The sequence below is a fragment of the Physcomitrium patens genome, chromosome 8, assembly GCF_059467195.1.
Source record: "Physcomitrium patens ecotype Gransden chromosome 8, ASM5946719v1, whole genome shotgun sequence".
Classification (NCBI taxonomy): domain Eukaryota; kingdom Viridiplantae; phylum Streptophyta; class Bryopsida; order Funariales; family Funariaceae; genus Physcomitrium; species Physcomitrium patens.
This window is the reverse complement of record NC_143417.1, coordinates 13531593-13603294: the sequence shown is the minus strand read 5'-3', so window position 1 is coordinate 13603294 and position 71702 is coordinate 13531593. Positions and strand designations below refer to the sequence as shown.

General features: G+C 35.4%; 4 protein-coding genes across 32 annotated transcripts; 3 read left to right on the top strand and 1 right to left on the bottom strand.

The window, feature by feature from the left end:
• The first annotated feature begins 19863 nt into the window (after positions 1 to 19863).
• On the top strand, positions 19864 to 25035 carry LOC112285893 (anamorsin homolog 2). Of its 3 annotated transcripts, none has more exons than XM_024527236.3 (9): positions 19864 to 20073; positions 21674 to 21890; positions 22177 to 22337; positions 22683 to 22823; positions 23065 to 23134; positions 23551 to 23742; positions 23940 to 24073; positions 24295 to 24369; positions 24575 to 25035. In XM_024527236.3, exons 2-9 carry the CDS (start codon positions 21749 to 21751, stop codon positions 24611 to 24613), a joined length of 954 nt encoding a protein of 317 aa, XP_024383004.1. In that variant the 5' UTR covers positions 19864 to 20073; positions 21674 to 21748; the 3' UTR covers positions 24614 to 25035. The 3 variants fall into 3 exon arrangements, with proteins under 3 accessions (XP_024383004.1, XP_024383003.1, XP_024383005.1); XM_024527235.3 differs by lacking the exon at positions 19864 to 20073 and adding an exon at positions 20298 to 20401; XM_024527237.3 differs by lacking the exon at positions 19864 to 20073 and adding an exon at positions 20412 to 20562.
• A 16842-nt stretch (positions 25036 to 41877) lies between these two features.
• Positions 41878 to 45373, top strand: LOC112285537 (F-box/WD-40 repeat-containing protein At3g52030). 5 transcript variants are annotated; one of them, XM_024526442.3, is made up of 9 exons: positions 41878 to 42119; positions 42347 to 42550; positions 42828 to 42882; positions 43168 to 43269; positions 43623 to 43726; positions 43848 to 43937; positions 44224 to 44369; positions 44526 to 44610; positions 44859 to 45373. In XM_024526442.3, exons 1-9 carry the CDS (start codon positions 41956 to 41958, stop codon positions 45220 to 45222), a joined length of 1314 nt encoding a protein of 437 aa, XP_024382210.2. In that variant the 5' UTR covers positions 41878 to 41955; the 3' UTR covers positions 45223 to 45373. The 5 variants fall into 5 exon arrangements, with proteins under 5 accessions (XP_024382210.2, XP_090108779.1, XP_090108781.1 ...); XM_090252653.1 differs by having other exon boundaries at positions 43611 to 43726; XM_090252655.1 differs by lacking the exon at positions 43168 to 43269.
• A 1884-nt stretch (positions 45374 to 47257) lies between these two features.
• LOC112285769 (uncharacterized) lies at positions 47258 to 49202 on the bottom strand. Of its 4 annotated transcripts, none has more exons than XM_024526875.3 (6): positions 49069 to 49202; positions 48756 to 48877; positions 48481 to 48597; positions 48091 to 48370; positions 47790 to 47965; positions 47258 to 47657 (listed from the first exon to the last, which is right to left on the bottom strand). In XM_024526875.3, exons 2-6 carry the CDS (start codon positions 48855 to 48857, stop codon positions 47526 to 47528), a joined length of 807 nt encoding a protein of 268 aa, XP_024382643.1. In that variant the 5' UTR covers positions 48858 to 48877; positions 49069 to 49202; the 3' UTR covers positions 47258 to 47525. The 4 variants fall into 4 exon arrangements, with proteins under 4 accessions (XP_024382643.1, XP_024382641.1, XP_024382644.1 ...); XM_024526873.3 differs by having other exon boundaries at positions 47790 to 47957; XM_024526876.3 differs by having other exon boundaries at positions 48100 to 48370.
• Positions 49203 to 49575: 373 nt separating this feature from the next.
• On the top strand, positions 49576 to 62222 carry LOC112285767 (brefeldin A-inhibited guanine nucleotide-exchange protein 5). Of its 20 annotated transcripts, XM_024526868.3 has the most exons (34): positions 49576 to 49713; positions 50512 to 50651; positions 50783 to 50852; positions 51060 to 51306; positions 51455 to 51585; positions 51829 to 51887; positions 51995 to 52052; positions 52166 to 52253; positions 52426 to 52548; positions 52849 to 52907; positions 53056 to 53128; positions 53338 to 53406; positions 53509 to 53631; positions 53806 to 53859; positions 53968 to 54056; positions 54292 to 54388; positions 54523 to 54627; positions 54905 to 55147; positions 55301 to 55411; positions 55618 to 55802; positions 55995 to 56169; positions 56379 to 56815; positions 56990 to 57401; positions 57540 to 57779; positions 57940 to 58060; positions 58229 to 58383; positions 58718 to 59077; positions 59197 to 59363; positions 59522 to 59816; positions 60026 to 60142; positions 60312 to 60448; positions 60615 to 60921; positions 61106 to 61201; positions 61325 to 62222. In XM_024526868.3, the coding sequence occupies exons 2-34, from the start codon at positions 50543 to 50545 to the stop codon at positions 61391 to 61393; spliced, it is 5181 nt and encodes a 1726-aa protein (XP_024382636.1). In that variant the 5' UTR covers positions 49576 to 49713; positions 50512 to 50542; the 3' UTR covers positions 61394 to 62222. The 20 variants fall into 20 exon arrangements, 16 of the variants coding, with proteins under 16 accessions (XP_024382636.1, XP_090108770.1, XP_090108769.1 ...); XR_016504565.1 differs by having other exon boundaries at positions 56379 to 57401; positions 59522 to 59845; positions 60382 to 60448; XM_090252644.1 differs by having other exon boundaries at positions 51060 to 51231; positions 56379 to 57401.
• The last annotated feature ends 9480 nt before the right edge of the window (positions 62223 to 71702 follow it).

The window sequence follows — 71702 nt, the reverse complement described above, 5'->3', positions numbered from 1 at the left end:
TAATGATGGAGTATCTAGGATAGCACAATATAAACTACACCAGCCTCAAATTTCGGGACTTGGAGAAACAACTTTACCTCAGGTTTGACAAGAACCACTAGTTCTACAACATAAGGAGCCTCGAGTTAGCCTTCCAGATAAATTTGATGGAACACGTTCCAAGTTTCGAGGATTTATCAATCAAATCAGGTTGATAACAATTTTACAGCCCGAACGATATCCAACGGAGGAGTCACGTGTTGGGCTTGTTGGAACCTTACTTTCGGGACAAGCCCTATCATGGTTTGCTCCTTTGTTTGAGAAACGATCATCCATATTAAACAACTTCGAAACCTTTTTGGAAGCATTTGCGGAAGCATTTGGTGAACACGATAAGGTTCGATGGGCTACAACAAAGATCCGGTCGCTACGATAGGGGATGCATTCTACATCAGTCTATGCTTCGGATTTCAGGCAATTAGTATGCGACATCAATTGGGATGAAGAAGCGTTGATGAGTCAATTCTATTGGGGTTTAAGAGATGATGTGAAGGATTTGCTGTTAACTCTTCCTGATCCATGAACGCTCAATGAAGCCATTAGCCAAGTTATGAAGTGCGATAATCGCCTATTCCAACGTCGCCAAGACCAACGCTCAAGACAACATACAATTCGCCATGTTCCAACTATGTCGGCAAGCAGTGTGAATTCACATTCAGAAGTGGAAGACATACAAATTGATGCGGTACGTGTCAAATCTCTTACTATAGAAGAAAAAAAGTGACATATGGATGAAAATTTATGCTTCTATTGCGGTGGAGAAGGCGACAAAGTTGAAAACTGCCCCAAAAAGTAAAATCGAGGCATAGTCAAGACTAAGGGAGTATTCGTTCAAGAAAACGAGGATGCCCAGCCACAGTAGGAACCGTGCAGCTGGACAATGAAATATCCCAACAACAATCAGGTTCCTTTCTTTCTGCCCAACTTGCACTTTGTTTTACAATCCCTCTGTTTATCGGCCCTCAAAAACTGAGAACCTTAGCACTACTAGACTCAGGAGCATCTGCTTGTTTTTTAGACGAAGAATTTGTAAAACGTCATAAGATCCCTTTAGTACAAAAATCAAAACCTGTTCATGTTGAGGTCATAGATGGGCGACCTTTATTGTCTGGTAGCATCACCCATGAATCAAAACCTATAGAAGTAACGTTTAAAGACCATAGTAGTCATATTATTTTTAATATTATAAGAACCCCATCAAATCCTATTATTCTTGGTCTTTCTTGGTTGGAAAAACATAATCCATTGATAGATTGGAGGTTGCGGAAGATGACTTTTTCCACAAAATCATCCAAGAAAAAACCTAGTAAAAAACCTCGAAAAAAGAAATCCTTATTCATTGGAGCAAGAGCGTTTATAAGATCATCTAAGGAAGGCACTCTATTTGTCATTTATGCGGCTCCAACTACTGAGGAGAAGATCTCAACAGCAAGTATACCGGAGCAATATAAGGATTTTGAAGACGTGTTTTAAAAGAAGAACGCCGACATACTACCGGAACACCAACCATATGATTGTGCCATAGACTTGCAAGAAGGAGTACAACCACCTTTTGGCCCAATCTACAATCTATCGCAAACGGAGTTCGCAGAGTTGCGAAAGTACATCGACGAGAATGTAGCCAAGAACTTCATTCGTCATTCAAAATCATCAGCTGGAGCACCCATTTTATTTGTGAAGAAGAAAGATGGATCATTACGGATGTGTGTGGACTATCGAGGCCTCAACAAGGTAACAAAGAAAAATCGTTACCCATTACCCTTGATTTCTAGTCTCTTAAAACAACTTGGACGTGCGAAGATCTTTACAAAAATTGATCTAAGGGGAGCTTATAATCTCGTACGAATCAAGGAAGGAGATGAGTAGAAGACAGCATTCCGTACAAGGTATGGTCATTTCGAGTATAATGTCATGCCTTTTGGTCTTATCAATGCTCTAGCAATTTTCCAACATATGATGAATGACATTTTTCGAGAACACCTCGACGATTTTGTTGTCATCTACTAGGACGATATTCTAATATTCTCTAAAAATGAAGAAGAGCATGAGAAGCATGTTCATTTGGTCTTGGAGAAACTACGCAAGCGAGGACTATATGCCAAATTAGAAAAGTGTTTATTTCACCAGACGGAGATGGAGTTTTTGGGATTCATTGCGACTACATAAGGTTTGAAGATGGACCCCAAGAAAGTAGAAGCAATCATGTCTTGGGAGGTTCCAAAGACGGTTAGAGACGTACAATGCTTTCTTGGTTTTGCTAACTTCTATCGGATCTTCATCAAGAATTATTCTCAAGTTGCTGCTCTTCTCACTCGATTAACATGCAAGGATAAGTTGGAATGGAGACCTTTGGCAAAGAAGGCATTTCAAGACTTGAAGACAGCATTTACTACAGCTCCAATTTTAGTACATCCAGACTTTACAAAGGCCTTCTATTTAGAGACTAATGCTTCAGATTTTGCTTTGGGAGCTGTGCTTTCACAAATGAGTGAAGACAAGAAGCTCCATCCAGTTGCATTCTATTCTCGGAAGTTCTCTGCTGCTGAAATCAATTATGAGATCCACGATAAGGAACTTCTTGCTATAGTGGATTCTTTCGAAGAATGGCATCACTTTCTTGAAGGAGCTGCACATCCAGTGACCATATATACAGATCACAAGAATTTGGAGTATTTCATGTCGGCTCGAGTTTTAAATCGGCGTCAAGCTCGGTGGAATATGTCGCTATCTAGATTCAATTTTATTATCACTTATCAACCTAGAAAGTAGCAAGGACTATCCGATGTTTTATCAAGGAGATCGTATCTTGCACCAAAGGCTGGAGAAGCAGCGTTTGATCAACAATGTACAACGTTATTGAAGCCAGAGAGATTTCAACTTTGTGCTACTATTGTATCATTTGATGCTGACTTCCTAAACCAGGTACGTGCTATGACCATTAAAGATTCAGTAGCCATTGATATCAAGTAACGTACCAATGACGACAAGTTCAAGGTAGAGGGAGATCTTTTATACTTTGAAGAGCGATTGCACATTCCAAAAGGACCAGCACGACTCCGAGTTCTTCAATCTCGCCATGATTTTCCAACTACGGGACATTTTGGATTCAACAAGACCTTGGAGCTTATTTCCGGAGATTTTTGGTGGCCCCAAATGTAGAAGAATGTGAAAGATTTTGTCCTCTCCTGTGATATCTGTTCAAGATCCAAGAATCCTCGGCATCGCCCTTATGGACTTCTACAGCCATTGCCAATTCCACGTCGACCATGGTCTTCAATTTCTATGGACTTCATCACGGACTTGCCATCATCAAAGTCATTTGACGGCATCTTTGTCGTGGTAGATCGGCTTACGAAGATGGCACACTTTGTTCATTGTAAGATGACATCGTCCAATGAAGTCACAGCAAGACTCTTTCTCAATAATGTGTATCGATATCATGGACTACCAGATGATATCATATCAGATCAAGGTACCCAGTTTGTGTCAAAGTTTTGGAGATCTCTCTTTGGAATATTGAAGGTGGATATCAAGCTTTCTTCAGCTTTTCATCCTCAAACTGATGGCCAAACGGAACGGGTGAACTAAGTCTTGGAGTAGTACTTACGATGCAGCATCAACTATCAGCAAGACGATTGGACTGCATATCTACAGCTAGTCGAGTTTGCATATAACAACACCCTCCATGCGTCGACTCAACAAATACCATTCTTTTCCAACTATGGGTATCATCCGAAGCTTGATTTATTGAGTCCATCAACAAATAACAATCCAGCAACTGAAGGATTTGCGAAGCAACTATCAGAGCTTCAAACTATGTTGAAGCTTCAATTACAATCCGCTCAAGAATCCTATAAGACGTCTGTAGATAGATTTCGGAATCAAGCACCTACTTTCAAAGTTGGAGACAAAGCCTGGCTTCTTCGACGAAATAATAAGACCAAGCGACCATGTGATAAGTTGGACTATCGAAGATTGGGACCATTTATCATCCAAAAGCAAATTAATCCAGTGGCATACCGGTTGGAGTTACCGGCTTCTATGAAGGTACATCCAGTCTTTCATGTTTCTCTGTTGGAACCTTATCGAGAGTCATCTTTTCTTGGAAGAGTGCAATGTCCGCCACCTAGTATTGAAATCGAGAACCATGAAGAATACGAAGTTGAAAAGGTATTGGATTCACGGCAAAGGTGGGGAAAGCTAGAATATCTTGTTCATTGGTGCGGCTATGACATTAATGAGCGAACGTGGGAGCCAGCTGAAAATCTTGCGAATGCGCCATAAAAGGTACAGGAGTTTCATCAACGACATCCTAATAAACCTAAATCAATTCGACGATAGCTTCTTTCTGAAGCTTGTTCTTCCAACAATATAAGAAAAGGGGAGAGCACCAATAAAATTCGTAGTTGATGTAGTTATTTTCTCCAAGATAGATCGTAGTTTGGTCTTTTGATATGGATAGCCAAGAGATAGATACTATGCCAGTCAGAGTATCGCAACCGAGTAGCTCACGAAGGCGACCTCGAGATGAAGAACTACATGTACCACGACGACGACGGAGGATACCGAGTAACCGATCACTGGTGATCGTATTTGAGATCGAGCCTGCTTACGATAGTCAGCCAGAAGACGTGTTTGCAGGAAAATTTCACAATGAGGACACGGAAGTTCATGCTTGGTCAGAAGTCGAAGGCATGGGCCACTACCGTTGGCTTCAAGGATCGATGAATCACTTGCCTCGTGAACAACAGTTGGAGTTCATAGCAGAAGTTATGCGACAGATCTTCATTTTCTTGCGTTGGTACTGATCAACAACATTGCTTCTTAGAGACCTCGAAGCTAAAGGAGGGGGTGATGTTAGGGACATATTCCTTAGAACTTTCTAGAAGAGAAGCCTCTGGAACCTTTTAGAGAGAAGTTTCTAGAAGCTTCTAGAAAGGAAGTCTTTGGAACCTTATAGAAGAGAAGTTTCTAGAAGCTTCTAGAAAGGAAGCCTCTGGAACTTTCTAGAAGCTTCCTAGTTAATAGAAGTAGCTCAAGAAGTTTCTAGAACCTTCTAGAAAAGAAGCCTCTGGAACCTTCTAGAAGCTTCCTAGTTAATAGAAGTAGCTCGAGAAGCTTCCTAAGTAGGAGTATATATAGGGATCGAGGCTGAAGAGTTCTTCAGTCTCGACAACACATCTCTTGGAGTTCTAGCTCACCTTTTTGGTGTTGTTCTTGTACTCATCTGTTTAATCTAGTTCTGCCACTTCTTCTTGAACTTCTTGTTAGATTTCAAGTCTGTATTTTGTGTCCATGACACAAATCCGCTTACTTACTACTTTTGATTTGGAAGCGTCGCCTTCAATTCCTTACAACTCCTTCATATGAACTCCAAAAGCAATAATTCTTTCATGAAAGATGTAGGCCTTAAAATCGCCGTTTCAGTCGCATCTTCTGATCTTCAAAAGCTGCTGTAAAACTCCTCGTACTCTCAAAAGAGTAACAATATGTCTTAAATAAATACCTTAACTTCAAACGGTTATAACTTTTTCACCCTAACTCCAAATCCTCTAATTTTTGTACACAAACTGTTCTCTAAATCCTAAAATTTACAACCTTAGCTTCTAATTTTCGAATGCTCCCTTTGAAGTCGTCGAAACCTTTCTTAAGATTGCGGGCAGCCTCCTCAAAGCCCATTGGACATGGTATTTGACCAATAGGGATGAAGTTTCCCATTCCTTGCCTTCATCCGACCATGCCTTGCTTTCATCCCTCCCAATTAGCTTCCTACTAGTTTAGATTTTCATCCTTAGGTTTCCACCTTTTCTCAAGGTTTCATACTAAACATTTAGGTCCTATATATATATATATATATATATATATATATATATATATATATATTAATGTCAAAATCAAAAGAAATAAAGAAACAAAGTAAAGTTTCTTATTCCAATTCCTTTTAATTTAATCTACTAACCACTCTAATATATATCTAGATTTATCAACATATAATATGTTTTAATTAATTTTTACATACTGTAAGTATTTACAGTACGACATCCACCTCCTCCAAATCTGCACATCCTCCGGTATAAGCCAATCTGACCATCTTTGTTTGCTTCATTATTCCCATTTCTTTTCCATCTTCTACTTGATCTAAACCTAATCTTTTAAAATTTGAAAGATCACTTGAAATAAATCTGCCATGTCTTCTCTTAAATGCCTTGATCCACTTTTCAATTATAAGTATCTTCAATATTGTACCATCTAACTCTCAAAATATATGTGTTTCATTGTGTTGCATTGTTGCAACTATATTTAATTCAAACTGTCTTTAAGAAAATTTCTTCTATATATTATATTGGTATTCTAAAGTACCATTAAAAACCTCTAGTTATATATCTTCCATATTATTTGAAACTCTCAATATCTATTTTTGGTTGATATTAATGGATCATTTTTTCCTATCAAAAAGTCTCCTAGACATGATTTTTTTCTCAGAGTCATGAATAATCAAAGCTAAAACCATATCTTTAAGCTCTTCAAGCTTTACTTTTGTCCAAAATAAATGAGAATAATCTACCTTTCCTTCTTTACTACACTCAAAGTTGTAGTTAAGAGTATAAATAAGTACCTTTGTATCCTTGTGAACCATCTTTTCATTTGATATTTCTTCAACTATGCATTCTTGAATTTGGATGGTCTGGGTTCCATTTGTTAAGACTTGCACTCTTCCATGTTTAAATTCACCTTGATTTTGGATACATATTATATCCATAATAATCCTTATATTACTCATATTTGTTCTAGCAAATATTTGTAAAACCTCATTTTCTATTTTTTCATTGAAAAATTCTTCTATTTCTTCAACTTTCTCTTCTTGAGCTTCACTAGAGTCAATTTCTTGCTCTGTTTTGTAGCCATCATGAATCACAAGATCATACATGAAAGTAAATACTTGGCCAATTTCTTCTTCTTATTTTTCTTCTTCTTTTTTTCTTCTTCCATTGTATGAATATCCAATGCCTCTACTATAATAGTTTCAACTTTGGATTTCGATGTGTCATCTTTCTCCTTCTCTTTGTCTTTCTTCCACCATTCTTTTGGTAATGATGCACTACCAGGATGAATAGAAGAAGTCTTTTTTTCCGATTTTTGCTCCTTAAAAGCTTCTTTGTTTCTTGGAGATCTCCACTTATTTTCATGCTCAATAACATCTTCTTCATGAATAGCTCTACTTCTTTTTTCTTCAACCATGGCATCGTATAAATCATCATCATATTTATCTCTGCATAAATATGCTTTAACACTAATAGCATCAACTGGATCATTCCACTTAGTCATTTTTCTGATAGCTTCAGCTCCCCTGATCATGACTTCTATAGTTGGTAGGAAAATAGCCTTAAGTGCTTTTTATTCAATTGTAATAGAGTAAGACTCAACTCCTTCTCCTTGTATGGCATTATTTCTTGATATTTACTCTTTTACCAATTTTTACATGCCACCTTTCCCAAAATTAGTCTTTAAAGGCTCATCTGACCCTGTGACTCTTATCCTGCCTTCTTTGAAGTATACAATACCATCCTTGATTGTACCTTTGTAGCTATCACATTCACCACTCTTGTGGTTTGGATTGTCACACCACATACATCTCTCTACAAATCCCTTTGAGCCTTCAATTGTCTTTGATGAATTTTCTATTTGGGATTTTTTCAACTTAGTCATTTCTACCTTCAAATCTTGTATACCCTTGATCAATTCTTCAAGAGTACCATCATTAATAGTCTTGATCATCCTTTGAGGTGGTCCTTGATTTTGAGATGTAGGCACTGGTTCCAATCTCAATATTAAACCACGAGTCTTAATCTTTTGTTGTTTAACCAAAAGTCCCACAATCTCTTTTACTAGCTTCCAATTATTTGTAAAACCACTCTCAGATGTCTTATTTGCTAAATAAAAGAGAAGCTTGTCTTCCAAATATTCATCAACTGATTGTAAAAATAAACTAGTTTTTCTTATTTTCAAGAGCTGTCTCTCTTGCTGAGGTAATTGCCCAAACTTGGTCTCAAATTCCCTGATTAATTCATTTGGAGCCAATTGATTCCCTGGCCTTTGTTCAATCCACTCCAAAAAAGTCTATCTTGTCATTCTTTCTGAATCTTCTTCAAAAAATTCATCTTTCAAGAGTTCTTCAAATTTCTTCTGTGATATAGTCTCAGAATGTAACTCTTGCATCATTTCTGTGATTTCTGGTACCACTGCCAAATCAAAGGTGGTAATCATCTTCATCTCTGAAACTTGATGCATTAAATCTCAATCATCCCAAAAAATTTCACCTATAGATTTATTACAAAACTCTAAAAATTTTCTAAAACGTCAACTCTATTTTATTTCACAAAAATCCAAGTCATCCAAAATAAATTGACTTTATAAAGCTCTTACAAAGTTATTACAAATCCAAATCATAAAAAACTAATGCTTATAGAAATCTTATCTAATCTGCTATTAAATTCCATTCTCCAATCTACAAAAGAATCCCAAAATAGTCGTCAAGGCTTAGTTTTGTACCTCAAGGTCTGATTTCGATCCTAGTTCATAATCGGTCCTCTCTAAATATCAATATTTAGTTTTTTTAGATAACTTCTATTAGAATTTATTCTTAATTTTTTCTTAAACATACTTATATTATTTATTTTTCCAATCTATCTTATTTTACCTTATTTATGGCCATATAAAGAAAGTAGAAGTCTCTTTTCTAAAAAGGTAGCACTACTACTAAAAGTTTTACTACCTTCCTATCTTTTATCCATATTTTTTTACTTTATCTTTTAATTTGGCTCTTTTATAATAAGATCCATATTATCATCTTCTATCATATAATCATATTATAACACAATGCCATAATTGGCAAAGAAAGGTGTTTGTTGAGTAGAAAAATGTATCAAATTATTGTAAGCAAACTCTACCAATGACAAAAGAGTTGTCCAATTATCTTATTGATAGTTGATGGTACACCTCAAATATTTTTCTAAAACTTGATTTATCCATTTTGTTTGTCCATCAATTTGAAGGTAGAAAGCCAAACATAGTTATATATCCATCTTCAATATCTTGAAAAGAATTCTCTAAAATCTTCATAAAAATTGTGTTCTTCTGTTTGATATAATATCCCTTGGTAATCCATGATAGCGATAGATATTGTCAAGGAAGAGTTTAGTTGTTCCTTCACTTGTGATAGATTTTGTACATGGTACAAAATATGCCATCTTGGTGAAACGACCTATAATCACGAATATGAAATCATATGAACTTGAAATTAGAAGATCTATGATAAAATCTATAGAGACAAAAGACCATGGTTGTTTTGATATAATAATGGTTGGAAGAATCCATAAAGTCAATGACGAGGAGATTTTGGTCTTCAATAAATATCACATATCTAGACAAATTCTTTAACAACCTTCCATATTTGAGGCCATCAAAAATCTTTAGATATAAGCTCTAAAGTCTTATTATATTCAAAATGTCTTGTTGTAGAGAAATTGTGACAAGCTTCAAGAGCACGTAACCATGATTCTTCTTCTAGAATATATAAGTGTCTTTTGAATTAGAGTAGGTTCTCTTTAAACTCAAATTTGGAAGTATCTTGAGACTTAATAGAATTATTTTTAATATCATGAACAAGAAGGTTTGAGGACATACTTCTTTAGATCTGCTTGAAAAAAGTCAAATCAATAGTCAATGTTGATTTCATTGCTCGGACATGAAATTATTCTAGCTTTAGTAAAATTATCTTTTGTTAGTAAAAAATTACTTTTCTTCCTTTTGGTGTAAGATTAGCACGTCTAGAAAGGGCATCAGACAAACCTTATTGTTTTTTTGATCGATAAGTGATATTAAACTCAAATCTTGATAAAAACATGCTCCAATAAACCTGGCAACAATTCAAAATATGTGCTGACATAAAATACTTGAGGTTCTTATCATATGTATACATAGTAATTGGACTTGAAGCACCTTCTAAATAATGATGCTATTCTTGAAAAGAATCTACAATTGCAAAAAGTTCCTTGTCATGGATCTCATAATTAATCTCAATTGCTAAAACATTTCTTGAATGAAAAACTACTGGATGAAGTTTGTCATCTGCTCCTATTTGTAATAAGATTGTACCCAAGAAAAAATCAGATGCATCTATCTCCATAAAAAATGCTTTGGAAAAGTTGACACAATGTAGGATTGGTACAAAAGTAAAAGCTTTCTTCAAAGCTTTAAATGATGCTTCTACTTCTTTATTCCACTTGAGCTTGTCTTTATAAGTTAAGTGGATAAGTGGCACTACAACTTTAGAAATTTTTTTAATAAAGATCTAATAGTAATTAACAAATCTCAAAAAGTATTGTACATCTCTTATTATTTTTGAAATCTTCTAGTTCAAGATTATATGAACTTTTTTAAAATCCATCATTAGACCATTATTTGAAATGATGTATCCTAAGAAATCAACTTGAGTAGTATAAAAATGTACTTTTCTATCTTCGCATACAATCTCACATGTCTAAGTTTTTGTAACACACGACAAACATGAACTTCATGTTCATTTACATTCTTAGAATAGATTAAAATATTATCTAAGTAACAAACAACAAAATCATCTAGAAATTCATAAAAAATATCATTTATAAGATATTGAAAAGTAGCTGATACATTCGTGAGTCCAAAAGGCATGACATTATATTCAAAGTGTCCATACCTTATTCAAAATGTAATATTCCATTCATTTCTTTCTTTAATGCAGACCAGATTGTATACTCTTTGTAGATCTATTTTTATATAGATCTTAGCTTAATTTAATTGATGAAGAAGTCTAGATATCAAAGGCAGAGGATATCTATTTTTGATGGTAATCTTGTTGAGTTCTCAATAATCCACACACATTTGTAATGATCCATCATTTTTCTTCATAAATAAGATAGGAGCTCTTATAGGAGATTTTGAATGGCATATGAAATTCTTCGCTAAGTTCTCATCAATGTACTTCTTGAGTTTAGTCAACTCATTTTATAATAAATAATAGATTGGACCAAATTTCGGCTGAATTCTTCTTTAAGATCGATTGAACAATCATATGGACAATGCTCAGAGAAAATATCTACATTTTTCTTCTCAAAAAAATCTTGATAATCTTAATATTGACTTGGAATTTTACTTGAAATCTTTCGATCATTTAAAATAGGTGCGGCATAAATAATAAAAGATAATTCTTTTTTTGCACCATGCAAAAAAAGCTTTTACACCTATAAGTACATATTTGACTATACTAGACTCATGGCTTTCTATTTGATTAGAAAAACTCTTAATGATGTTTGAAAAAAAATTCAAGTTTATAAGAAATCCAATCTATCATAGGATTATACTTTTCTAGCCACAATAAATCTAAAATGATTGGATTCGAGGAAGATCTAATTATATTAAAAATTACACAACTATTATAATCATTTATTACTACATCTATAGGAAGTGTTTCATGAGTAACATCTCTAAAAGATAACAGATAATTATCTATTACTTTTATGTATACATGTTTACTTTTTTATATTAATTATATGTTATGAATTTTAACAAATTTTTCATCTAAAAAACAAGTAGAGGCTCTTGAATTTATTAAGACAGAGGCTTTTTAGTTATTAGATCTTAAATGCACATCTATTGTAAAACAAGAAGAGGGTTTTGAAGAGAGAATATGACCTTCATTAGAAATTATATAAGATACCACCCACATAATCCCTATTATAGCTAGATAAATTTATTTTTTGACATGTTTTTATCTTTAACAATAGTACTCTTTATTGTTTAGTTGCATCATTTTTTTGGACAATATTGAGTAATGTACTTAGCTTTTCTATAATATGAACATAGTCCTTCTTGAGAACAAAGAGTCTTTTCTTGGTCGATAAGAGGTTTAAAACGTACTGTATCAATTTACATGTCTTCTACTTCCAAATGCTTACATTGAAAAGTCGTTGGTAATGTCATTGAATTATAATAATATTGAGGTTTCCTTGTACAATTCTCATATCAAAATTTAAAAAAGCGATTGTCATATTTCACAACAAAGTCAATTGCTTGACTCAATCTTTGAAGATCAGATAAATTGAGCATCAATTTCTTTTCTTCATATTATAATCCATAGAAAAATTAGCTAATAAGTGGTGCATCATTGCACTTGATATCTGTCACTAATTGTTAAAATTGTGAAGCATATAATGTCACTAATCAATTACCTTGTCATAAGATACAAATCTTATTGGTTGCAATATGGATTGCATCATGTTCTCCATACATAGATCTAAACTCCGCTAAGAATGTTTTTAAATTATCCAATATTCAATCACGTTATTCAAGAAATGATAAAAATCATGATAAAGTAGAATTTGAAAGTAGTGTTTCAATAAACATGACTTGTGATCCTTCATTTGGATAATTTTGAGGTTGTAGTTCAATGATCAGTTATGCCTAATTGATAAATCCTTAAAACTTAGATCTTATGCCATCAAACTTCTCAAGCAATCCAATTTTTGGTTCCTTGAACTTGAATAATGTTTGATTGTAGGAGTAGTAGTATGGCTTGATATAGATATTGAAGCAACTCCAATCATCTCTATGTCTTTATTGCATGATAATCTTATTGCTTCTTATGGTGGTAGACTGAGTTGATGCATTGCAAGCATTAACTTTCTCATTTCTTCTTGTATTTCAGCCATTGCATTCTTCATTTCAACAAGCTCTACCATGCTAGGACAATAAAAAGAAAGCATTCTATTCTCACAAAATAAAATACCCAAGAATCAAGAAAAAAAATTCTAAAATAATATCAGTTTAGAAGATGGTAATCTGTAACTTCTAATACGCTTATGTCTTATAAAAAAAAAAAAAAAAACAATCCATTCTTAATCAAGAAAAGACAAAGCTCTGGTATTGTATATGTACTCTTATCAATTTGTCAAGGACACAAACTAGAAGAAGATGCATAAAGTCATAAAATCTATATTAAAAAAAAATGACAAAATAGAAGAAATTATGTATATTCAAAGAAGAATTGGAATGGCTATTGCCAAAGACTAGAAAACATAAGACTCTTGAAATTAGACTAAAAAACAAAAGAAGAGTTGATAAGAATGAAGAAGGCCTCACTCATACCTCTATATATACTACTTAATTAAAAAATACATAACGACATGGTATAGGACCTCTAATACGCATCCAACTTATAAGACATATGTTTAATTTGTAAGGCAATTTTCCTAGGTGTGCGCCATATGTACAACTTGTACTACAAGTGGTCAACATATTAACACGTGGCCTCCTTGTTGGCAAAGTTTTCAACCTATCAATCACATATACACATGTATATAAGCAAAGTAGCATCTATGAAGCTTTTAGGAAGCTATCCATAAGATATTATCATATTTATTTACTTTGACTTACTTCTACCTATTTTTATTATTTAGATAATTATTAGGATAAATATGTATGTTAATGATAGTACAGCACAGCTATTCTATATATAATTGAGAACAACTAGTAATTGTATATGCTACAAAAGTATGGCGACACTATTTGGTGGAAAAGCCGATGATTGTTTAGACTAAACATCAACCCCTACTATACAATTTGCATATGAAAAATATGAAATTACAACATCATTGTTAAAAAGAATAATTGTAGCTCTTTAAAATTCAACTTGAGTATAAGCAAGGACAACAACACATCGTGCTAAATACCTTATCATATAGACTCAACTTTAAATCTAAATCAGATAACAAGGCAGAAGTTGCTTCCATTAGTACTGTCATTTTAGACTTAACAAGAAGAATGGAATAAAAGAAAGCTATGTATTATAATACTTATTTCAAGATAGTTATTGATCAACTGAAGATAGACGATGTATAATATCCAAATTACTATATCAATAATGGCTTCTTCTATTTCAAGAAGCAGATTTATGCACTTAATGATGTTATACTTTGGATGCACATACTTCAAGAAGGACACAATATTTCAATATCTAGACATCTAAGGTACAAGAAGACTCTAGAATGGATCAAATTTTGGGCAAGTTTAGATTATGATGTTTGAACTTTTGTGCATTCTTGTGAATCATACCAACATAAAAAAAGTATGCAATACAACATCTCTTGGGCTATTGCAACTAATTTTATTACCTATGGCATGTTGGAAGCAAGTGACTATGGATCTCGTTTTGTATTTACAGTAGATGCTTCACAATCTTACTGCAATTGCTTTCTTTATGGATCGACTTTCAAAGCAATTTCACTTAGCTGTAGTACGCTTTGATATTGATGCTTCAACACTTCCATGAATCTTTTTTGATACTATCTTTTGTCATTATGGATTATCTTGAGTCATTATTTCAGATCAGGATCTGTATTTCATGGAGAGTTTCTAGCAAGTTTTATTCAAGCTATTAGGTATATAACTTACCATATCTATGGCCTTCTATCCTCAAACAAATAGAAAAACAGAGCATGCAAATTCGACCCTAGAAGATATGCTACAAACATTTGTAGTAGTTCACCATAATGATTGGGATGAATATTTGGCGTCCTTAGAATTTGCCTACAATGATAGTATTCAAGCAAGTATCGATCATTCACCATTCTTCTTTAATATAATTTAGCATCTGATTATGCGAACAATTCTCTATTGTCCCATTGACACTAATAATCTGATAATGAAGGAGTTTATACAATAGCTTATAACAATCTTACAAGATGTATGATAATATCTTTTTACTACATAAAATTGACAAAAGCAATATACGGATAACCACTAATAACATAAGATCTTCTAAAAGAGTGATCACATATTACTCTCCAATATCAACCTTCTATTTGCTATATTAATCCAAGTTCGTAAGATAGCACCTCAATAGCTTCAATCTTTTTGCATTTTTGTAGTGATTTTTGATATTGCATATTGCCTTGAGCTTCCGCTACATATTTGGATCCATTCAGTCTTTCATATTTTATAATTCAAGGAATTTCATATTAAACTAAGGCGCTTTTCAAATCAATATCAACCATCACCACCACCACTAACATCAGTTGTAATTGATCACCAACAAGGGTATGAAGTGGATAATATTTTGGAGCATTGCTACCTTTGTCGTGGCAATGCATGTTCATAATTTTAATACAAAGTTCTCTAGAAAAGTTATCCCATCTATGATACAATATAGAAACTTATATAAAATGTCACTCATTGCTAAGAAACTATTAAGAAATACTATCAGGAGCAAGATGAAGACGTTTTATATTAGTGAAGGAAGATTAGTTATAATTAGGCATGCATAAGATATTTATATTATTTGTACATAGAAATATGTAGTTGGAATTATTTTTGGAAAGTTTTTAGAATTGATAATAGGATGGTGGTTTATGTTAAATCGAGTATAAAACCTTCTAAAAATGCTTAGGGCAGTTATCATAGTGGATCCACCTTTAGAATCTTCTAGAAGGGCAGTTATCACAATAAGGCCCACCATTAGAGACATTCTAAAAAGTTCTACAAACAATTGAATAAAGTATAAATAGAACTGATTGAAGTCATTTGGACTTTCGATCAAGTATGGCTTTAGACTCTTTTTTCTAGTAAAGTTTGGTTGTTTTTTCTTGTTTTTTTCTGTTGGTTCTATTTGATTCTACTCTCTTTTATTCAATCCTATCTTTTATGTTTTATTTTTTATAGTTACTACCAATTTTGTTCTGATGTGCTTGATCTTATGTTGTGTCAATATCTTAATAATTTCATAATAATTATTATGAAATTTTTAAAATTTTAGACCTTAAAAAATCTATTCTTATTTTAAATAGAATTGAATATGATTTTAATAATATTCAATATTATTTTACTATTATGACCCTCAAATGATATTTCTAGCAATATAGTCACATGAATAACATTGCTTGAACATAAAGATTCACCATCTATTAATTCTACATGTATGTATTTTAACTTCTATATTAGAAGAATTTTATGAAGTTTAAAAAATTCTTCAATTAAAAAGCAAGCAAATGCTCCTAAATCTAACAAAGAATTTTTTTTGAAGTTTTTATTGACTAAAAAATAAAGATATTATAAAACAAAAAGTAGGGTGAATAGAGAGAGAAGGACCTTGATGAATTTGAAATATTAAAATATCCAACCGCAAGATTTGTATTATAGCTAGGCCTCTTCATTTTTTTAAAAGATTGTATTTCTTGTCCTAATTGTAAGTTAATTTTTTGAACAATTTCTAGATTTGTGGCCTTTTTTATCATAATATAAATATAGACCTTATTCAAATCAATACTTCTTTGCTTCTAGTATACAAGGTTTGAATTATATTACATCAATTTGTATATTTTTAAGTCTACAGTGTGAAAATAATGTATTTATTGAAGCAATAAAGTACGAATTTTTAGTGCATTGCTTTGTCAAAGTCCATGAGTGTTGATCTTGACAACATTGAAATAATTAATTATTACACTTTTTAATTTAGCTAATAGCTTTATTCACTGTTTGAAGATTAGATAATGATAATAATAGGTCTTTTACATCATTCTTTAGTCTTTAAAAGAATTGACTTATGAGAGCTTATTCATCCTAATTGATGTTACAAGCCAATTTCCTAAAATCAAATTCATAAATTGATATAGAGCATGACTCTTGACATAATGAATAAATCTTTGTTATTATCCATTGGATCTTGTCATGTTTTCCAAATGCTTCTGCAAATATTTCTAAGAAAGCTTTAAAGTTGCTCATAAGATGAGCTTGTCTTATGAGTAAGGTTTTAACTAAATCAACTCACAAATTCTCTGTTGGATAATGCTCACATTGTAAAAAAGTTATCAATCAAATTTGAATAACAAATCTTTAAAATTTAAAGCATGTGCCATCAAATTTTTCTAGAAGACTAATTTGAGGCTCCTTATGTTGTTGAATAGGTGAATTTTCATATAGAAAGTGCTACTACCTCCTTCAATATAGAAGCTTAAAAAAGTAATTGCATCCTAAGCTGAATTGTTCTAGATCTTGCATCACCATAAAATCTTGCAAAAAATCCTTTAATTTCACCAATTTTATAAAATAAAGCATTTAACATGTTCATAATAACATCTAATTTGGACTTAAGAGACTTAACCATACTAACATCTTCACCTCCAACTATCTTAAAATAAAAATAAATAAAAAAAGAGTTTCTAAACAATACTTAGAAGAAGGTAATCTGTAATTTCTAAAGCATTTAGATGCCTTCAAGAAGAGGGATAATCCACTCTCTATCAAGAAGGATTAAACTCTAGTATAGATAACATGATAGTCTTAACAAATTGTCATGGATATACTATATGAGAGATCAAAGAAGAAGTTGAATAAAAAAGTATGGAAAAGAAAATTAATAAGAAATTGATTAAACTAGATGAATAAAAAATCAATAAACAAAAGAAGTGAAGTAAAACTTTAAGAGAAATACTGTTAAGACTAAGGATTTCTTCAACCTTAACTTTAATGTATATTAGATATTAAGAAGCTTCTTAAGAAGTTCCTATATTGTTTAAAAATGAAGCAATCTTAAGAAGCTTCTCAAAAAAATTCTATATTGCTTGAAGATAAAGCAACCTTCATAAGCTTCTTAGATAACTTCTTTAATCCTCCTAAAATTTTCTAGAATCTATTAAAATATTCTAAAAATCTTATAAATCCTTAAAATATTTTTAAAATCTTTCTAGAGCCTTTTAGAATCTTATGAAATATTCTAAAAATATATTTAAAATCTTTTTGTTGGATGTCTATAAAAATCTTAATGAAAAACTAAAGGTATCATAATCAAATCCTAAAAGAAACATAATCGAATCTTATTGAAATCTTATATCAGATTTAAAACCTTAATAATTAATAATGAAATTATTGATCTTGATTCAAAAAAATTACATCTCTTAATTTTTTTGTTGAAAGAAAAAAACAAAACATATTTTATAAGAATAAAATTTACCAAATGGGAGAAAAACTTCATAATCTGCTAGGATGTCAACCAACCTCCTTCCCCTAATCTTATTGCCAATCTTTCAATACTAATATTTTTTATTTTCACCATTAAATTTCTCTCAAATTTTACTGAGTTGTTGATGTTCTATAATGTAATTTTTTTTTTCTCTCTTTCACTTTTTATTTGTATTATAATATAACATTTGTATTTGGATACATGTCTTTCATATAAGTATTCACAAAAGTTACATTACACTTATTCCAACTATTATATTTTAAAATTAAACTTTAAAACTAAAGTAATACTACTTCTCTTTTTTTTGAAGGAAATAAATAATTTTGTTTTAAAATTAACCAATTTTTTTTAAAAAAAAATAAATTATGATATATTCTAATTAATTAATTAATTTTTTTATTCTTAATTTTTCAATAAAGTTACAATTACTAACTAATAAAATAATACTTTTTTCTAATCTATTTTATAACAAATTATTTGGTGATATTATACAAATATGTATTGAAATATATAATCACAATTATTGTTAAAAACTTTAATGCAATAACATATGTTGATTTTTATTTTATGTCTATTTAGGTATTGAATAATTTACAATGATACTTGATTAAACTATAGCTAATTTATGCAGCTAGTGTATCAATGTCTAAACAAGGTTCCAAAAAGTAGACCAAGGATGAGTGACGTAGTGGAAAAGCTGAAGATTGTGCAAGAGAGAACCCTTCACTGGGAATCTACGCCCTCTCAATCTCCGTTACACAAGGGCAGGATGTCAACAGAGTCTCGGTCTTAGAGCGCTTCACAAGAACCATCCAAAGGAAGTCCCATAGGTCTACCCCTTGGCTTGTCAGGTATCCAAATCGGCAAACCAACAAAGTCTGGCCCAGAAGTATTCGGTAATGTAGATGTATCACATCGAATATCAAATCTGATTTCAGAAGGTTCGAGCCATTCTCCAAAGTCTGTTGGCACATCAGCAGCAGTAAGTTCCACGGCAGCCAATATAGAAGAGGAGAAACACACTCTTGGAAAAGCTGGGAAGGAGCCGAACTTGGTGGAGAATGTCGTTGAGGGACGAAAGCATGACTCGTCTGGAGATGAGATAAAAAGCATTATTTATTAGAAAGCTTCACAAAAACCAACCATAAAATAAACATTGTTTGTATGATAACTACTTCAAATTTAATATATATATATTATTACGTATTATATACGTGTGCTGAAAAAAGAAGATGATCTTACAATAATAATGTGTTTGAAGTGATTTGTATAGATAAATTGATTTTGTAATGTGTTCGATTGAGAATATGAAGATCCTGTTACAATTTAAGAAAGTAGCATCTTTTGGAATATTATGAATGCAAAACCCACAAATATTCTCACACCTTTGCAGTTTCAACACAAATTCAGCTACATTAGAACACACGAGAAAAGTAGATTAATTTCTGTTATCAGATACGATTTACGTCAATTAATCTTCGTAGTTGATGCTTTTTCCAACACGATAAAGCACTTCCTAAAACAGACTGAAGTTCAAGCAAGTCACACACCGCAGAATGCATTCAGCGTCATCATCCTGGTCGCGTCAGCATGGGAAAGTGCCAACTCAGCCCAATGTGGAGAACGCGGGAACTTGAGCGCATTGCCGTGGAACCCGGACGCTCCCGAGCGGCAGATTGCGGCGGTTGACGTGAGGGCAGCCGGGCAGGATTTTTTTTTATTCCATGGCGACGGCGCCCACGCGGGCTTCCTCCGAAGTGCAGCTCCCCTTCCACAACTCGTAAGCCTGCGTGCCGGCCCTGGACCCGGCGCGTCGTTTGTGCGTGTGCGCTGCTGCTGCAGTCACTTCAAACGAAATTTCGTAGCGACGCCTCCTCTTCGGAGTCTTTTCGCGGAGGACTTCAATTCGGGGCACAGAGGAGTCGTTCGTTCGGCGAACCTCGCCCTGCGGTGCTTGCTCCACTCGAGCTACTTGCCAGGTTAGGGTAAGTCATGCCATTCCATGCTGGCGCTGATCTGGAGCGGTTCTCCTTTTCGGTAACTAATCGTGATTTGATGGAATTCTCTGGCTCCCATGTGGAATGAGCAAGTGCCAAGCGTGGGAGGGAGGCCGAGGACGGGTGTGCTTCGCCTTCTGTTGGCTAGCGTGTCCTTGTAGCGTGGCCTACTTATGTTAGAGACACGGCCAGAGAGAGTAGCACACTGAAGAGAGGTGGACAGGGAGGAAGGCTATTGAGAAAAAGCAGATTGAAGCAAAGTGGGCAGTTCAACGGTGTTGAATATTTTTGAGTTGGTTTTGCTCTGTGTCTACCGGTAAGCGCCTGATTTTGTGACGGTGATACTCCTCTGGCATCGCTTCGTGTCGATTTTGAGGGTTCCAGTTTGCTTCTACAGAGGATACGTTTCTCATGATGAAACTCGGGTTTTTTTCGGTTTTTCTGCCTTGCATATTGGGTGTCAGTTTGCGAACGTAGGTGAGTAGATGTTTCGCGTGAGAGATATATATCTTCTACAAGATACAGGTTGTGGAGAGCTTCAGTATGTTGAATGATGGTTTCACCTAAAATTTGCTGATCTAGTTCGCGTAATTGGATTTCCGGTTTCTCTCTTTTCTGTTGCCTTAGTGTGGATATCGCACAAGTTGAATGGTGTTTGTGATGATTCCTCATGAAAATCACCTTGCCTGGACACTTATCTCTTGGATGTTTACTTTCTTGCTTGCATCCTTCACAGTTTAAAAAGGTCTATCCGTATCTTTCGTGCGGTGAACGATTGACTGATTGCATGGGGTTCCAATCAAATGATGGGCTGTCTCAGTGCCGAGCAGATCCGAGGACTGTCAGGATTTATTATTCCGTATGTGAATCAGATGTTTGCATCTATTGACGACCATCCTTAGATTGTGAGGTGGAGGGAGAGAGGGGATGGATCCTTAGAAGGCGTACAAGTGGCGTGATTACTAAATGATAGTTCATCTCTCTCACTGCCTGTTTGAGCTTGCTTGTATATTCTCATTGTAATATCTCAGTATTGTCGCCGTAATGGAACTCAGGATGATTGGCCTTGGCACTAATGTCGAGGAGATGATGTTAATTTGATGCCAAGTACTAATTTTAGCTCATGAGAGAGTTTTAGTTACCACTACGAGTTTCTCCTTCTCTTACCCATCTACGACTTTTTCAGTGAAGTGTTACTCAAGAAATCGAAGTTGTATTTCCCAATGAATTGGAGTTCCGTCATTGGAAGGAATACTGAAAGGAACTGATGCGTTGCCGCATTGTTGGTTCTGATTGACCCTGAGGGTAGGTATTAGGAAGTTGTAGTTGCAGCCAATGACGAGCCCTCGCTAGTTTTACGTTGCATTTCTGGTAATTAATGTAACAGTTGTTTGGCACGGGGAACGTACATTTATAACTAATTCCTTCTTTCGAATTTGTTGTCAATGTAACCAAATCGTGTTGGTGTGGAACATAGATTGCACCTGATTAGATGTTTGGGATGTGAATGAAAGCATCTTGAGTTAAATTTGCTTGTGGTTAGCGGAGTAACCGAGAGCTGTCGGTTTAACATACTTTGTTTTTTCAGGTAAATCCTTTATCAATTGACTCACGTAAGTTTCCTTTCGAAGGTAGAGGTTATCTCTCAGCTCATCTGTCAGAGATGGCCAAAAAGGTTGGAGTTTTGTTGTTCATCGATTTGCAGCCACTTCCGGACTCAGTGGAGCAATGGGTTAAGAAGACATATCACGCTGAACTGTCTGGCGGAGCCACATTGCAAATCGTATTCAATACTCAAGAGGCTTGTAAGCACTTGTCTGGTTATTATGCTGTTTGCAATGGTTAAAGTCAATCGCTGCATTTGGGAACGACGGAAGAACTATAATGCCTACGGAAACCAGACAATAGCCATGAAAATTGCGGTTGTACTTGTAGTTTTACACAATACTATGTTTGTTGTGATTAGCCAACTTTTTCTGGTAGTTTTACACAGTACTTGTCGACCAGAAATGGAACTTATTTCGTTTGGGAATGTTGTTCACATACTTGTCATTTCTGTTTATTTATTTTTGTCTTTGATTAATCATGAAGGCAAGCTTGATGTTGGGACATCAGTGGAGGCAGTGGTATCATTGATGCATACACCAGGCCGTCATTCTCCATCATTTCTGGCGGAGGTTGCTCGTGTTCTCAATCCTGGTGGCTCCTTCTTGGTTCTAGAACCGCTTCTTGTTGAAACCCAAGAACAGAAGGTATGTTATTAGTTTATTATATATTAGCCCTTAAGATGAAGGGCGAGGCGCACACTTGTCAGTAAGTGTTCTGTATTAATATTTATAAACGAATGAGACTCATATTCGTTCCAATGTTTGAAGAACTATCGTAATATTGGATTGAATGATTACCTAAATCATAGTGGAGTTGGAGTTAGAGTTTTTTTTTCTTTTTCTTTTTCTTCCAGTCGAGCTTCTTTTTACTTCGGATCCGGGTCCGTTATTAGAATTTTTCTTACGTAAATTTGGTTTTTAAAAACAAATCTTTATTCCTGATTCAAAGCAAGCTTTCATTATCGTCTAACTGAAGATGCATGCTTGCAGTATTCTAGCACTCAAACAAACGCTGGATTGGAGCGGAATTTGCTGCTTGCAGGCTTTGTGAATTCTGAAGTGGACTTTGTAACCGGAGTAGAGATTGCTAAAGCATGTACGACCAGTTCTGTTGCCTTGAATCTTGTTGCGGTAAGTCATCAGTCTTCACGGAGTTCATATTAAATCAGAATGATGTCGTGTAAGTAGTTGCAGTGCATTTGATTTGTCAAGGTTCGATATGTACTTTGTTCAGGTTTGGGTATATGTTCCCGAATATTTTAGTTGCTTCATGTTTATCCCACTCATGATGTAAGGTGCACATGTTTGAAAGTAGAAAAGCTCTTCCCTCGTATTTTGATGGTCAAAGTTTGTTAATTTCCTTGGTTTGCAGGTGAAATCTAAGAAGCCTTCTTGGGACTCGGCATCTGTATTCCAACTCAGGAAGGGCTCTAGCCAGAAAGGTAACCTACTCGTCCGTTAGTTATTTTGTATGCCTATCCAAGAATTTGTCAAGACAGTAAACCCTTTATTTACTGTTAACGATCGCTGAGTTGCGATTCATATTGCACTAAATAGTTTATAATAATGTCATGGGATTTGTCTGCGCGAGCTTTGTGTAGTTTGTGTAGTTAATTGATCAATAACTTGTAGCTCCAATACAAGGAGTCATTTTGTGTGCGCTGTATATTTCACAGTCAATTAGTGTTCAGATGCGCGTGGCAACAAACTCTGTCTTCGTGTGTGCTAACTATTTAAAAGTTGTCATGAAGGCGTTTCTTGTGGATGATGAAGCGCACAATGAGATGATGTCTGTTGTTGACTTTGTGTCATGTGATGAAACTGAGACTAATCAAGGTGAGACTTTCTGTCTGGTTAGGTCGTGCCAGGACAAATGGAAATCATCAACCCGTGAAGTTTACTGCTGGGGATGTGATGGACGATGTTCTGTCAATGAGCAAGTCAGTAGTCAAATTGGATCTTACAAGTAATTTTAAAGATGATGACGAGGAACTTATTGACGAGGATGATCTTCTTACAGAGGAAGACTTGAAGGCACCTGAGATACCTAGTGAGTATTTAATCGAGTTCTAATTTTACTTTTTTGTTTATTTATTTATTTTAGGAATAAGGTATTTCTGTTGATTTTTTGCCTTGTTTTAATGACGCTTGTATTTCGTCATAGCTCTGCTTGGTGAAAGTGGGCTAGGGGTAGAGGACAGATGGAAGATTTACTTGCCGTGGTGTGTATTGATATGGGTGTTACAGAGGCAGAGAGCTGTGCTCCTACCAAAAAGGCATGCAAAAACTGTACTTGCGGTCGTGCAGAACTTGAAGAGAAGGAAGAAGAGACTAAACTTACAGCTGCCCAAATCAACAACCCCACATCTTCTTGCGGCAGTGTAAGCGGTCAATTCTATCTGAAGAAAAGAACTGTAATTTTATGCTTCGCAAAGTTTATCATATTACTGCGATCTTGCGCAACATTCTACGATTTAGTTAGTATGGCAAGAAACAGACATGTTAACACATTGTCAGGTCTGTTCCTTATTGGAGCATCACTTAAACTAGCTTGTGCTTGGAAATGGTGAATTTAAACGTAGTGTTTTGCTAATTTTTGCAGTGTGGACTAGGAGATGCATTCCGTTGTGCCGGATGTCCATACAGGGGCATGCCTACCTTCAAACTTGGAGAGAAGGTAATTTCCTACTTTTTCTTACTTGAAAAATCTAGAAAGTGAATTATTTTTTAAGCGCAGGTTTCTCTAGAATTTATGCTGTACTAGAATGAATGTTTTGGAATTTTCCTTTGGTTTCATGGTTACATGAAAATTTGTCGAGATGTAATCTGGTAGCAGCATGCTATACAACTTCTCATACGTGTCCTCATTTTTCCATGTGCAGATTACTCTTGGAGAGTCATGGTTGGTGGCTGACGCATGATGTACGTTTGTCCCAAGTTATGACAAGTGCAGCCACGGAAGGTTAGGTTTAGATCCGAGTCAGGGAGATTGTTTGCCACCAATTTTGACCTCGATGATCATATTGAACTTGGATGGAGCGATCATCGTTATTACCCATTCGCGGTTTGTAGTCAGGCAGCGATGATTTTTTTAAGAGGATTAGCGATAAATTCTTTAGAGGACTGAAGCCAGTTGTCACCCGCTGTGGCATGAGGGATTAATGTACCATCTTATGTCGTAATCTCCTGTCATGTTTCTTGTAGACATCTGCTGCCCGACTTAATTGACCGTCGTGCCTCAAATCTCTGGCGAAGATGGTCATTTCCGCATCCAAATATCAAAGTGAATTCATAGTACGGTCCTCATCTTTAAAATGAATTTATTACATCACTCTGAGCATTACTTGCTTCGTCACAGTTCTCAATTTGCTGATTTGTTTTCTAAATTTCATCTGATTAATTAACATCAGTTTACTGAGATAGTATCTCAGCTCACTTGTTGAGATATTCAACATCCAGTTTCTGGCAGTGCCCAGAATGGGAGCACAAGGAACTCACATCTTAGAAGCAATGAGGGGCACATGAATTCTTTCCCTGTTTACCACACCTCTCTTGTATGATCGTCTCGTCTTCTGATTTTTTCAATATGTATTATCAATATAAAGTTGATATTAAATTCTGTTTGTTTGTTTTCACTTGATTACTTAAACCCTTGATTTGTAAACGTGACTTGGTTTATTTGTGATTTGTTCAAAAATACAAACTTTGTGACAAACGACCAGTTTATATATGTTTCTAAATTCAATGAAATGCCCAATGTGTGCAATGACCAAAAGCTTTATAAATTATGCCTTAGGTAGAAATAATTGAACTCATTTTACTTAGAAGGAAAAAAGAATATGAATGTATTCAAAGTGGATCTAATATACTAAATGCCATAATACATACATCATGTTTATTATTACATTCTTAAATATATTTTTTTCAATATAATCATATATATATATATATATATATATATATTTTAAAGCTACTTAGATTTTTACTAAATTGATCTACTTTTGATGAGGAATCATTGCACTCTCATTCCCATTTCTACATTCTTGCCCTCTATCCCTATTCTTAATTCCTCTCTCCTATTCCAATTGGTTTTGAAAGCATAGGATTTTTACACCTTAAGGGATGTTTTTGTATTGCAATTGCTTATTGTGGCACTTTAGGCAATAATTTGTCTTCCTCATGCTAAGTTGTCCAATTGTTCTATACATTCCTCTACAATGTCAAGATCTACAATGTTGAAAAAGCCATCATGGATTTGGGCTGTGTACTTAGAGTCAAATAGCCACTAGTAGTGAGGACAATTAAAGTACTAGGCCCACTTCTATTATTACTCAAACCCTTTGCGATGCCAAAATCGGTTATCCTTGCTTCCAAAAAGATATTGAATATGATAATACTTAGCTTCAAATCTCTATGAATAGATTGGACAATCATGATGAAGGTATTTCAATTCTTTCGCAGTGCTGATGGACACATTGATTTGATGGAGCCAATTAAATTCTTTTACCACTTTGGCATCCCTCGATGCATACATCAAGTTGTTCAGCATTTTGTTAAGCATATACTCCATTACTAGTACCTTTCTATTCAGATTGCACATCAAGGATAAAAACATGATAAAGACAAATAAACAAGTGAGACTTCTCCCAAAGAAAGATGACAAAATAAAAATAACTTGATATGTATATTAAGAAAGAAATTGGAATGGCTATTGCCAAAAGCCAAGAAAACTAGAGATCCTTGAAACTAAATTGGAAGCAAGAAAGGAGTTGATAAGAGTGAAGAAGGCTTCACTCTTGTTTCTTCATATACTATCTAACTAGGGGCTACATGGCGATGTTCTATAGGACCTCCAATATGTATTGACTTTGTAGGACACATGCCTTGACTTACAAGGCAAATTTATCTATGTAAAGGCCACATAGTTAGCTTGGTCTTCAAGCTAACAACATGTGTGGCACATGGCCAACTTGTTGACCATGTTTCTAATCCAAAAAGTCAATTAAAGACATCTATAAAATCAAAGTAGTGTCTATAAAGCTTTTAGAAAGCTTCCATAGGAAATACTATATAATTAACTTACTTTTATCTACTTTTACTTACTTCTATCTATTTATACATGTAATTACTGGCTTACATGCATATGTTCGTGACATTATCTCCCCTTCTAGGTACGAGTTTCACGAGGAGCAATCATCATATGTTGAGAAAATCTATGATGCAACGAATTGTATTTGCCACATACTCTGATCTTTATTCTCTTCGAAGGTGATTCATAGGGCCTCTCACCTATCGATAGCATCCTATACTAGGGTGGGAAGACCACCCAATTATTTGATCATTGTTGAGGCCTTCATAACTTCCTTCAAATAAAACGTTTGAAATACCATCAATAGTTGTTCTTACCTCTAGTAAAATCACCAAACCTCAGGAGTTCCTTCCATGGTCGTGATACCAAATGTGTTGTATCTCGCCATCTATTCAAAGAAGAACATGTCATAATTGAAGATCTTCATCTTGATTGCGTCGTCTTGAAGGTTGTAACAATCATAATCTCTCGTCCAGTAGTTCAACAAACGAAGGCTCTTGAGTCAAATCCACTAGTTATTGATTCTCCATCTCCTCAGTGTCACAACTACAAAGAAGCTACAAACAAGGATTGAAAGTAGAATATTATCTTGCCTAAATCTTGTTTCTTTTATAAGAAAGATTTTCATCTTAATTTTGATGGATGTCGTCAATGAAAAGCCTCCACTACCTTTGCTGGATTTACAAGATTCTTTACTAGCTCCCATGTGCATTCACTAATATCATATCTGCGCTAATGGACAAGATATTCCAATTTATTTTAGTATCGCCTTGAATCTAAGACTTCTTCCACTTCAAATTCTTCATTATTGTCTACTTCTATAGGAGGAGGTGGAGCTTGTCTTCTTTTTGGTATGTCCATTGTCTTGTATGGTTAAAGAAGAGACACGTGGAATATTGGATGGATTTTCATTGACTCCGATAGGTATAAACAATATGCAATTAGATTGATTTGTGTAAAAATAGAAAATGGTCCAAGCCTTCGATAGTCTAACTTGTTACAAGGATGAGTGGTCTTGATATTGCGACGAAGTAACCATACCTTATGACCCATGTGGAATGGTGGTTGTTCCTTTCGATAGACATCTGCATTGATCTTTTGTTGTTCTTGAGCTTCTTTTAATTGCGCCTTTATTGTTGCATGTAGCTCTGATAAATGAATCGCCAAATCTTTCGCAGCAAGATTATCAACTTTTGAAAAGTCAAAAGTATCAAGTCGTGGATGATAACCATAACTAACAAAAAAAGGTGTTTGTTTTGTAGAAGAATGTATTGTGTTACTGTAAGCAAACTCTGTCAATGGCAAAAGAGCTGTCCAATCATCTTATTGGTAGTTAATGGTACATCTTAAATACTGGTCCAAAACTTGATTAACATGCTTCATTTGTCCATCAGTTTGAGGATGGAATGTCGAAGATAGTTTTATATCCACTTTTAGAATCTTGAAAAGAGTCCGCCAAAATCTTGATACAAATTGAGTTCCCCTATCTGATATAATATCTTTGAATAATCCATGATAGCGATAGATATTGTCAAGAAAGAGCTTAGCTATTTCTTCACCTATGATACATTTTGTACATGGTACAAAATATGCCATCTTGATAAAACGATCTACTATCATGAATATAGAATCATAAGAACCTAAGATTAGAAGATCCATGATGAAATCCATAAAAAAAAAAGACCATGGTTAATCTGGAATGGGTAATGGCTAAAGAAGTCCGTAAGGTCGATGACAAGGAGTTTTTCATTTCGAGCAAACATCAAAAGATTGTACAAAATCTTTGACTGCTTTCCACATTTGTGGCCACCAAAAGTCCTTGGATATTAATTCCAAAGTTTTATTGTACCCAAAATGTACTACTGCTAGAAAGTCATGACGAGCTTGAAGAACACGGAATCAAGCTTCACCTTCTAGATCATATAGGCATCTCTTAAAATATAGTAGATTCTTCTTGAATTCAAACTTGGATGTATAATGAGACTTTGAAGGATTTTCCTTAACATCACAAATAAAAGGATCAGAATACATACTTGACTAAACTTGCTTAATGAAAGTTGAATCAACAGTTAGTGTTGATTTCATTACTTGAAAGCAACATCTCTTTCCTTTGGTGCAAGATAAGATCATCTAGAGAGTGCATCTGCCAAACCTTGTTGTTTTCCTGATTGATAAGTAATCTTGAATTCAAGTCTTGACAAAGATATACTCCAACGGGCTTCGGGACGATTCAAAACACGTGTTGGCATAAAATATTAAAGGTTCTTGTGATCTGTATGTATTGTGACTGAGCTAGAAGCACCTTCTAGATAATGGTGCCATTCTTGAAACAAATCCACGATTGCAAGAAGTTCTTTATTGTGGATCTAATAGTTGATCTCGGTTGTTGAAAATTTTTCGGAATGAAAAGCTATTGGATGAAGTTTATCATCTATTCCCATTTGTGACAATACGACACTCAAAGCAAAGTCTGATGTGTCTATTTTCATAAAAAAATGGCTTAAAAAAATTGACATGATACAAGATTGGTGCAGAAACAAAGGCTATCTTTAAAGCTTCAAATGCTACTTCTGTTTCTTGATTCCATTGAAGTCTGTCTTTGTAAGTCAAACGTGTAAGTGGAGCTGCAACTTGAGAGAAGTCTTTGATGAAGATCTGATAGTAGTTGGCAAATCCCAAAAAGCATTGGACATCTCTTACCGTTTTTGAGATCTTCCAATCTATAATAGTTTGAACTTTCTTAAGATCTATCATAAGTCTATTATTTGAAATGATGTATCCTAAGAAGTTGACTTGAATAGTGTGAAATACACACTTTTTTATTTTGGCATAGAGTCTCGCATCTCTTAGTTTTTGTAATACATGACGAACATGAAGTTCATGTTCTTGTGAGTTCTTAGAATGTATTAAGATGTCGTCTAGGTAACAAACAACAAAATCATCTAATAACTCCCAAAAGACATCATTCATTAGATGTTGGAATGCTGCTGGTGCATTTGTAAGTCCAAAAGGTATGACGTTGTATTCGAAATGTCGATACCTTATTCGAAACTCAATCTTCCATTCATTTTCTTTTTTGATGCGTATCAGATTGTATGCTCCTTATAGATCTATTTTTGTATAGATCTTAACTTGATTCAAGTGATCAAGGAGTCCAGATATCAAAGATAGCGGGTAGCTATTTTTGATAGTGATTTTGTTGAGTCCTCGATAATCGATACACATCCGCAATGATCTGTCTTTTTTCTTTATAAATTGAATTGAAGCTCCTATTGGAGATTTGGAATGGCGTATGAAGTTCCTGGCCAAATTTTCTTCAATATACTCCTTGAGTTCAGCCAACTCATTTTGAGATAAATTATAGATTGGTCTAAATGGCGGTTGTGCTCCTTCTTGAAGATCAATTGAACAATCATAGGAATGATGTTCTAGAAGAGTATCCACATTTTTCTTCTCAAATACATCTTGAAAATCTTGATATTGGCTTTGAATGCCACTTGAAGCCTTTCCACTAATAGAAACAGGTGTGGCATAAATGACACAAGGTAATCCTTCTTTTGGAGCATACGAGAAAGTTTTTGCACTTACAAATATAGGTTTATTTATACTAAACTTATGACTTTCTACTTGATTAACTACACTGTAAGTTATACTTTTAGAAAAGTCAAGACTAGAAGAAGTCTAATCTATTTTAGGATTATATTTTTTTAGCTATGAAAAATCTAAAATGATTGGATTAGAAAGAGATCTAATGATATCAAATATTACAAATCTACTATGACCATTAATTGTTATTTCTATAGGAAGGGTTTCATGAGTAATATGTCCTGAAGACAACGGATGACCATCTATGACTTCTACATGAACAGGTTTAGTTTTCTTCACTAAAAATATACTATATCTTTTAGCAAATTCTTCATTTAAGAAATATGTTGAGGCTTCTGTATCTAGCAAGGCAGAGGCTTTGAAATGTTTAGGTCATAGAATAACATTTATCATAAAACATGGAGATGGTTCTGAGGAGAAGATATGACCTTCACTAGGTGTAGTACAAGGTTCTAGCCACACGGTCCTTATTAGAGCTGGACAAATTCATTTTTGGACATGCTATCTTCTCTAATCACAGTACTCTTTATTTTATGGTTGCATCACTTCTTTGGACAATGTTGAGAGTGTGCTTAGATTCTCTACAATATAAGCACAATCCTTCCTAATGACGATGAGTCTTTTCTTGCTTAGTAATAGGTTTGAAACGTACTACATCAATTTGCATATCCTCTACTTCCGAATGTATGTGTTGAAGAGATGTTGGTATTGTCATTAAATTATAGTAACGTTGAGGCCTACTTGTACGGTTTTCAGATCAAAATTTGAGAAGATGATTGTCGTACTTCACAATAAAATCAATTGCTTGACTCAATGTTTGAGGATCAGGTAAGTTGAGCATTAATTTTTTTACCTCATATTGTAATCTGTAGAAAAATTCGCTAATAAGTGCAGTATCACCTCACTTGATATCAATTATAAGTTGTCAAAATTGTGAAGCATATAACGTTACTAATCGAATGTCTTATTGCAAAATACGGATCTTATTGGTTGTAACATGAATTGCATCATAATCTCCATATGTGGATCGAAACTCCACCAAAAAAGGCTCTAGATTATCCAATATTAGATCTCGTCATTCAAGAAAATATGAAAACCATGATAATGCTGAACCTAAAAAAAGCGTACCAATGAATCTAACTTGCAATCTTAGAGTTGGATAGTTTTGGGATTGAAGTTCAAACACAAGTTATATTTGATTGATAAATCGTCTAAACTTTGATCTGGTGCCATTAAACTTCTCGAATAGGACAATTCTTGGTTCTCTAATAGTGGAAGGGCATTCCACCATAGGAGAAGGGACATGATTTGGTGCAGATGTTGGAGCAGCTCCAATCATTTCTATATCTTCATTTCCTGCCAATCTTGTTGTTCCTTGTGGTCGTAAATTGAGTTGATGCAACTCAAGCATTAATTCCCTCAATTACTCTTGCATTTGTGCCATTGCACTCTTCTTTTCAGTAAGTTTTGCCATGATAACATTCAAAAAAGAGAAGATGTCTAATATCGCTCAAGACAAATAGAAGAGAGGACTTGAAAACAAAGAAAATACTAAGGACAATATCAATTTAGAAGAAGGTAATCTGCAACTTCTAATATGCTTATGTCTTATCAAGAAAAAAAGAGTTATTTACTCTCAATCAAGATTAGACAAAGTTCTGATATTGTAAGTGTACTCTTGTCAATCTATCAAGGATAAGAATATGATAAAGATAAATAAACAAGTGAGACTTCTTCCAAAGAAAGATGATAAAATAGAAATAACTTGATATGTATATTAAGAAAGAAACTAGAATGGCTATTGCTAAAAGCCAAGAAAACTAGAGACCCTTGAAACTAGACTGGAAGCAAGAAAGGAGTTGACAAGAGTGAAGAAGGCTTCACTCTTGCCTCTTCATATACTATCTAACTAGGGGCCATAATGCGACATTCTATAGGACCTCCAATATGTATTGACTTTGTAGGACACATGCCTTTACTTACAAGGCAAGTTTTTTCTATGTGAGGGCCACATAGTTAGCTTACTCTTCAAGCTAACAACATGTGTGACACATGGCCAACTTTTTGACCATGTTTCTAATTCCAAAAAGTCAATTAAAGACACCTATAAAGTCAAAGCAGTGTCTATGAAGCTTCTATAGCAAATACTATATAATTAACTTACTTTTATCTACTTTTACTTACTTCTACCTATTTATTGTCACGAGTATACATATAATTACCTACAAGAGTCGATAAAAGTATGTAAAAGTAGATAAAAGTAGGTTAATCGTGCAATATCTTCTAGAGAAGCTTCTTAGAAGCTTCATAGATGCTGCTTTGACCTTAAAGGAGTCCATAGTTGACTTTTAGGTTAGAAACTTGGTCAACAAGTTAGCCATGTGCCACACATGTTGGTAGCTTGAAGGACAAGCTAACTACGTAGTCCACTCATAGAAAACTTGCCTTGCAAGCAAAGACATGTGGCCTAGAAAGTCAACACATATTCGAGGTCTTATAGAATATCGCCACGTGGCTTCTAAATAGATAGTATATATAGAGGCAAGAGTGAAGCTCTCTTCACTCTTGTTAACTCCTTTCTTGCTTCTAGTCTAGTTTCAAGGGTCTCTAGTTTTCTTGTCTTTTGGCAATAGCCATTTTAGTTTTTCTTTTCAATATACATACTTATTATTCATATTTTGTTACTTTTCTTTGAGTGAAGGCTTACTTGTCTGAACTATTTTTTCATCGAGTTCTTGTCCTTGACAGATTGACAAGAGTGCACTTACAATATCAGAGCTTTGTTTTTTCTTGAGTAAGAGTGGATTACCCCTTTCTCTTGACAAGGCATAAGCGTATTGGAAGTTTGCGGATTACCCACTTCTAAACTGATATTGTTCTTAGTATCTTCTTTGTTATCAAGTCTTTCTTTTCTTTTGTCTTGAGCAGTATCAAACAAATTTTTCTTCTTAGTGTTATTATGGCAGAGTTTGTTGAAATGAAGAGTGCAATGGCACAAATGCAAGAGCAAATGAGGGAGTTAATGCTTGCGATGCATCAACTCAATTCACCAACACAGGAAAGAACAAGAATGGCAGAAAGTGGGGATGTAGAGATGATCGGAGCTGCTTCAACATCTACAACAAATCACGTTCTTTCTCCAATTGTACAACACCTTGTAAGCACTAAAGAACCAAGAATTGCCTTACCCGAGAAATTTGATGGTACGAGATCAAAGTTTCGAGGGTTCATCAATCAAGTACAATTGGCAATTGAACTTCAACCGCAAAGCTATCCAACTCCAGGATCACAAGTCAGGTTTATTGGCACTCTACTTTCTGGTTCTGCATTATCGTGGTTTTCGTCTTTTCTTGAACAACGAAATCCAATATTTGATAATTTGGAAGCTTTTTTGGCGGAGTTTCGATCTATGTATGGTGAACACGATGCAACTCGTGTTGCAACAAATAAGATCCGAATTCTGCGACAAGGAAATCGCTCAGTAACAGTGTATGCTTCACAATTTCGACAACTTGCAATTGACATCAAGTGGGATGATGTTGCACTCATCAGTCAATTTCTTTATGGATTGCAATACGAAGTAAAGAAATTGATGCTCAACTTACCTGATCCTCAAACTTTGAGTCAAGCAATCGATTTTGCGGTAAAATGTGATAATCGACTTTTCGAATTTTGATCCGAGAATCATTCACGGGAACCTCAACGTTATTACTCAATGGCAACATCAACATCTTTGCCAAACGTACATTCGGAAGTAGAAGACATGCAAATTGACGCGGTACGTTTTAAACCCCTAACTGAGCAAGAAAAGATTCGTCGTCGTCAAGAAGGATTATGTTTATATTGCGGAGAACCTAAGCACACTGCTCAACATTGTCCAAAGAAACGACGCAACTATAAAATGAGGGGTACGACGGTCAAAGAAGACAACATGTCGGAAAACGGATTTGTCCAGCTACAATAGGGACCATGCAGCTGGAACCTTGTACAATTCCTAATGAAGGTCCTATCCTCTCCTCAGAACCCTCTCCTTGTTTTATAATAGACTTATATTTAGGACCTAAGAATTACAAAGCCTCTGCTCTATTAGATTCGGGAGCCTCAGCATGTTTTTTAGATGAACAATTTGTTAAAAGTCGTAAAATACCCTTTGTACAGAAACCTAAACCAGTACATGTAGAAGTCATAGATGGTCGTCCCTTGTCTTCTGGAGATGTCACTCATGAAACTCATCCTATAAAAGTAACAATAGACGGTCATGATAGCTACATAGCTTTTAACATAATTAAATCCCCGTCCAATCCAGTTATTTTAGGTTTATCCTGGCTAGAAAAATATAACCCTCGAATAGATTGGAATTCGCATAAACTTGACTTTTTCCAGAGCGTTATTAATAGTTCTACTAACCAAGTAAAAAATTATAAGTCTAGTATAGTAAAACCCGTACTGATAGGTGCAAAAGCATTTATACACGCAGCAAAAGAAGGATCAACTTTTGCTATTTATGCTGCACCTATTTCTGAAAACGTAAAGACTTCAAGTGGCATTCCAAGTCAATATCAGGAGTATCAAGACGTTTTTGAGAAAAAGAATGTAGATATTCTTCCTGAGCATCGCCCATATGATTGTTCAATCGACCTCAAGGAAGGAACTCAGCCACCATTTGGACCAATTTACAGTTTATCGCAAGATGAGATGGCTGAACTCAAGACATATATTGACGAGAATTTAGCGAAGAATTTCATACGCCATTCAAAATCTCCAGCAGGAGCTCCAATTCTATTTGTAAAGAAAAAAGATGGATCTTTACGAATGTGTGTTGATTATCGAGGACTCAACAAGATCACAATCAAGAACAGGTATCCATTACCTTTGATATCAGGACTCCTTGACCAGTTGAATCAAGCTAAGATCTATACAAAAATAGATCTAAGAGGAGCATATAATCTAGTACGGATCAAAGAAGGAGATGAATGGAAGACTGCGTTTCGAACCAGGTATGGACATTTCGAATATAATGTCATGCCCTTTGGACTCACGAATGCACTAGCTGCTTTTCAACATCTCATGAATGATGTATTTCGTGAATTCTTAGACAATTTTGTCGTCTGCTATCTAGACGATATCCTGATCTATTCTAAGAACGTCAAAGAACATGAAATACATGTTTGTCAAGTATTACAAAAACTTAGAGATGCAGGATTGTATGCCAAGATGGAAAAGTGTGTATTTCACACTACTCAAGTTGACTTTTTAGGATACATCATTTCAAATGATGGTCTCATGATGGATTCTAAGAAAGTCCAAACAATCATGGATTGGAAGATTCCAAGGACAGTAAGAGATGTCCAATGTTTCTTGGGATTTGCTAATTATTATCAGATCTTCATCAAAGATTTCTCACGAGTTGCAGCTCCACTTACACGCTTGACTAGTAAAGATAAATTTCAATGGAATCAAGAAGCGGAAGCAGCATTTGAAGCCTTGAAGACATCGTTTGTCTCTGCACCAGTCTTATATCGTGTTGACTTTTCCAAGGCATTTTTTATGGAAACAGATGCATCAGATTTTGCCTTGGGTGCAGTTTTATCACAAATGGGAACAGATGACAAACTTCATCCAATAGCTTTTCATTCAAGAAAATTCTCAGCAGCCGAGATCAATTATGAGATCCACGATAAAGATCTTCTTACAATCGTGGATTCCTTTCAAGAATGGCGTCATTATCTAGAAGGCGCTTCTAGTCGAGTCACTGTGTATACAGATCACAAGAACCTCGAGTATTTCATGTCAGCATGCGTATTTAATCGTCGTCAAGCTCGTTGGAGTATGTCTTTGTCAAGATTCGAGTTCATTATCACTTATCGACCAGGAAAACAACAAGGTTTGTCCGATGCCCTATCTAGACGTTCTTATTTTGCACCAAAAGTAGGAGATGCAGCTTTTGAGCAACAAAGAACGGTCCTCTTGAAACTGGAGCAATTTCATCTCCGAGCAATGAAATCAACATTGACTGTTGATTCAACTTTTCTCAAGCAAATCCAGTCCAGTATGTCCTCAAACCCTCTTGTTCATGATATCAAGAATAATTCTTCCAAGTCTCATGATCCTTCTAAGTTCGAGTTCAAGAATAATCTATTATATTTTGAAGGACGCCTATATGTTCCAGAAGGAGAAGCACGTTTACGTGTTCTTCAAGCACGTCATGACTTTCCAGCAGCAGGGCACTTTGGATAAAATAAGACTTTAGAACTCATATCAAGAGATTTTTGGTGGCCACAAATGTGGAAGTCAGTCAAAGACTTTGTACAATCATGTGATATTTGTTCAAGATCAAAAATTCCTCGTCATCGACCTTACGGACTTTTTCAGCCATTACCTATACCAGAACAACCATGGTCTTCTGTTTCTATGGATTTCATCACAGATCTTCCAAGCTCAAGATCTTATGATTCTATATTTGTGATAGTAGATCGTTTCACCAAGATGGCACATTTTGTGCCATGTACAAAATCTATCACAGGTGAAGAAACAGCTAAGCTTTTCATTGATAATATCTATCGCTATCATGGATTACTTAAAGATATCATATCAGATAGGGAAATTCAATTTGTGTCAAGATTCTGGAGGACTCTTTTCAAGATTTTAAAAGTGGACATAAAGCTATCTTCGGCTTTCCATCCTCAAACTGATGGAAAAACAGAGCACGTAAACCAAGTCTTGGAGCAATATTTAAGGTGTACTATCAACTACCAACAAGATGATTGGACAACCCTTCTGCCATTGGCAGAGTTTGCTTATAATAATACGGTACATTCTTCCACGCAACAAACACCTTTCTTTGCCAATTATGGCTATCATCCACGACTTGATACTTTTGATTTTTCAAAAGTTGATAATCCTGTAGCAGAAGATATGGCAAATCGGTTGTCAGAGTTACATGCAATAATGAAGACGCAATTGAAGGAAGCTCAAGAACGATAAAAGATAAACGTAGATCTATATCGTAAGGAGCAACCACAACTCAACGTGGGTGATAAGGTATGGCTACTTCGTCGCAATATGAAGACTACTCGACCTTGTGACAAGTTGGACTATCGTAGGCTTGGCCCCTTTTCTGTTTCTGAACAGATCAACCCAGTTGCATATCGGTTATATCTACCGGAGTCAATGAAGATCCATCCTGTATTCCACGTGTCTCTTCTTGAACCATATAAGATAGTGGATATACAAGGAAGAAGACAAATGCCACCGCCTCCTATAGAAGTAGATAATAATGAAGAATTTGAGGTGGAAGAGATATTAGACTCAAGGCGGCGCCGAAATAAGCTGGAATATCTTGTTCATTGGCGCGGATATGATATTAGTGAACGCACATGGGAGCCATCCAGGAATCTAGCAAATGCATCAGCTAAAGTCAAAGTTTTTCATCAACGACATCCATCAAAACCAAGATGAAAATCTCTCTTATAAAAGAGACAAGATTGAGGCAAGATAACATTCAATTTCCTAGCCTTGTTTGTAACTTCTTTGCATTTGTGACGCTAATTAGATGGAGAGCCAACAACCAGTGGATTCAACTCAAGAACCTTCGTTTGCTGACTTACTGGATGAGACGTTGCGATTGTCACAACCTTCAAGACGACGCAACCGAGATGAAGACCCTCAAGAACGACATGTTCTTCCTTGAATAGATGGTAAGATACAACGCGTTTGGTATCACGACCTTGGAAGAGATTCTCGATGTTTGGTGATATTACTGGAGATAGGAACGACTGCTGATGGTGTTTCAAATGTATTATTTGAAGGAAGTTATGACGGCCTCAATAATGATCAAATAATAGGGTGGTCTTCTCGCCCTGGAATGGGACACTATCGATGGCTAAGAGGACCCATCAACTACCTTCGAAGAGAACAGAGATCAGAGTATGTAGCAAATACTATTTGCCGCATATTAGACTTTCTCAACATATAATCACCGCTCCTCGTGGAACTCGTCTCTAGAAGGGGGGTAATGTCACGGGTATACATATAATTACCTACAAGAGTCGATAAAAGTATGTAAAAGTAGATAAAAGTAGGTTAATCGTGCAATATCTTCTAGAAAAGCTTCTTAGAAGCTTCATAGACGCTGCTTTGACCTTAAAGGAGTCCATAGTTGACTTTTAGGTTAGAAACTTGGTCAACAAGTTAGCCATGTGCCACACATGTTGGTAGCTTGAAGGATAAGCTAACTACGTAGTCTACTCATAGAAAACTTGCCTTGCAAGCAAAGACATGTGGCCTAGAAAGTCAACACATATTCGAAGTCTTATAGAATATCGCCACGTGGCTTCTAATTAGATAGTATATATAGAGGCAAGAGTGAAGCTCTCTTCACTCTTGTCAACTCCTTTCTTGCTTCTAGTCTAGTTTCAAGGGTCTCTAGTTTTCTTGTCTTTTGGCAATAGCCATTTTAGTTTTTCTTTTCAATATACATACTTATTATTCATATTTTGTTACTTTTCTTAGAGTGAAGGCTTACTTGTCTGAACTATTTTTTCATCGAGTTCTTGTCCTTGACATTTATACATGTAATTACTGGCTTACATGCGTATGTCCATGACATTGCATGAGTAATCCATCATTTTGAAGAGAGTCCAATGGTGAATATGGCTTAGAATTTTGAATTTGTCTGCTAAGACTATTTCTGCACTCTCAGTCATTTCACCCTATCAAATTGTAAATATTTTCACAACCACTATAATGTCATCCAAAAATTGTCCTTTGTACACTATATTCATGCTATTAATGTCGATGTAATTTTGCTCATTGAAATTATATATAATTCGTGTGACATCTTTTAAAAAGTGATTCAATTCAACCTCTGTAGTAACAAATATTGAGCTTTTGTTGCTCCATGTTTTATAAGCATCTTGAGTGATCTAGATCAACCATATTCAATAACCAAGTTGACGACAAAGAAGATGCACAATGTGTGGAGAGGTAGTGAAATAAAGCAAAGCCAAAGACGAGAGATGTGGGAGAGAGGTGTGAAGGAAATGATGGAGAAGATGATGAAGAAGGATTGGCAATGGAGAAGGTGTCATAGTATGTGCAAAAGCTAAAAACATTGGAATGGACATTGTATTATGGTTTTGGAATGAGGAAAGTAAAATAAATATTGTTGCAAGATTTTTTCTTTAGCAATGCTGGTGAGCATTGCAGGTTGAGGATCTTGCAAGAATATTGAATCATAGCAAGAAGAGGATGGATTATAAATGTGGACGGAGATAGGGAACATAGAAACGAGGAGGAGAAGGGGGATGAGAGTGCAATGATTCTTCATCCAAGGTGGGTCAATTTTTTTAAAAAAAATTGGTTGCTTTAACATTTTTTAATAAATATATATATATATATATATGTGTGTGTGTGTGTGTGTGTGTGTATGTGAGTGTGTTGTAAATGTTAGAAACATGGTTTAAATTTGATTAGAGTCTTCAAATAGTCTCAAACTCCATGTTCCACTTTCACTGCAACCTCTTGCCTTCAATGCAAGTCATGAAGTCAATGTTTCAGCTCCAGTTCCATATCTACATCCACTTCTAAGTTGACAGTGTATTTTATAATCAATCTAGAGCCTCCACTCCTACTGTTTAATTTGGGTGGTGAATCTTGAAGTACCATTGTTAATTTTGATTCTTACAGAGGATTCCTTCACATAAAATTCTGTTTTTTTCAAAAGATACACTACAACATATATATATATATATATATATATATTTGTCTCCATTTTGGATATGTTATGCTGGAACATTGTTCATTGGATCCAAATTGCCATAAGAGTTGTGTTAAAGTGGATTTCAAAAAATAACAATAAATTTTGTAGTTGAACTTCGTTAGGGACATTTGAAAGTGACTCAATTAAGATTCAAATGTAAAATTTCATTAATCATAACCAATTAGTTGTACAAACAGCAACCATTCATCAACCAATCAATAATTAATATGGTATATTTTTCTTGCATTTCACTAATTTCTCTTTCTTATATATATATATATATATATATATGTATATTCATATTTTTTTTTTATAAAACTAGTGTATAGTAGCAAAAATCATACATGAAATTTTTCTTCTAGTATGGAATTTCCGAAAATGATTTTGAAATTCTAAATTTACATCAAAAATTCTAAATTACATATATACAATATACAATGTTAGAACAAGAAATATAGCTTCCAATATTGGATTGCATTAAGGTTTACAATATGCTGATGTAATTTCTTATTTTCTCTGAGATAAGAAGTCTTTTGTGGATTAAGTGCGTTCAAATTATGTACATACACATACCCAGTTTTATCATGTGTTATTACGATATATATATATATATATATATATATATAATTCTATTCTTATAAATATTTGAACATATTTTGTGTTTTAAATACATGGAAATTTTATGATTTTTCAAAATAATATCATTCTAATTATTCAGGAACATTCAAATCACATGTTAATTTTATTTATCATATATTAACCAAATAAATTTGTATAATGAATATCATGTCTGTAAACCATATCATGGCCCATTTGGATTATTAGTGATAGAAGCCAATTATTCCTTTGTTTTGATCTAATATTCCAACATGAAAAAGTTCAACATCACATTGTATCATCATGACATTATGAAGTATAAAAGGTGTGCACATACAAATGTGTTTTATTTATTTAACTGTTAATTTTACTTGCTTTTATTTAATTATTCCTCGTTTTAATCGTTTTTATATTGATTTCAATTTCTGCAAAGTTTTATTTATTTTTTTCCCTTTTTTCCCTTCCTCCCCCCCTTACTTTGAACACATTCAAATAAGTAAGTTATATGAGTGATTCACTTCCACACTAAAAATATCTTATGTTATTATATTTATTTATTTATTTTTTGTTCTTCTTTATTTCATTTTTATACTATTACTGTATTAGTGTTTACATCTTATAAAAAATAATATGTATGTTAATTTTTGATGCGTACGTGTATAAAAAAATAAATTAATAAGACAATTCAATTAGAAATAAATTTAATTGAATTAATTCTCAAGGAACTTTCATTTGCCACACCTTGTCATTAGTTCAACATTGCATCACCTATTCACCCTTTCAAATACCTTCATCTAGTCTTTCTTACATGAAAAAAAAAGTAAATAAATAAATTGGGTGCCTGATAATATTCCGAGCTCTAAATTAACGAGGAATTTAAAAACCTCTAGCTCCATGGATGACTATGAGCAGATGAATGAATCCCTGCACTTCTCGTTGCAGATTCCAACAAATGAACGAGAAAAGAATATTTCATTCGTCGGCTGTTCGAGCACATCTTATATCATCCAAAAATGGGGCTATGTGTCCACGAAGTCGTTCATCGTAGATGAAAATCATCACAGGGGAATGAGAGACGGTGCGAGAACGGGACAAAGGAGCGCAGAGGAATTGTTGCACCAAATCGGAGCAATTGCTCAAGTGCGGCGTTTGATTTGTGGGTTCTAATCTATGGTCATTTGGGTCAATTGGGTCGTGATTTCTTCCACGTCATGGAACATTTTGCGAGAGGGAAGGTGAAAATGAAGGCGGAAACGAAGACGAGGAAGGCCGAGCAGTCGCCTTGGGGCAGTGGTGCTGCTGATGTTCTGCTGCTCGTCTTTGTGCGTTTGCCCGCAGCCTCGCTCGCTCGTGCTTCTGCTGTCTGCACTGCGTGGTGAGTTTCCGTCTGTTCATCTTCAGGTTTTGGTCGGTCTCTGGGATTGAGGGGTTTTTCGTAATGGTGCAAGAAGGTATCGTGAATTCTTAGCTTGTTGAGATAACCAGGGGATGCGTGTTTTGAGGCGCTGATTAAGTTTCTGTATTGCAAGACTTTCAGAAGATGTGTTGGATTGACCTTGACCTGGGTTTGCTTTTGAAAACTGATTTTACAATGTACTGCAGGCATAATGTAGTCACGAATTGCCCATTCGTGTGGGAGAAAGCTCTCGAAGAGCAGAGGAAGGAGCTGAAACTTAAGTTATCTCAGTCGGATGTGAAATTAGTCAGTGAATTGGATTTTAGAACAAGAGCCGCGACCATGTACCAGCGGGCACACCTCGTCCATGGCAAAATGTATTGTCGTTGGTGGAAGGCCCACCCTTCAAGGCAAGTGCCCTAATTTTATTCTAAACAAATGCTACATAGAATAATTTACGTGTAAGAATATAGGTGTTTTCTGGACACTTTTGATGTACGCGATTTATCGTTCCTGGGATTTTACTGCGACATTCAATAATGTGAGGTTTCACTCTCTCAGCATCAGGATGTGAGTAGGTGTGACTCATTCAAGAACCTCCAATCGACGTCCTTGTGCATGAAATTGAAACTTTGTTACGAATACTGATCTGCATGGATCAGGTGGGGATGAACGCGGAAAATACAGGGCAGATTGCTGCCACATGAGTATGAACACAATTGTTAGTGGCTCTACCGATCAGGTAATTGGTTCCAGATGTTTTTAGTACTGGTTCTTCTGTGATGCTCTTGAATTTTGAGGTGACAGAGATAGGGGCAACTTTTAAGTTTTAGCTCATGCTAGGTATTTCAACGGCTGCTTCAAAGAATAGCAATTGGTCTACTTACTGTTCCAGCAGTACTGTGTTTTCATGTAGAACGATTATACTTTAGTAATCCTGCGGGAAGGAATCCGATGGTTCAAATGGCACCCTTTATGAGTACCTTTAGCGGATCTCTCCTCTTACCAGTTGCCTTCCTGAACTTAGACTGTACGAGTGTGGTGTGCATCATCTCTGCATTGTTTGGAAGAGTACAAAGTTTCCAAGCCAAAGTCACCTGTAGTTGATCTTGAGTTTGATGCTAACAAGGTAAAATAAACCCCAACATTTACCGGCTTAACTATATACTTCATTTTCAGTGCAAGAACGTTTTGTTTTCTCTGCTTGAAATATCGAAGTGTAAAATTTCCATGCTGTATCAAGTTAAGAGGAGTATTCTGTATTGTCAAGCAGAACAAATGATAGTCGATATTTTTTTGGAGAACAGCTCAAGACGATATGTAAATGGAGGCTCTTCGTTAGTGATTGTACGTGTTTGACATGTGGTGGTGAAATAGCTGTTTTCAACCTGTGATAGTCATTTGTGGTGATTTTAGAGCGCTCGAAATGAGTTATCAATAATTAAGTCAACTTAAAACTTGGAACTGGAGACACGGGGACAGATTATAGCAGCAGCAGGTGCGGAGGTTTGGGTATGGAATCGAAACAGAGGAGGACGCGTGACTCACCAAATGGGTGGCCATGGATGTCGTCTCTATTGCTTAAGGTAAATAGCGGCTATGGATAGCTGTAGCAGCTGCCTACACCTTAAGTAAAGAGTTTATTATATGTTCTACTTGGAATGAGGAGTTTTGACGCGCCAGCGTTGTCTGTACTTTGGGATGCAGCTGCACAGAATCGGACGTGTCAGTTGGTTGCGCCGATGGAGCTGCTCGCATTTTCGATCTTTATAGTGGCCGCTGCTCTCGTATACTGAGGTTACCATCAATTCTTGTTAAGACAGAGCCTTTATCATTAATTTGAAATAGAGGTCTTCCAAAATTTACGTTGAGAGATCCGCATCTGATTTCAAGGCGGCATTTATCCAATTAAATTGTCTGTGTAGTCTGTTAGGGAGTGCTAAGTCATAAGTTGCACATAATAATAACAGCTCAAGATCAGCATGCTGTAGTGATTGCTCATCATTCCACACCTTAGATCACTTTATTTCACCTACAATGTGAACTTCTACATGCAATTCCACTGATCTTTTTGGGAATGTAGGTGCCATTCTGCAGCTGTGTCGAGTTTGTGTGTTCAAGAAGAGATGTCAGTGCTTGCCACGGGGTCTAGGGACGGCTCTGTACAAATCTGTGACACCTCAACTGGTGAAATTGTGGCTCGACTGTTGCGACCGAGTCCTATGAGAGGTCCACCTTTTGATTCACGTCAAACTTAATATAGAAAAATTGGGCTTACGTAGTTTGAAGTGCGTCTCCTTTTTAAAAAAATGTTTTAAGACTTTATCTTTATTTTGTCCTCGGTTTGTTTGCATTTCTTTCTCTGAGGTGTAATGTGATCTGCAGAAGTGGAGTGCTTGCAATGGGGTAGAAACGGTCACTTTCTTTTTGCAGGAACATCAGTGGGTCGCCTTTGTTGCTGGGATATACGGTATACTTGGCTGCCTCCTATGCATAGTATCAGTGCCCAATTCTATACAATTCCGTCATTTCTAGAGAATTGCTGAAATAAGTTAGTTGATTTGTGTCGTTCATTATATTAGGATAGTCAACCAGGCTATATTGCCGTTTGGAATCTGTTCTGTGCTGATACAGGGCATATCTGAACTTGCAACTCGTATACTTGCAGTTTCTAACTTGTGTGGCTGCTCTAAAGAAAATCTTTTCTTTCGTTCGCAGAAAGCAAGCAATTCTATGGCAAAAAGAACATGACAGAAGTGTTATGAAAAGTTTACACCTGCAAGAATATGGTCTAGAGACACTGGTTACAGGGAGTATGAATGGGATAGTGCGAGTATGGGATTCTTCTTCCGGAAATTGTCTTGTTTCTATTAGACCCTGTGATAATTCTGACACTGGTTCTGTCTCAAGATGGAGTGAAACGGCAGTTCCGCAGGGGGGCATCTCCAACAGTTCGAGTGTCATGTCGCCTCTTAAACAGGTGCCCATTTTGTGCGTCAGGGTTGGCTCCACCCGGATTCTCACTTCACACACAGATGGTAGCCTTGCTCTGTGTCAAATTCAACTCCAAGAATTACGGTAAAAATTAATGCGGTTTTGTAGGATTATGTTTCAGCTTCAGCGAATACTTCTGCTACACCATGAAATGTCCCGGTGTTTTAACTCCAGACAAAGTAACTTATATTGTGTGCAGCCTTGTGTAATTTCAGTTTGTGTACTTGTTTCTTGAGTAACTTGGGTGGCTATAACCTTATGTGTTGTTCAGTTGATACTTGGCAATATGGCATTCCAGATTTTTCTGGTCAGAGAATTGTTGAATTAGCTGGGCGGGAGTCATTGTCCACCAGACGCTGGGTGCATTCCTACAATGCAAGTTCAATCAGACTGCTATAGTAGTTCTTAGCCAGGACCTGCTCCACGGCAGTCTTTATTACATTGGTCATGGCCTTGTTAATGGATGTTCGTTGTGCAGTTTCTTTGTATCAATTCGTTATGTACCTTGGTCTGTCCAATTCAACCCAAGATCCTCAAAAAAAATGAGGAACTAACCTGAAGGACACCAGATGATTCTGACACTAAATTGCATTTTTTTGTTAGTGATTCAATGCATGTATGCAACACTTCTCTTGTCCTAGCTTTCTCTGGTGCTGTCAAGGTGACTGGAAAAATCGATTAAATCGTCAGAAAAAGTCACGCTATCCTGGAATGTTCTTTCCTGGGTGATACCGCTATTTTGCATAGCCATGACCTTTGAATTTGCGGAGGGTGGAATTGATAATGGATCTTTTGAGACCTTCAGCAAGAATGCTTTGTTGAGAGTAATAAGTATTGCATTCAATAAATAACAATTTTTGTTTATTTTGTGGTTTGTGAATCTAGTTGTATCTTGATACTGACATTCAGTAACTGGTCTTGTTACTCTGTATTCAGTTCATGTTCTCTTGTATTTATGTTATATTTATTTTTGTCTTTGCATACAACAAATGAGTTCCATGCTGAAACTTTAAACTGCTGTTTTGCTAAGAAACTTTTATTTCACAAAACGAGGGAAACCCCAACCACTTGAAACCATACTTCAAACTAATACCAAAGCGTTAAAAATATCAAATTGACACATATCTACAAAAAATTACATAAATTACTGTGGTTAAAAAACACACCAATTGATATCATTAATAACCACAGTTTACGTATTAAAAATGATATGAATTGTGCTATAGATTTTGTAACCTAAAGTGCTATCGATAGTTGAACAAAGAATACAATATGATATGAGATAATGTAGGTTTTGGGCTTTAAATTGCCTTTTTGGTAATTTTAAAGATAGACATTCACACTTATGGAATTTGCTTAGCTCAAAAAAATTCTTACACATGACTTTTGATTTTATTGATTTTATTATTACTATTATTGATTTTAAAACAATACAATGTAGTTAATATGAATATATAGATATCTAAAAATTGGTTAATAGATTGATTCAATTATTTGATTCATGTGTAAGTACCAAAATATTTCAGTATAAATCGAATATTTACTTATCTACAATTGATTTTTAAAAAAGAGGATGCTTACGTTATTACATGCATTTTGTTATATTATGAATTCAACTTGAATATTTTGATTGAAAATCCTAAAATGAGAGGATATTTAGGATAGTATTTGATTGACATTTTGGTCCTTATCAAATTATATTTTAAATATCAAAACAAGATTAGTTTTTCCAGTGAGTAGAATCCATTTACAAGGTTGCAATCTTTTCCAACCAATTTTTCAAAATATTGACATGTGATATCTTACTTACAAGTCATTTTTAAAATTGTGACAAAATACCCAAAACAGTTGATCAGAAGTTAAAAAATCCTCAATTGTTTAGCTAAAATTGACTAACGATGAAGTATACTGCATTTCATAATTTACAAAAAAATGATGTTAATCCATACTTTTACAACATAACATTTTATATTGTACAACACAGTCAAATAAAAATACACATCTAAGTGAAGAACATAAGAAATGATGCGAGTCTTTACGGAGCATCAACTGTTCTGATAACATCAAAACTGTATGAGATGTGTCTCGAGAATGCAACGATCATTGACGAATTTTATACAGCATTTGACAGGATCAACAGTACTCTCATTCCATAGCTGTGTCAACAATTAGAGATCCCATTCAATGGTGTTAACATGGGGTCACACCAGATAATCAGGAATTCCAATGCATTTTTCACATCGAAAGGCTAATAAGGTGACATGAGAGATAGAGCAATCTACCTGCAGAGAGTTGTGAGAGGACCACAAGGCTCACGTCAAGGACTGTACAAAATGGGGAAATGCTCCAGCAATCTGCACCTGTCGGCACACATGTCCTTGAAAAGTTCGTTTATGCTGCGTTGAAGAGATTGGGTAAGGCAGCAGCGGCTTGCACCGCAGTGTCTGGAGCTTGAGCAGCAGCTGCAATCTTGTAAGCAAACTCCATTTCGTCCTGAGCAGCCGTTGCTTGCTGCCTTGCCACCTGCAGTTCTCAGCATTGGATCACATGTTTATTTATTTGTTTAAGTTCGACAGATCTTGACTACCAAGGATGTTCTAGAGTTAGCAAATTGAACCCTACAACATTCTGAAATCATGTAGTTAGATCCTTGACCTGCTGGTATTGAGGATCTGGTGAACCGGCAGCGAGGTTCTGAGCAGCTGCCATTTGGGCGGTTGCATGTTGCGCCATCTGATTTGCACCTTGCAGTAACATTTGTTGACAACGCTGGGCCGATTGCAAGGAATCGCTGTCTGAGCTTGGTTGAGGCGACTGCCCTTGCTGGACGCCTCCAAAATCCAAAGAGTACACCTTACAGATCTTAATTTCATAGCTTGTTCCTCAGTGATTAGCTTATGAAACGAAACCCTGATGCAGAATGAATTTAATGGGAAAATAAAAACAGCAGGTATACCTAGATTACCTCCTTGGCCTTGAGTTGCAGAGGCAGAATTCTGATCACGTGAAGAATATGCAACGAACCCCGACTGATACCCGGGATTGACTGGTCTTTGCTGGTTAGCAGATTGACTAGCAGACAAAGATGCCAACGCACTCTGGGCAGCCAAATTTGCAATTGACATATCATGCGCCTCTTTCGCCCCTCTTTCCCGCTGTTCGTTTGCAGCTTTCTCAGCTGCTTCAGAGGCTGCTTCAGTTGCAACTTTTTTAGCCGTCTCCTGTTCAGTAACAACCTGAAACCCAGCCATTCGACGTATTTTGGTTAATACTTCTCAGTCGGTTTGTTTTGCAGTAACATTCAAGACCATCGAAACTGAGCTGCACAATAGATTGAAGATCTCGCCTGTTGAGACGCGCGCTCTGCCTTCTCCTGCGCTGCCATCTGCTTGACGTACGCCCGTTTGATGGCCTCCTGGGCTTCTTGTTGCGCTACTACTGCTTCTTGAGAAGCAACCTTTGCCTACACTCGATAATTCAGCAATGGATTCAGTAAGTACATCCAATTATGCGTAGCAAATCAGATCGAACGAAAACAGAACCTGAGACATAGAATAGTCCATTTGTGGTCACTTCGATATTGCGTGCACAATCTAATGTGGAGTTTCAGATGAGGCAGACCTGTTCCTGCGGGTTTTGCTGAGGATTTGAACCCACTCCTCCTTGCTGATCATGCTGTGCTTGCTGAGGCTGACCTTCATGTGCTTGGCCATCCTGCTCCATGTTTCTAGTATCTTCAAGAACTGAGAATTTGCAAATATGGAGCACATTAGGGTACTACATAAGTAAGTTTGACTCTAATATTTTGCAAGGCAGCAGAGAGGAGCATGAAGAAGAGCTCACATCCCCAGCAAACCAGACAGTGACCAAAATCAGCAGCCAAAACTCACAGCAGATCGTCGAGTACAAAAGCACACAGTTGGCGTAAACCCACCTTCGAAAACTGACGCTGCGTCTGAATGCAACACAAGCTCTCTTCTACTAAGAAAATCAAAATTGCAGGAGTGCCACGCTAAGCAGCTCCAATAATCCTCAGCAACTCCTTGAATGCAAGAATCACTCACTCCGAACGTGGAAGCCACCCTAATTCAGACCTAAGGCTCACAGGACATCAATGTACAAACTCGATTGCTCTGCGGAAGATCGGAGGGTTATGTCGACTGAAATCAAAATTGTGACCAGGTGGTGAAATGGGTAGTAGGGGGGAATAGCTGGTGACACTTGGCTTCCCGAAAAGGATCCATGCAAACTCCACTTGGCATGCGATAGACCCAGTTCAACCTCACATTCCTCGCATATAGTGGTGGTGGGTGTCAGTGGTCTAATTTTCCAAGTAAGACACCGCGTGAGCAGTTTGTGAAGCTGCCGCAGAATTCAATCCTAAGACCGTGATAACTCAGTTACAATAGAATATCGTTGCTTGACTGATTAGTTACCCCCTCAACGCGGTCAAGAACTATTTCTGGGCGCATTGTTGCTGATGAACTTGAACGTTATTGCACTGTTTTGTACTCCCAAGGAGACTCCGAGGCATCTCTGCCTCCATGAGAATTCGGGGCATACCACGTAAATAGGAGAGGTGTGTCTTAAATGATTTCATTGATCTGTGAATGCGTTTATTAATTGTGGTGTCTTCTAAAGCAGATAACGTCGACTAGTTTGATTGAGTTTCTGTTAGTGGTATGAGTGTGAACATATACGAGGCTCCTGCTAATCACTTGCAATTCATGTTCGAATTTTTGGGAATTAATGTGTACATATTGTTGCGCCCCTGGTTGATGATGAGGATCAATTACCTTGAGATTGCAGATGGTGTTGCAACCAGATGTGTATTTTTGTTTCTCATGTTCTGACGAGCGAAACAAATTTGAAGGGCCACTGACCTGAAAAATTCGCCAAATGCATTGCATTTTCCTCTGTCGCTAGATTTCCCTGAGTTTTTTGCTTTTTTTGTCGTGGATCTAATTTTTGCATTCGCCTTTCTTTCGTTCACCGAAGTGCCATCCACTTCAGGATCACATAGTGCAAGGGTAGACGCTTCAAATATAAATTGTGTGAGGATCAGGAAGGGATCCGCTCTTGCTGAATCACCTAATTGAGTATAGAGCTTGAGGGAGGCTTCGTGTGAATTAATATGTGAAGCAGTTTCTTATCGATATATAGGGAGGGGTTCTGTAGAAGCTTACAAGAAACGATGAAAATAGCCTTATCCGCGTTGAATATGACGCTTTTTCCTGTTCCGCACCTCAAATTTCTAACTGCTGAATTCTTCTGTCTCCACCAATTGCAAGATTTCCATGACGTTCACAATTCAATGCTGAACTTATTTATTATGAACATTCAGGTTTTGCATTATGGCTGACCATGCGTGAATCAGGTAGAAGGTGAAATAGGAAGGAGTGTGAACCATGGCGGATGCTGGGGGAGCGTTCGTTACGCGGTCGTTTGAACGGATGCTGAAGGAATCATCTGGCAAGAAGTACGCCAATCTGCAGAACGCTCTCAAAGCGTACCTTGGTACGTTGTGTCACATACACTTCATATTTGTGTTTTAAGACATTCTAGCTCTGCTGATTAATTATTAGTGTGTCCCTTCTGTTGCACTCTAGCAACAGAATTTGACGACTCCTGTGCATGGACTACTGCAGACAGCCGGCATATTACTTCTCCAGTTCCACCACCAGGCCAGCTTGAGGAGCCTAATTTGTCTCGTAACATGTATGACCAAATGCTCCTTAGCCCTAAGCTATGATCATGAATCGTTTCTAGGGTTATGAAGCTATAACTGCGGATTAGATCTGTGTAGAGAACAAGATTTGTGCATTCACTCGCTTCTTGTCCTTCAAATGCCGTGAATTCAATCAGGTCTGATGGATGTATTTACAATATTAATTCAATCCTTGGTCTTTTGGTTGTCCTCTATAGCTCGGGTATCCAAGACTTTACAAATAACGAAGACACATCGTCACTGAATGAGATAGGGGCAACTTTCCAAACTGTCAACACTCAGGAGCCGCTAAGGCAAAACACAGGCCTGGCAGCTGCTGCCACGATGACCGAAGCTGGAAAAACTCTTGAAGGGTCAGAAGCTGAAGTGGTATTGTTACCATTGCGTCTCGCATTTGAGACGAAGCAATCGAAAATAATTGAGCCGGCTCTTGATTGCTTACATGTGGGAACACGTGACGGGTTGTAATTCATCATAATTTTTTCCGAGTTTCCTCTGCTCTCGCTTGGTATTTCAATTTAAAAAAAGAATGCCTTCTTCTTCGTACTAAAAAATTGGATGCGCTTATTGAGTGTTATATGATAACTCGCAGAAGCTGATTTCTTATGGACATCTAGAGGGAGAGGCCGGTCTCACTGGGGGCAAAAACGAAGCCATGCTTACGGAGCTATTTAACATGGTATGCAGATTGTCCGACGATGGCGCAACTGGTACCAATCAAAAGTAAAAACCTCTTCCAGGAACGATTTCAGATGAGTCACATGTGTAGTTCTTTCTGATTAAACATCCCTTCTGTCTTATTCCACAGAACTGCGTAAGTCACAAATTTGAGATTAATCAATTTGAGTTGATGTGTAAAGTTTCTCTGCACCTTTTCATGTAGATAAATTTTTCACATATAATTCAGCAAATTAGAAGTCTCAAATATGTACACAGATTGATACTTTTCTCATACGGACTTGGCAGTGTAGTGCTCCAAGTCATCAAAGTTCTCCTCACCGCAGTGGCTTCGCCTTCCTATCATGGTATTTCAAATATCCTGTTCTCTGCTTCAAACGTCCAATGTGTTTTTAGCATCTTAACCACATTCAACTACACATAACTACCTCTTGTTCAAATTTGAAAACTGCAGTGCATAGGGAGTGCCTCCTTACAGCGGTGCGCACATGCTATAATATTGTCTTGAGCAGGTAAGAGATGTTGAAACCTCATATGATGTCTAACCGCAATTATCAGGGACACATGAAACTAATTTTTAATGGATTTGTAATAATCCATTCACGCTGAACATGCCTTTCTGCAGTAAAAGCCCTGTGAACCAAGCCACTGCTAAAGCGACGTTGATGCAAATGATGAATACAGTCTTCATAAGAATGGAAAATAATACAGAGGTATGGTCAGAATCAGAATGCTAGGATGGGTTTGCATCGATGACCGCTGATTGGCATTGGTCCCCTCATCAGAAAGTCTAATAATGGATTCGTCTCCATTTCTCAATTTCAATACAGTTATCCAAATATCTTTTGGTTGAAAACCGACATCTCCTCTGTTGTTTATTGGAAGAGGGTGAAATCTAGGAAGCTTGACCAGGGTGAATCGTCGAAGGACTCAAAGCAATCACAGCCTACTCCTAGTCAGATGCCAGTGGAAGATTTAAAGCATCTCAGTGGAGTTGCCGACATTCAGGTTTGCAAGTTTTCATATTAGCGACCGTTCCAGAATATCATAATTCTTCTAAACTCTTCCTCTTTAACTATTTTTCTATTGGCTTCATGCGGAAAAAGAAAAAGAAAGTTTAATTCCTAAGGACAGTTGATTCTTTCTTGGTCTTGAACTAGAGTCAAATATCTGTGAATCAATGCGCCTTGGTGATATCTGGTGATGCAATATACACTGTACTTTACTTCTCTTAAATATATGGGTTCAAAGCTGAACCTGGACACTGTCCCTTGCCTGCAAGTAAAAGAAATTTATGTAAACTGACAGGGGTTTGAAGCAGCCTTGAACAAAGTGGTCGAAGCAGAGGGAGAACTAAACAGCGAAGGGTATAATGATTCTGTAACTTTCAATACCTAAGAATGTACTTCAAGTCCCTTCTCGTCAGAAACTCTTACAGTAATTATTTTATTTTATTTTATTTTTCTGTAAAGACGTTTTAAATGTTATATCCGGAAGAAATTTCTGGCTGTCTAGGGCTGTAACAAGCCTGGAGTCACTCACAGTTGGCCAGCAAGATGGGGTACTGATGCTACGAACAATCTGCAAGGTGTCATTCTCTACCTCAGCAGGTGATTTCCTGAATTGCGATTGAGAAGCCGTTTTCCTATACACAGCATATGAATGCTTAATTGTATAGCTCTGGTGGATTTGCCTGGGTTCTTGAAGAAAGTGGTTGTGAAGTTATAACATATTCTGAGGTTTTTGAATCTTTACGTGGTTCTAATCCGTTTTACTCTTTTCATGCTTCTTGAGCAGCTAGCTGTGAAGGAAGAAACAGACGATCTCAGTAACAGGACCAAGATTTTGTCTCTTGATCTGCTTCAGGTACTTAAAAGCCTGTAAATATTACAATCTTGCGAAAATATATAAACAAGAGCTTCGGAGAAATAAAGAACTCATTTTTCTGACGGATTTGGCCTCATCCAGGGGCTGCTGGAAGGAGTGAGCGATGCTTTCACTGTCAATTATACTTTCATTGATTTTGTGAAAGCATACCTGTGTTATGCATTACTGAGGTCCTGTGTGTCACCTACTGCATCCGTATTCCAGGTTCTTAAAGTTTACTGTACTCCTCAATTCTCTCATTTCTAATGCTCCACTTTGCATTAAGTCATTACATGTCCCAGATTTATGAAAAGACTTTTTTACATATTAGCCTATTGACTCATTTTAAACCTATTTTTAGTCAAATAAATCATGTAAGTTGTGCGTGATCAAGTGCAGATGGCTGTAAACATCTACACTGTCCTCTTGCAGCGATTTCGGGAGAGTCTTAAGGTATAAACAAATGATGATTTGTGATTTTTCATTACCGAATCCATATTTAAGGTTGATGTAAACATTTGCTCATCTGAATCTCAAGTGACATTATGAACGCCTATGCAGGCAGAGGTTGGAGTATTTTTCTCTCTTGTGGTGCTCCGGTCATTCGACAATCCTGAGACGCCTCCCCCACATTGCACCTCCGTCCTCAAGTACGGCTCTCTTCTCTCTGAAAATATAATCTATTTTGGCTTCATAATAGGACCGAATTCATAACTTATTATTACCTTCGTTCTGAATTATCGTATCTCGGTTATGAAGTCGACTTTTTGCAACCGGGCTGAACTCCTGAACTGAGATCTGTGGTTAGACAGTATTAGACTTGTGTCCGAACCTTTGGCTATGTGGTCATTGTAAGTCTGGTGACCTAGTATGCTGATGAATCAGGATGCTAGAAAAAACTTGCAACGATCCACAGCTGCTGGTTGACATATTTGTAAATTACGACTGTGATTTGGAGTCAACTAACTTGTTTCAACAACTGGTAAGAGCTGTCTATGTCAATGATGAGCTCAATAATGGAAGGTACTGAGGATATGTAATGTACAACACTCATCAAGTAGTAAGTATTAAGAAGGCTTTCGGATATGTGACGTGAACAATTGATTGTGGGCAAAGATAAACTCGCTGTCACGCATGGCACAAGAACCCCCACCTGTGGAGCCAAATGCTAACCCGATTGTCGTTACTCAATATCGGTTCGTGACTGGTTTATGTATTCAAGTAAGTCGCATGCCTACTCATCATTTCTTTCAGCATGTCATTTGCTAACAGAACTTCTGAAAAATCAGCAGAAAATAGAGTTCATTGTATATACTCAGAACCAAGTAATAATTAGTATTGCTAATTTATAATAGAAATGTCCAAACTGGTTATTTTAGTACAAATGCTGAATAAAATGCAATAAAAAGTGTGAAGTCAGTAACAGCTGTTGGTTTGAGCGTGTTTTCTTGTTCAAAAAGATATTGCGTAATCATACACCTGCATGCGTGGGTTGCAGTGTCTTACGAATGTTTTACAATCGTTAGAAGCATGGACCAAAAAGGATGGTTTGGGACCAGTGGAAATGGATGATCCTGAGTTGATCCAATACAGAACCCCTAAACGAGGCTCTAAATTTGAAATGAATAATGTGATGAAGATTGACTCCGAGCCTACGGATGAGGCCAAGATTACAACTCAGGCTGACGACTTCGAAAAAGCTAAGGCTCGCAAAGTCTCGATGGAAACTGCTGTGATCGAGGTGAGGATGTAATGGATGCTGAGAATCTCAAAAGCAACTTACCTTGAGCATACATGACATTTTTCAGTAGTCTACAACAATCGATGGACGTTTGTGATTAAGCGGAAATACACCTCTCATCATTTCGATTCTGAACTGGGGCGTTTGTTTCAGTTTAATCGAAAGCCAGCGGAGGGGATCAAATTTCTTCTGACGGAAAATCTCCTTCCCAATGACCCAAAATTTATTGCTCGGTTCTTACATGACACACCAGGCTTGAACAAAGTACTATTTCTGCATTCCTTTTTTAATGTCTCAACTTCAGCTCAGACTTAGAAAATTTGATGATCTCGACTTCTTCAAATGCCAGTTCGAGGAAAATAGTTAAGGTAGAACGAAGATGCAAATCCTTCACAGCTCAATGATTCTGTAGCAGACGTAACAGCGAAGTTTTCATGTCTGTTTTAGGATTATTTTTGTGTTGTGTGCAGAAACAAATAGGTGACTATTTGGGACAACATGGAGAATTCCAGTTGGCTGTAATGCACGCATATGTGGACGGAATGAACTTTGTCGGCATGAAGTTTGACAAGGCTCTCAGAATGTTTCTTAACGGCTTTCGGCTTCCTGGAGAAGCGCAGAAGATTGATCGGATTATGGAGAAATTCGCAGAAAGGTTGAACTTTTAATCATGTTTTCTCATATCGTCATTGCAGTTGGCGGTTAATTTAGGTGGCCGAGAAATTATCAGAACCCTTAAACGCTATTTCAAGTACCTTCGAGATAAGGGCAGATATCAGCAATGTGTCGTGACGTAACACCTGCCGGCTATTTCTTCTGACTATGTACTTTGGATAAGTGATTACAGGTACTGTCGAGATAATGGTAACCTTTTCAAAAATGCAGACACAGCTTATGTGCTGGCGTATGCAGTTATTATGCTCAACACAGATGCTCATAATCCTCAGGTTGTGACCAAGATGACGAAAGCAGACTTCGTGAATATTAACTCTTCAACTGGTGCTGAAGAACATGCTCCCAAGGTATGCATAAGCTGTACCTGTAACGATTTTATCGTCGAAGTTGACTGAGAGACCGCGTCACAATGCACTTTTTAAATTTATAAATCAATGAGGATAGCTATTAAATCGCTGTAACGGACAAACCAATTACCTTTGATCATATATAAACCCCTCCGGTTGACAAGTTGGATTAGCAACTGAAGTGTTCTCCTTTGATAATCTCGACATAGGAACTTCTGGAAGAGATATATGATTCAATTGTCAACGATGAAATCAAGCTTAAGGACGAGAATGCAATTGGACCAAAACATGAAGAGAAGAGTGTCTTACTCGATGTGCTTGATGTTCTCAAACTTGGGGGAGCATCACGCAAAGCAGCAGATATGAAGCAGGAGAGCGAGAACATCATTAAGCGCACACAGGCTGCATTTCGAAAAACTGGACAGAAACAAGGCGTGTTTCATAAACCAGATCATTCCGAGCTGGCACGACCAATGCTGGATGTTTGCGGGCTGGCCTTGTTGGCAGCTTTCGAAGTGACAATGGAGAGAACAAGCGATGAGGCCTGGATACTTTTATGCTTAAAAGCCTTCTACACAGGCGCGGGATTAACCACGTCTTTGGGCTTGCAAAATCTTCGCAACACATTTGTAGCTGGGTTAATCAGGTATAAAACAAGAGGCTCCTCTGTAGGCTTCAAGCTTATCTTCTGTTCACCATGTCTCATAAGTATATGTCGCCTTCCGCCTCGGATGTGCTTTACGACGACTAAATTATCTATGTATAAATGCATCACAGGTCTGATCCAGGCTACTTACACGTCCATATCAAATTACTGCAGATTCACGTCTTTGCATTCTGCTGTGGAAATGCAAAACAAAAATGTTGAAGCTTTGAGAGCTCTTTTTGACTTGTGCCAGAATAGAATCGACGCGTTGCAAAGTTCATGGAAATCAGTGCTAGAATGTGTGTCAAGGTTGGAGTTCATTACTACGTCTCCATTCTTTGCAGTTACTGTGGGCCCTAACCAAATTTTTAGGGAAGATCTTTTGCTTTCATTATTGGATTTAATGGAAAAACCAACAGAGCAGGTGTTTGCCAACACCGTCAAGTTACCTGGTGATGTGGCTGTGGAATTCTTCTCGGGTTTATGTGAGGTATCTGCCAAAGAGCTGAACGAGGTGCCACCACGAGTTTTCAGTCTCACGAAAATGGTAGAAATTAGCTACTACAATATAACACGGATTCGTATGGTAACTACTCCTACATCCTAGTGTATGTTGTTTAAAATTGAATCATCATGTTATTTCACTTAATATTTTCACATTTTCTCCACCCAATACATGAAGTTTTTTTGGAGTGTCTTATGAATCTGATGTCCACAACTACAGGTGTGGGGCAAAATATGGGCAGTACTCTCGTTGCATTTTGTTGCGGCAGGGAGCCACGACGATGAAAAGATTGCAATGTACGCTATAGATTCTTTGAGGCAGCTGGCACACAAGTACCTGGCTCGCTCTGAGCTAGCAAAGTTCACCTTCCAGAATGATATTTTGAAGCCTTTTGTCGTGTTAGTGCGGAGCAGCAAGAATCCCACAATACGCGCACTTATTGTTGATTGCATGATACAAGTGAGCATGACCCTTCTTGTAAATTAAAAGCTTTGGTGATAATCTGCCGAGGATTATTTTAGCTCTAGGCTTTTTTGGGGACATAAATCTTGAGTTAATGTAACTGTTACACTCATAGACAGTGTGAATCCCACACTTCTATTCTTATTTATACTGTCAGATGACCAAGTCAAAAGTCACAAGTATTAAGTCAGGCTGGAAGAGCGTGTTTATGGTGTTCACCTCAGCCGCCTTTGATTATCCTGAAATTTCTGCTAATGCATTTGAAAATGTTGAACAAGGTATGCCAAAATCGCCCAAGTCTCTCGATGTATTGGTGCACCCATTTTTTCAAGTAGATGCTGCACATATTTGAACCTTGTCGCTCAATCCATGTTCAATAACTGAACCAAAACCTTGGCTCCTACGACTACCAAGTTTGAACAACGTAGTTTTACTGTTGCATACAGTCGTATTGGAGCATTTTGAGCAAGTAATGGCAGACAGTTTCATGGACTGTGTAAACTGCCTTATTGCTTTTGCAAACAATAAAAGCCAAAGCAGTGCTCGGACAAGCTTGAAGGCGATTGCTCTTCTACGAATATGTGAGGAGCGTTTGGCTGAGGTACTGTATTCGGATTGAATTCAGCATAATCGCTCATTTTCACTGCATTTGTCAAAAAAGAATCACATAATACAAATACACAGTTATCAATAAACATAATAAGCTATATTTACTCGTAATGTACAGAACATAATCATTCTAAGGATGTAATCATTTCATAATTTTGTATAAGCGATTGTAGATATTTATGTTCAGGTCGTCATGCACTTCAGCTTAGCACCATGAATTAAGTCAATCGAAGCTATTTTCTTTGCTTCTTAAACTCACTCTCTCATTCCTTAGTAGGGTAAGAAACATTTAACGCCAACCAAATGTTTCATGGTTGTGCTTCTAGGGACACATTCCTGGAGGTGTCTCCCGAGTAGTTGCAGAAGAGAGGGGAAGAGATCAAGAAGTAGCTGAAAACTACTGGTTTCCAATGCTCTCTGGGCTATCAGAACTTATATCTGATCCCCGCACTGAAGTTCGAAACTGTGCCTTGGAGGTTCTCTTCGATCTTCTCAAGGAACGAGGGCACAATTTTTCAGGACCATTCTGGAAGAGCGTGTTTCACCGCATACTCTTCCCAATCTTTGAGGATGTTCGAAGAGAATTTTCATATGAAGGCAAATTGGAATCCAAGAACATATGGTTTCGAGAGACTTGCATAGTCTCACTTCGCCTTATTTGCGATCTCTTCAGCAGTTATTACAAGGTATGTTGGGTATATCTGGCTCTATTTAATTTCTTCACTGTTTACATAGAGTACCTCATGTTTTTTCTTTAGGTGTAATTTGTGCGGTTGTTTGTTGATATTCGCCTGGATGAATGCAGGAAGTATCCTTTTTGATGCCAGAATTACTAAGACTACTTCTGGACTGTGCCACACAACCTGATCAGACATTGGCCTCCATGTCCATGCGTGCACTGACGAGGTTCACTGAAGAAGGGGGAGACCAATTCAAAGTAGAGGACTGGACCACTTTACTCGAACATATCCGGTACAAAATATCCTTTCATAAACCAACCTATTAGAGATCTTCCTGAAAAGCGGGTTAACAGTTACTGTGCAATTAGTTCATACTTCTATTTACGTATTTGTATTAAGATGCATTAACCATGATGTAAAGGACTACAGTAACAAGTGCTGATGTTGTAGGGATGCATGCTATGCAACCCAACCCAAAGAACTTCTCGATCCAGAGACGATGTTTACTTTCGATACAAGCCAGTCATCTGTATGGACGCATTCTGGCACTGTCACTACACCTGGAAGTGACCAGCTCCTCATGGACGGGTACACATTAAAGAACGGCGAGGAAGCTGCCGTTGGAGCGGGGGAATCAGCTCAAATAACCGGCAAAGGAGGTTTCATCGGTGGCGTTATGAAATCTATTCTACATTACAGGAGAAAAAGCGTACCCCCCGAATCGCAATCAGGGACTACTTCTGAGGTTCGTGCTCCTCAGCTTTTGTTTACACGGTAAGTGCGGATGTCTACCGTTAGAAATGTGTTCATGCCATGAAGTAATTACGCGTGTCAGAATTTACAAAATTTGGATATCTTGAAGTTCATCATGTGAATGTCTAAAAGTATTCTTTATTCCGGCATTTTTGTGCAAGTTATGCATAGATAATTTGCAGCTGACTGACGGTTTTTCAGGAGTTCGATGATGGCGATGACATACATAGTAGCGATGAAGAAAGCTTAGCTCTCCAGAAAGTGAGATCCAAGTGTGTCATTCAGCTTTTGCTCTTGAGTACCATTGAAAGCCTCCAGGTGCTTGATTTGTTAAGTTTTTAACATTAAACATACGTTTTGAGCGGTTGGAGGGAATAATCTACAGATGGGATAGTCTCTGTGCGAGATCGATGGTTGATTGTAGTAAGGAGTTAGTTTTGCAGGCGAGTTTAAGATTTACTAGTTAAGAGTATAATGGTCTTTGCAGAAACATCATTGGCAACGATTTGAGCCATCTCAAAAGCTACTGATAATGGACACACTATTTTCACTGGTAGAATTTGCAGCATCATATAATAGCGACATCAAGCTTCGACAGCGAATGCGAAAAATAGCAGGCGACTGGTAAAAAGTGTTTACAGATTTTGATTATGTTGATTCCATGAAAATGTGGAGCATTAAATATATAAAAATATGAAGTTTCATCAGTAAATGAGTAGCCCATGAGGAACCCTGGTTGTATGATAGTGCAGTCTTACTATTTTGCTGTTCGACTATTATTGATGAACAGGCCACCACCAAGCTTACTTAGGCAAGAAGCGGAAGGCACCCAATTGTATCTCGCAATGCTTACATTATCTGCAATGGGGCATGAAGCTGATGCCACCACCAAGGAGTCAAAGCGAAATTGGATAAATATGGGACGAAAGTCACCTCCACCCGAGAGTGAGAAGTTGAGACAGGAGGCGGAACGAAGGCTTATGGCTTTTTACGGACATGTTCTGAGAGAAATAATCACTTTGCAGTCTCGGCCCGGAGATACCACACCCACAGATGTATACAAGTCGCTATCGGTACGGGCTCCAGTGACTGTAAAGGTGATTGTAATCGAGCCCTGCCAGAGCTAATTCATTTAGGTCCTTTCAACGCATATGATTAAACCTTAGATGTTAACATAATTATGACTTCAAATAAATATTTTCTCAATTTTCTTCATGACTGTTTGAAGCCACTTATATAGTTTCACAAATTTATAATTACTTTGCGTTGGTTTTCAAACAGGTTTTAAAGGCTTTAAGCACAATGGAGAACCGGGTTTTCGAGAAGCATTTGCCACAGTTCTATCCTTATCTAACAAGACTCATTTGCTGTGACCAGGTAACAAGCTCCAATCAAGGATTTACCAGAATGTAAGAGTTCGATTAACACAATGTGGTGATTAGTTTGGTGAGCTAGTCTTGCATGATTTGATGATTAAAATGAGAAAATACTTGAATGCAGTTGGACGTTCGTAAAGCGCTTGGAGAACTATTCCTAATGCGACTCATGACTCTCCTTCCTGAATACTGATATCCTGTTATAGAACCGAATGAATCAGGTAGTTGCTAATAGAGACGACTTTCATGATATTTACAACTGGATTGCGGATGCGGTTTGAATATTGAATCGAATAGGAGAGTTTGGAGGTCTGCATGTCCCATCCAACTAGTAGCTTAGTGCTAGTGAGCGAAAGACCGCCTCTTAGAATCAGTCATAACGTATCGTATTTTATATGTTTTTCTAGCGACTAAAAACAATGGTAATAATTCCCATGTCTGCATGATAACGCTTGTAAGAACATTACTTAGCACTGAAGTCACGCGTAATCCTTCCACACAAAACTGTGACTTCCTGCGTGCTGAAGAGCCCTACACCCTGTGCCTGCATTCCCGAAACGGTAACCATGCAGCAACAAAGGCATCCCCAATTGCTGGTTTGCAGAACACGTGATGTGAAGCCATAGACTTCAGTGGAAGTCTCAGTACAAGTGCAGGCTGAGAACTGTGACACACCACCTCTATTATCATGCAGTAGTCTGCAATAAGAGTGGGGTGATGAGCATTCAGGCATCAGAGTGCAGTGCAATATTTGCTATTATTTCTCTTGATTCATGCAGCGGATACTCAGGTTTGGACATGACTCTCAGGTCAGAAGTAAAATGTTTGTGGCCAGTTGTGATATGAGTCTTTTTCTACTCTATTCCGTTTCACTGACCAACAGCAGCACACTGGTATAATACTCTCATGGATATTCTATATTAGCTTTAAAGCTTAGTCCAACAGATTGTATAGAAGGATTACTGAACCTGAGCACAAATAATGGAGTACAAACTTGGTGTATTTACTTTGTCGCACAACCACCTTTGCATTAAAATCGTATGCAATTAAACTTTTCAATTAAAATTTTAGTTTTGATAATGAAGCTTAACGATTCATGTGGAAGGAATTATTATGAGGACCAAACATTGCAACGAACTGTGAATGTTACACATCGTTGCTTCATTGAATCAGAACTAGAGAGCTCTCAATATGAAAATTTTCACCTTCTAATACTAATTTGAAATTTCCAAACCATGTACATGCCTAAGCATAATCATAACATCCATTAGTAGTTGTAGTTTCCATGATGCACTAAACTAACCATGAATTTAGATTATTTAGAAATAATTAAGACTTTAAGAAGGTTTGTGTGTATTTAATAAACAAAAAGCTCGTGGCTAAAACAAATAATTTTAAAATGATTTCAAATTATGTTCAAAGCTAACATTGAGACTCTATTAATTATATATATATATATATATATATATATATATATATAATTTCATTTTTTAAAGCAATCAAATTATTGCTATTTTTGGAAAAACTGGTATATTTAGTAGAAGATATAGATAGTCTAGATAACATAATTCATATTTTTTAAATTTTACTTAATTTTTACATTACTTATTATTACTTTTTTTAACTTGAAATCTTTTTAAATTCTTAAATATAATTTTTCATAATTTTTTTGTTTGTATTTTAATTATTGAAAACATATACATGTAGTAGTTGTATAGAAATGCAAATTTTTATTTTGAAACCAAATACATATATATACATACTTATATTAAATAAAATTGAGGCTTTTATTTTTGTTTCAATTAGTGTAAATATTGGATTTTTAAAGAGTACTCTTAATATTCAAAACTTTAATATTCTAACGAAATCTTGCTAAGTATATAATAAAAAGGTGTTTTTTATTCTATCATCATATTGAAAATGTACTTCTGTAAAAGTAATTCTATGAAATAATTTTTAAAAAGACTTCATTAAAAAAGTTTTGTTAATTTTATTTTTTTGTTCATCTTGAAGTTGAATTTTTTTGGTGCCTATTGTTTGCATAGTCTACTAATACAATCTTGTAGGAGAAACCATTAAAACCGTATTAATAGTTATGTGGCACAATTCTAAAAATATCCTATCTTAGATAATTAACTTATTCAAAAAAAATATTTTACATTATTCTAAAACACTATAAGACATAAACTATGAATCTCTACTCTAAAATTGATCTTTTTATTTATTTTGATTACTAATAAAAATCTTCAAAAAATCTATATTTTTTCAATAAATACAAAGTATAAATTATTTAATAATATCTTTTATAGAGAATTAAAAAATAAAACTATGTAATAAAGAAATTAAAATAAAAAACTTCATAATATATAAATTAAAATATGTATTTATGTGTTTATGAAATAGTTATATTGAATTTACTTTCTCTAAAAATTTCAAATTGGAAAAATATAATAATAATAATAATTCAATAAATCTTAAATTAAAAATTTAAATAATAAAATTAAATGTAAATTAAAATAGATTATACTTCTTGAATTTATATCTCTTAGATTTTTAAAACCTAAATAATATATTGTGCCAAAAATTCTAAACTTTATAGCTAATACAACAAAGATAATAAAAATAAAAATAAAAATAAAAAGAAACAACAATGAGTTACATGTAAATAGCATTATAACTTTAATAAAATTTTAAAAAAAAATAATCTTTAAAATAAAATAAAAAATAATTTTATAATTTTATATATATTGGTATGATTAATCACAAAATATAAAAATTTCCAAATTTTGACTTTAAAAATCGCAAAAATTCTAGAATCTATATAAAAGTATTTAAAAATAAAAATCATATATATTTATGTTTTTTAATATATTATTAATTTTCTTTAAGCATGGATTTTAATAAATATATCATATATTATTTATATATAAGTATATACATATTTCTTCATTTTTAAATAATAAAAAACTTTAAAACTTCAAAAATTAAATTTTTATTATTTATATTTTATTATTTATATTGATAGGTTTATCATTATTAAAATCATTAAAAGTTATTTTAATTCTTTAAATTATTATTAATAATATTTGAGAAAAAATTTATAAAAAACTTTAAATAGTTTTTAAAATAAAATATACAATAAGTAGATAAAATTGCAATAAGTGCAACCAGAATTATTATTACAAACAAAGTTACTTGAATCTCATTATTCTGAAACACTGACTTTTAAAATATATTCATTGATTTTTATTATTTTAATTCCTCAAACCATAATTTTTTCAATTAAATGGTTTTTTATATTTTTATTTTTATTATCACTTTAAAATTTAAATGTTTTCTTTTCCTTTTTCTATTTTAGAATAAAAAATAAAGTTTCCAAATATTTATAAAAATATAAATAAATAAGTTATTTTTTATTATTACCACCAATAAATCATATAAAAATAACATTATTTCAAGAATTATATTTATATTTATTTTAATATAGCTCATTAATTATTAAAATTTTATAATATAAAAAATAAGAAATTAATTACTAGTTACCCCTCTTGGTTATTTTCGTATTCACAAAAGTTGCACATTGATTTGTTTGAGAATAAAATACTATAACACCAATAGTGATCTTATTCTCTAATTATGTATTTTTAAACAACTAGTAAGCATCTCCAAGGGGTACCAAAATAGCAAAGAAAAAATTACAAAATAGTCATGCATAAAAAAAAATATACATATATATAAATAATTAATATAAATATTTATTATTTATTATTAAAAATAATAATAATAGATTTGATAAAATTAGATTACAAATTAATTCTTTAAATACATTGAGTTTTTCATAAAAATAAATTTATTTAGTTATATATATTATTAACTATTTCTAGAAAATACATATATATATATATATATATATATATATATAGAACTTGAAAAACATTACGTACTATAAATCATTTATATTTGATTTATATAAATGTATTGTTTAGATTTTAATGCAGATTTAAGGCTTTGAAATCATAAAAATTAGTAAAAATTGTGGTGATTGAACAAGTAGGGATGAATAAATAGATCTAAGCAACTCAAAGAACTTATTGACAAGATATGCACATATATATATTTTACTTTTTGTGATTTTATTGTTGAATTTTGAAATTCTAGTATAGTCAAATATGTAATATTCATCAGAAGATGTAAAAGTAAGTTTATATAGTAAAATTATTATATTGCATCAAAAATTATAAAGATATTACTAATAGTAATTTAAAACATTTTCAGTTGATATTAGAATTTTTATTTATTTATTTATTTATTTAAAACCCAACAACTTTAATTCTACACCCCTTCATACCAATATTTTAGGAACTCCCAAAAGTTGGTTGTCTATTAGTAAGCTACTCACAATTAGAAACAACTACATGACATCTATATTTGCAGACATGCATATATGATGGAAAGATGAAGTAAAAAGGTTTGAAGACAAGTTGGGTACATGTTTTGCAAAATAATTTTTTTATTGTATATTAAAACATATCAATTTACATCTTCACCCTAACAAATATGACAAGCATAAAACATAAAAATCAAGTTAAATTAAATTTGAAAAAATATAATACTATTCATTCTATATCAAAAAATATATATATATATATATATATATATATATATATACTCGTTTAATCACATAAGTTTGTCTTAGAATATTTGGATTATTTTTTAAAAATTTTAAAGCAAACTAAATAAGGATTTTCAATTCTAGACAACCAAAGATTAAAAATTTATGACGTCTCAACTTCTCCTCTAAGTGCAAAGTCCTCCTAAGTTCATTGAATCTTTCAAAAAAAATTATTTATAATTTTGGATATGAATATATGTGCATATAATTATAATTATTTATTTTTTTATTTATAAATAAGGCTATTCCTCAAAAAAGTAATAAATAATAAATAATCCATTTTATTTATAAATAAGGCTATTCAGAAAGAAGAAAATGAAATAATACTACAAAATATTCTGTAACCATAAAATTTAATGTTTAAAAAGGCTGTTCCTGATACAAAGCTGGAAGTTAGCAGTTAGGAAGGACCTTATCAGGACCTTATCAGAACTTTTTCTACCAAGATGGAATGTTGATGCTTCATGGTATTGACCCTGAATTCGCTACTTGCAGGACAAGTGACAGGGTCTTAAATGAGAGAGATATGGTCTAAAATGGCCTCCTAGAGTATGAAACTTCCATAACAATTAGTAGACATGATTAAAAGAAAGTCTTTGTATACAATTGTTTTATTTTTAATGCTTGTGACTTTTTTGAATTTCTTATTTTCATGTTTTTGAATTTTCATCTAGTTATTAAAAAATTTGAAATTTTCAATATTAAATATTTCAATATTAAAAACATACAATATTATTTCAATATCATTTCAATATTCAAAATTTCAATTTTCAATATTAAAATCATTCAATATTAAATATTCAAAAACATAAAAATTTCTTATTTTCATCTAGTCATAATGATAATAACCAACTTAAATATTCATCTAGTTATTAAAATAAATTAAGATGAAATTTTCTATAATAAAGAAATTGTTTGACCAATAACACTTTTTTTTTCTAATTTAATGTTGAAGTAGCAGAATATTATGTTATTTCAAAGTGTAGAGCTCCTTAGAAAAAAATTCATAAAAAACATACAAGTAAAATTTTACTTTTATAATTTATTTATTTTTCTAATTTTATGCTTTTCATGTATCCTTAATTGAATTTTTGTTCTACTTTATCAACAATTTGTTGTAGCATAGTCTAAAGACATATCCAAGAGTGGTCTCAAAAAAATTTCTTCAAATTTTTAATTAGAAAATAAGATTTGGTATGGAGTTCTTTTAATCTTTAAAAAGAAATCTCACACAAATAACAATGAGCTAAAGTATTTGTTTCGAAGATTCTTAGAAATATTTTATTACTTTTTTGCCTGCTTTCTCCATGAATTTACACTCACATACTATTGTTATTGTTGTTATTTTATTTCTATTTATATATTGGCCACTCCTATCTCCTCCCCTTTGCAACCCACTATTGGAACATATCTTAAAAACTTAAACCTTTTATGATTTTATATTTTGTTCATGTGTAAATAGAGGCCACAGAACTTCTGTGAGAAAGAAAATCAAAAATCGAACATGGGTAGATGTGTTGGCCTTAGCATCAAGCCCTGTACACAATACAAAGGAATTTTATAACTCACAGTGTTTACAATCACTCTTTTGGTTTAGAGTATCACCTTGAATCTACATGTGAAACCAATAAACTTTGCCAATGAATCTATATATACACGCACATACATGTGTAAATATATATATATATATATATATGGTGGCATGTTTTGACTTCTTGTTTTTGACTACCGAAGAACAACTGAAACAGCAAACAAAATATTCTGCTCTACCCAAACGCATGGCACAGTGTCGGTGAATAATAATAATAATAATAATAATATAAAATATCTTCATCCCCTTCGCCACCGAACCCTCTTCAATCCATTCACACACACTCAGCTCATTTTTTTACAAACAAATAAAAATAATAAATAAATAAATAAAACTAAGATAGATATACACACATATAAATGTCGGTCTGAATGTGAATATATATATATATATATATATATATGTGTGTGTGTGTGTGTGTGACGATAAACAGCTGCATGTTTTGCACGAAGTGAAGCCCCGAAAGCAAATTCTCCGTCGACATGAATCAACGATGACACTCCCACTCTCGCTGAAAAACCAACACCACACATCACAAGACTCTCCACCTCCCGCGCACAAGCACTTCACTCAGTCCAGAGCGGGGTGTGGGGGAAGTGGAGAGAACATTCGCCGTCACGCGATCCAGACTGCAACCAGTGTAGCGACGCAGACTGCAACCAGATCTCACAACAATCCACCACCAGGAGGAGGATGAGCCCAGCTCATCTCTCTCGTATGCCTTGTGCACCTTTCCGATGGCTGCAAGGTAGTTAAGAAGAGGGCACACAGACAGACAAGCTAGCTCGGCAGCCACTTACCCACTGGGGCTTGAGCAGGAGGTAAATGTGTGGCCATACAAAATCCCATCAAAACAAGTACGCAGCCTGCCTTGCAGACGGGGGGTGCTTCGCTTTTTTTTTCTTCTTTCTGTTGTTTTTTTTTCTTTTTTATCTTATACATACCATGCACGCCTATCTCGGTGGAAAGGCATCTTCGAATGCCAATCAAGCGCCCCACATCGGGTGTCTGGACATGGCAAATCGGCCTGCTACAGTGAACCAACCAACCGTACTAGTGGGTAGGCTGACAGCAGCAGCAGCAACAGTGATAAGATCAAAGCCAGGGATCATGATCATGAAGTGTGTCTGTATATATGCAGGAGGGGTACGGAGTTGTTGGTTCGGTGCTCGAATGGTCTATAGCTCTAATGCACACGCTTCAATCGTTTGGGATAATCGGATGGAATTATCGTGTGATCACCGCTTGATGATTTGCTAGCCCTTGATCACCCTTCTTCGCTTTGAAAACTTGGGCATTGATGAAAGGATTCACCGTAGGTGGGTGCCTCACTGTAAACAAGCAGTGTCTCGCTTGATTTCGGTGTTGGTAAGATTGGACTTGGATCATCCCGCTTCTAAAAGCATCTTGTTGCATGCCACGCACCACATGGGGTTTCACTGTGAGTAATTCAGTCAGTCGGTCGTCGTCGTCGTCGTCATCTACGGGATGTTTTTGCAGGGCGGTTGATTTGTGCAAAGGATGAAAGTCCCAATTATATAAACCTACCGGAGACAGTAGTCGTGTGTGTGTTGTTGTGTCCACAATCAGGCACAGAATCTACAGGTTGCCGTTTGCGTCCTCGGAGTCCATCATGTGGAGGCTGTCTGCAAGCGTGTCTCTGCTTGTTTTGACGCCTTTGAGAGGCGCTTTTTGATCTGTTCAAGTTTCTGACTTGCATGCATGGATGGGAGGTTTTGAGTGCACAGCGGTCGCCAGAACTAATTTCTACATGTACTCTGTGATGGATTAAATGTGCAATGAGGGGGAGGGCGAGTGGGGGGAGCTTCTATTTTCTGCGCGCATGACGCCTGGATTTGTGTACGCGATGTGCATGAACTTATCCACCACTGTCACCTTCACCCTCTTACCGTCTCTTTCTTTCATTTTCTCTCGTTCTTTCTTTCTTTCCTTCCTTCCACGAGAACTATGTCCCACTGTCAAAAGCTGCCTGGTTTGCGATGGACTTTTTTGTCAAAAGATGCGTCACAGATGTCCCCACTCATCTAAGCCAGGTGTTGGGGTCCAAACCACCCACAATTACTCCGACTTCCTTGACAAAGTCTGCGAATTTGCACCCTAAACACGCTAAAAATTCAAACTCCCCTTAAGTCTGTAAGACAATCTGCAGACAATCAAATCGAGTTTACTGAAGCTATCAAAAGCACACACAATGTCGAAATTGGATGAACTGCACCCCAGGACACTGACAAGCAGTAGTCTCACTACAACCCCAGTGGCTAGGTCAAGGCTGCGTAACATGTGCAAAGGGTGCGTCACGTACACACACTGCTTCTGTGCAAGCTCCGTGCATGCTCATCGATCATCTGCCTGCGACACAGCCAGCTGACCACGCAGTCACATCGTCAGGGATCAGCCAGGAAGACCCAGTTTGCAATGACAGAAATACCACCAAATATATATATATATATATATATATGTGTGTATATATCTACCAAAATCAAATTATAAAGTAAAATAAAATAAAATAAAATAAATCTGAACTCATTCCATTGCCAAACTGAGATTGCAACAACCTCTGCAGCAGCTAGATATGCAATAAAGCTTGTGACCCAGCAGACGGAGAGTCTCATAGCCTTGCACATTCTGCGTGATCAGACTGCAACAGCAGAGTTGCTAAAGCTTTCAGAATGTGTAGGCCCAGCTTAGACGAGCTGCTTGGATGCAGTTTCTTTTTGTAAAATCAATTAATTGGAGATCGACTTTCTTCAAGTTTGGAATTGTCATGAAACTTGCACCTTCAGAGCTTCCCTACTTCGCCATTTCAGTGGTTGATAGTGTTTTTGCCAGATGGATAGATTTCGTGAAGTATCAAGGTTTGTATTTGGATAATGACTAGTATCAAGGTTTGTATTTGGATAACAACTAGTGTTGTTGAAGCTTGAACTCTTACCTACTTTTGTAAATAGCTTCATTCATTTGTTGTTGTTTAATTAGAAGATTTAGGATGGCTTAAGGTTATTTGATATATAATGTCAACTAAATTAAATGTACCATGTCATATTGAACATTTGATATAGTGCTGGTGGCTTTGAATGGTAATATTAGTTTTCTAAACAATAAAATTAAAATTATACAAAACATGTAGTTTTATTATTTTCTTTAAATCTTTGAATCATTTTTTAATGTTTTATCGAATTTTTTATTCTTTAAAACATGACATAATCTATTTAGTGTGATAAACCAATTCTTACTTTCTTTTAGCAAATTTGAATTAATATTCTAATCTGATAGTTTATGTTTCTTATTATTAATGATAGTTTTTATTTTTTAATTTTATACTATTAATATTTATTTATTTATTTATCAAGTATAAAACAATGAATTTCTTATAGATACGAAATTGAATTGACACATATTCTGATATATGTATTATTTTGTGAAAAAAGAAAAATATATCTAAGAATATGCATTTATTTGTACTATTGTATAGTAATTTAAAATACATTTTCTACTAAAGATTCTTTTGATACTAAACTTAGATTTTATTTATACAAAGAAATAAAAATTGAATGAAAATTTATAAAATAGACTATAAAATGATAAAATACAAATATGTTTGGAGTTTAATAAATGAACATGACCAGAAAGAAAATTTACAATTAAAAAATCAATGATTATTGAATAAATTCAATTCAGAATGTTAAAATATTAAAACACGCTAAATTAATAGTTTACCTGTTATTCAATTTATCAAAATTAATTTCAACAAACATTTACTATTAAAATTTATTTTATACAAAAAATTAAATAAATTAAATAAAATTAAATAGAACAATTTTATAAAATTTATCATATATATTATTATATTATTATTAATGTTTGATTATGTTTTCAGAAATTGTGATATAAAAAAACACGTATTCTGTAGATTTTTTATTTTTTACATTATTTGTTTTTGAATATGTAATAAAATTTATTTATATTCTCTCTCTCTCTCTCTCTCTCTCTCTCTCTCTATATATATATATATATATATATATATATAGTTATAATTTTAATTTTTTCTTTTTTGAAAAATTTTATTTCTAAAAAAGATTATTTACAAATTAACTTTTTTTCTTAAATTAAAAATTAAGTTTATATTATATAGATTATTTTTTATTTGCTATTTTTTTTAAATTCAATAAGAAAAAAAATGAAATGTATCACCTAATATTTAAAGATTTTTTCATGATA

Excerpts from the sequence above, each read along its gene's own strand:
- LOC112285893 (XM_024527236.3), top strand. The coding sequence starts at position 21,749 with ATGGCCAAAAAGGTTGGAGTTTTGTTGTTCATCGATTTGCAGCCACTT. Across the intron at positions 22,824-23,064 it reads TTGCCTTGAATCTTGTTGCG|GTGAAATCTAAGAAGCCTTC; the intron begins GTAAGTCATCAG and ends CTTGGTTTGCAG. Across the intron at positions 23,743-23,939 it reads GAAGGCACCTGAGATACCTA|AGGCAGAGAGCTGTGCTCCT; the intron begins GTGAGTATTTAA and ends TGGGTGTTACAG.
- LOC112285537 (XM_090252653.1), top strand. The coding sequence starts at position 41,956 with ATGGAACATTTTGCGAGAGGGAAGGTGAAAATGAAGGCGGAAACGAAG. Across the intron at positions 42,120-42,346 it reads TCTGCTGTCTGCACTGCGTG|GCATAATGTAGTCACGAATT; the intron begins GTGAGTTTCCGT and ends AATGTACTGCAG. Across the intron at positions 43,270-43,610 it reads TTGAGTTTGATGCTAACAAG|ACACGGGGACAGATTATAGC; the intron begins GTAAAATAAACC and ends TTGGAACTGGAG.
- LOC112285767 (XM_090252638.1), top strand. The coding sequence starts at position 50,543 with ATGGCGGATGCTGGGGGAGCGTTCGTTACGCGGTCGTTTGAACGGATG. Across the intron at positions 50,652-50,782 it reads CGCTCTCAAAGCGTACCTTG|ACAGCCGGCATATTACTTCT; the intron begins GTACGTTGTGTC and ends GGACTACTGCAG. Across the intron at positions 51,586-51,828 it reads GCAACTGGTACCAATCAAAA|TGTAGTGCTCCAAGTCATCA; the intron begins GTAAAAACCTCT and ends CGGACTTGGCAG.
- LOC112285769 (XM_024526873.3), bottom strand. The coding sequence starts at position 48,857 with ATGGAGCAGGATGGCCAAGCACATGAAGGTCAGCCTCAGCAAGCACAG. Across the intron at positions 48,371-48,480 it reads CAGAGCGCGCGTCTCAACAG|GTTGTTACTGAACAGGAGAC; the intron begins GCGAGATCTTCA and ends GCTGGGTTTCAG. Across the intron at positions 47,958-48,090 it reads AGGCCAAGGAGGTAATCTAG|CAAGGGCAGTCGCCTCAACC; the intron begins GTATACCTGCTG and ends GGAGGCGTCCAG.